This window comes from Leptidea sinapis, chromosome 9 (genome assembly GCF_905404315.1).
Source record: "Leptidea sinapis chromosome 9, ilLepSina1.1, whole genome shotgun sequence".
Taxonomy (NCBI): domain Eukaryota; kingdom Metazoa; phylum Arthropoda; class Insecta; order Lepidoptera; family Pieridae; genus Leptidea; species Leptidea sinapis.
In genome coordinates, this window is record NC_066273.1 from 11,553,732 (window position 1) to 11,625,820 (window position 72,089).

General features: G+C 35.1%; 3 protein-coding genes and 1 non-coding gene across 5 annotated transcripts in view; all 4 read left to right on the forward strand.

The window, feature by feature from the left end:
• The window catches only part of LOC126966151 (dihydrolipoyllysine-residue succinyltransferase component of 2-oxoglutarate dehydrogenase complex, mitochondrial-like), a 15,710-nt gene extending 3,111 nt beyond the window's left edge, over positions 1 to 12,599 (forward strand). Inside the window, exons 3-10 of one of the 2 annotated variants that reach the window (XM_050810100.1) lie at positions 1,744 to 1,881; positions 2,516 to 2,678; positions 5,163 to 5,360; positions 7,484 to 7,644; positions 8,215 to 8,373; positions 10,392 to 10,525; positions 11,159 to 11,316; positions 12,201 to 12,599. In XM_050810100.1, coding sequence (XP_050666057.1) covers positions 1,744 to 1,881; positions 2,516 to 2,678; positions 5,163 to 5,360; positions 7,484 to 7,644; positions 8,215 to 8,373; positions 10,392 to 10,525; positions 11,159 to 11,316; positions 12,201 to 12,335 — 1,246 coding nt within the window. In that variant the 3' untranslated portion in view covers positions 12,336 to 12,599. The remainder of the gene's footprint in view (positions 1 to 1,743; positions 1,882 to 2,515; positions 2,679 to 5,162; positions 5,361 to 7,483; positions 7,645 to 8,214; positions 8,374 to 10,391; positions 10,526 to 11,158; positions 11,317 to 12,200) is intronic. The other variant, XM_050810101.1, reaches the window with a different exon arrangement.
• Positions 12,600 to 20,698: 8,099 nt separating this feature from the next.
• LOC126966128 (uncharacterized) lies at positions 20,699 to 44,845 on the forward strand. The gene is made up of 7 exons (XM_050810056.1): positions 20,699 to 20,962; positions 27,253 to 30,862; positions 32,383 to 32,574; positions 36,174 to 36,293; positions 37,520 to 37,777; positions 40,136 to 40,324; positions 44,617 to 44,845. Exons 1-7 carry the CDS (start codon positions 20,841 to 20,843, stop codon positions 44,692 to 44,694), a joined length of 4,569 nt encoding a protein of 1,522 aa, XP_050666013.1. The 5' UTR covers positions 20,699 to 20,840; the 3' UTR covers positions 44,695 to 44,845.
• A 5,210-nt stretch (positions 44,846 to 50,055) lies between these two features.
• On the forward strand, positions 50,056 to 59,308 carry LOC126966187 (ras-related protein Rab-1A). Its single transcript, XM_050810150.1, has 5 exons — positions 50,056 to 50,227; positions 50,681 to 50,945; positions 51,831 to 51,962; positions 56,166 to 56,375; positions 57,617 to 59,308. Exons 1-4 carry the CDS (start codon positions 50,214 to 50,216, stop codon positions 56,364 to 56,366), a joined length of 612 nt encoding a protein of 203 aa, XP_050666107.1. The 5' UTR covers positions 50,056 to 50,213; the 3' UTR covers positions 56,367 to 56,375; positions 57,617 to 59,308.
• Positions 51,704 to 51,777, forward strand: Trnas-uga (transfer RNA serine (anticodon UGA)). The gene has a single exon. It is a non-coding gene; the product is annotated as a tRNA-Ser (tRNA).
• Positions 59,309 to 72,089: the final 12,781 nt, after the last annotated feature.

Genomic DNA, 72,089 nt, shown 5'->3' on the forward strand with positions numbered 1-72,089 from the left:
CTTCGCAGAAGCTGGGCGTCATAAATAGAGCACGGCAAATCTTCAAGCTGGCCCACATTCTAGCGCTCTAAAAAGCGCAGGAGTTGACAGCAATATATAATCCACACATGGATTATATATTGCTGTCAACTCTGGTCTGGCGCACCCCAGTATCAGCTCGATCCATTTTTCCGCGTACAACGCAGAGCAGCTTGAATTGTCGGGGACTCAGTGCTCTGTGAACGGCTGGATCACTTGGCATTGCGTAGAGACATCGCTTCATTGTGTGTCTTCTAAGGCATTTATCACGGGGAGTGTTCCAAAGAGCTGTTTAATCTGATTCCTGCCGCCGAATTCTACCTTTGCACGACATGCCACAAGTTAGAATATCATCCTCAGGATCTGGATGTGTGGCGGGATCCTCCACAGTGCGGTTTTCAAGGAGTTTTCTTCCACGTACTACAAAGCTGTGGAATGTCTTACCATAACAACAACTAAATCAAAAATTATGCTTAGCTTACGCTCAGTTACGTTTTACGTACTAAGTACGCTCTTAAGATCTCAGCCTTAGTGTAAGTGTATCTATTGTATCTTCTATGTATTTGCTTTTAAGCCTGGACTTAAAAACAAATACATAGAAGTATATAGAAGCCTTCGAGATGTAGTAGTAGCAGAAATGTTACACATCAGCTGGAGCTAAAGAGATTTAACTATTACTCCAGCGCTTCGGCCAAAACCGGAAACAGCTGCAGACCGTGAAATGAAGAAAAGAAGCATGCTCATGTCTTACGTCATTACAGATACTCGTACGACGTTTTACAATTTTGATAATTGGCAAGATAGATGGTTACCGACGCGCTAAACGTTGAAAGAAATTAAGTCTCCGAAACATTTGAAGGTCTAAAATCAACAGGATGGAAGTCCTGTTTCGCTTAACTTAAAAGAGTGTTCAGTTTCTTGTATGTTCATTCCAAAAACTCTACTTTTCCCGAACAAATGGAAGATTTAGTAATTTAAATTAAAAATGTACAGTGCCTATTCAAATGAGAAGTAACATATTATGTAGTGAAATTCAAAAGAATGCTTAACTATCATTTCTAGCTTACCAGACATCCCCCATCATGGTAATCGGTCACACGCTCATGCTGTCTTGGAGTAAACAACTTGTAAAACTTTTTGTAAAATTTACATATTATTTGGTTAGACTGATGTTCAAGCTTAAATTTTGTGTTTCGGTTTCATTCTAACCCCTTCACAAACGAGGACTTCTATATCGGCATTCTTGCAGAGTCTCCATTCTCCATTTTCAGACAGGGCGGGGCCCAACATCCTTACGTTTTCAATCATTGGCAGCGTCTTATCATTATCTACAATTTGACAAAACAATCGTTCTGACCAGGTGTCAGACGTTGGTCCCATACATTTCCAAATTTTTCCAAAGCGCTACCGATTACAGATAGAACGAGAACTTCTATATCGGCATTCTTGCAGACACTCCATTCTTCATTTTCAGACAGGGTGGGGCCCAAGATCCTTACTTTTCAATCATTGGCAGCGTTTTATTATTGCCTACGGTTTGACAAAACGTTCGTTCTGACCATGTGTCAATCGTTGGTCCTATACATTTCCTAAGTTTTTCAGCAATTTCAATTAAAGATTGTAATCTTGGCTAAGCTTGCAGTCCTCATGCGAAAACCCGATGTTATTTTAAGAGTGTTACTATTATAATTCCTTGTGTAACAATATCATGTTTCATGATTGCAGACACTTAAGAAGCAGAACAGTAAGAGATCTGCAGATATTTCAACATGCACGTAGTATCCGTACAACAAAATGTATCTACGGTATAGAAGAAGTGAAAGCACCGAACTTCCCTGACTCTGTGTCCAGTGGTGACGTGAAGTAAGGAACAGTGCATATTAGACGCTATATTTTACGAGTAGGTATCAGTACGGAGGTGGCTGATCATTTAAAATAAAATCTTGATAGTAAACAGCTCCTGAAGAAAGGAAATTGCGCTTTGACTCATAAAATCATTTAAATAAAATACTTTTTAAAGGATTAAAAATCGTGTAATTGTAACTATGTTTACATTAGATTTTGCGTAAAAGTTACATTTTTATCATTATTTTAGTTAACCCGAAGACCTAGACGACTTAGACCTTTCGAGTGTAACACTCGCGTTAATCAAAGAAAATAACATAAAAACATACCAATGCAATAATCTTAAGATTTTGGCAGATGGGCGATAGTTACTAAACAACTTCACCAGCATCATTATCAGTGGAAATTGTGCTGGACATAATCCACCTGATGCCAGCGTACATCACACTCTTGAAGTCTAGAATTTTCATGCTGTTACTTACCAATAGTCTTTTATTGTTTTACAAAAGACAGTGAGTATCTAGTATATATGGATAACCTACAGACTGTGAAGAAGATACACTCATTGACTTTATATAAGGTGATCAGAAAACTAAATTTAAATATCAGTTAAATAGATGCGAATAATCAAATAGTATCAAATCTTTTCAAGGTTGATAAAGAAGGAGGGCGATGCTGTGGCGATGGATGAAGTAGTGTTGGAGATAGAAACGGACAAAACGGCACTGCCAGTGATGTCCCCGGGTCACGGCACCATCGCCAAGATGTTGGTGAAGGAGGGTGAATCAGTCAAGTCCCAACAACCCCTGTTTCAGGTATCTAAAATCTAGACAATTTGAACCCTTCTATTGCAGAACAAAAATCATTTATCTACAAAAATAAAGTTAATCCTAACACTAAAATTCAAGCACAAATATATTTGTTCCAAATGTAGTTAGTATTATACAATATATTTCAGGAATAATCTCTACAAAGCTTAACCTAAAGTTACGAGAAATAGCTTTTTTACTGGGGTGAAACTATGTTTATTTTCGACGAAAAGGGACGAGACGAGAGACATTGATACGCCCTGCCCATTATAATGTAGTGCCGCTCAGGATTCTTGATAAACCGAAATATTCTGAGCGGCACAACAATTGCGCTCGTCACCTTGAGACATAAGATGTTAAGTCTCATTTGCCCAGTAATTTTACTATTGGTGCCTTCCAAACCGAAATACAATAATGCTTGTACACTACTACTTCACGGCAGAAGGAGGCTCCGCTGTGACACCTACCTAGTGCAAAGAAACCTTCTACTGGTGATAAAATTTTTAGGAATATATAATTCATATCAAATTTAAATTAATACTAGTAATTTCTTTACACGTTGGGTCTATTCAATAGCTTATCCGATTTTAATGTAGATTTTACTGATGTATTTCGGCATGCTCCTCGTTACATTTGGTTTTTACCTCATTCTAATCAGTCCACAATTATAAAGGTTAATAGAAATAATAAAATCGTGTCAAAATAAAATCGCTTCATTTGGGGATACGAGTTTCACTAAGGCACTATCAGTGCTAAGGATTATCTAAAGCAAAAGAAGGAACGGTACGTTTTTGGCTGTAACATTTAGGTTTTGAAATTTTTACCTATTCCAGAACTTTCTTCTAGTCGACCAGATTTGAGGGGTAAGCTGACGTCTTCAATGCGTAGCAGTGATAAAATAGTTTTAAATGCACTTGTAACAAATTGGAAAAGTGAAAACAATAAAAAAATGGGTAAATTAATTAAAGCATACCAATAAACATGCTACAAGTACCCAGTGGTAACTGTGCTCAAATCCTGTATAAATACTGCCCAAAATAGTACTGGTATGTTATTGGAAGACATGGAAATTCAATTCATTCTTAGCCAAGATACACAATTCCGTAATGAGTTTCAATCAATTATTGTCTTATAGTTTCTATATTAACTATTATATATATTACTATTTGATGGTAAGGGCAAGTCCAGAACTTTCAGTATAGCTCTTGTATTACCTTGTATTGTACTTAATTTTCATATGTGCATTCTATGTAAGCTCTTATAATTTCAACTCTCTAAAACTGAACATAAATGATAATCCAGCAGATTAAAATCGGGACTAGACGACGGCCAGTCTTCAGCTATGATGAAATCCGAAACGTCTGTTTCCAACAAAGACTGTGTAGACCGAGCTTTATGACCCGGTGCCAAGTCTTGCTGGAAGGACCATTCTTGATTCTGGAACATGGGGTTGTTAACGAGCTTCACTACCTTCTCAATAATGGTATCTTGTTCTTGTATGGCCCAGCCACTCCTTCATAGCTGATACCACACCAAACCATTACTGAAGTCGGATAGTGCCCACGTTGCACTTTGTCGATTAATTGGGAAGCTTCCTTAGAGCTTTGAGCATAAATACGGTCATTTTGTTTAAAATGTTGTTCAATTGTAAAGAAAATCTCATCCGTAAACAAAAATTCTCTGTGACCTCCTTTTGCGTATCGCTTGTTGGTTAGTTGTTTCGATTTTACCACCCTATTATTTTTTAAATTATCATTATTATAATCATAATAATAATTATAATCAGTTAAGAAATGACCAGTACGTCTCTTATATGCTACAAGTCCTAAGTCATCTTTTAATATACGTGACATGGTTCTAGGTGCAATCTTCATCTCCCGAGATAAAATCTTTTGCTTTAGGATAGGATTTCTTCGAATTCTTTCCCTCACTTCTTTGACCACCTTTTCGTACGAACACTACGTGAACGGCCAGATCTTTTTCTGTCACAAAAATTTTACTAATGCCAAGCGTATTGAGATTTTAAAAATTGCATTCGGCTCCAAACATTCCTGGTGTAATTCAATCACAGCGATTCGGTTCTCGTCATCACCTCACTCCATTTTAATATCGCAAAATATTTCTACAATTTATTGGCGCCAAAATGAGAAAACTCAATGAACATTCATATAAAAATGATAAATTCCAAATTCAAAAGTAATATTTTGCTTATTTTTAATTGTAACAGTATTTATGGCCAGACTAATAATATATATATATTATATAGTCTTAAGCTACATAACAAACATTTACCGTATTTATTTAATCTAAAGAGAAAGAAAAATGAAAAGGATTAATTTGTATTCCAAATTTATTTAGTCTCCCTATCTCCTGGTACTCCATCTTCGACTGCGAGTTGATGTTAGTTGAGTGTTTTAATGGGGTGTACTGTTTACTTGATATACAGTTCACACACGTAATGTTTCCTACTTATGTTGGTGTATTTTTCAGGTGAATGTGACGGGAGTGGCTCCGACAAAGGCTGCAGCAGCCCCCGCGCCGGCTGCCCCCGCCCCCGCCGCTGCCCCTGCCGCTGCCCCTGCCCCTGCCGCTGCTACGGCCTCTGCTGCCCCCAAGCCTGCAGTGGCCACCCCCAAACCAACTGCAGCAGGACCTGCAGTAGTAAAGAAGGCAGCCGCTGGACCCACGGTATTACATGATAATTCTTATAAGGCTACCATATCATTAATTTGTAGAGCAAGTGAAAGTGTTGATGGATGCTTTGGGAAATGTGTCAAACTACATAGATCAACTAAGACCGAGATCAAATTGGAGATGTACTGATAACAAGGGCCAAATCAAGAAACCCAAGAAATAAGAGACATTATGTTATTGAACGGGAAAGTTGAAGTAATTTTTATGTCAGCTATTAAAGGACGAGCATGAATTACTCTTATAATTGATATTCAAAGACAACACGTACAAGCTGAGGTGATGGGAAGTAGTGAGGAAGCCGCAGAAGCACATCCGCAACAGGCTAGCGATACTCTTTAAGGAAAAAGCGATTCACTCGATTGTATGAAACGTGCAGTCATTGATAGCTTGACAGATGACGGCTATATTCTTGTGGAAAAAGGAGATCCGAAATTCACTACGTTTTAAGCAACTGTTCGCTTACAAACTTAGCCGGATGATTATTATTTCTTCGTGGTCAATCGCTATACTGTAATTACTACCATTTCAAACTTATGTCAAATCACTACCAATATATTACGCTACCAATTTATGCGACATAGTCCTTTTTGCTGATGACACTTCCTTAATTTTCAATGTGGATAGATCGAAAGAAAACTTTGATGATGTAAACAAATCACTTTTATGTATATTAAATTTGTTTAACATAAATAATCGTTTGCTAAATGCCGATAAAACAAAATGCATTAAATTTACTATGCCAAATGTGAAACAATTTCCAACTAATATTAAACTCAAGGAGGAGTCACTTAGTCTTGTAGATTCTACTTTCTTTTTTTTTATTTCTGGGGCTTCACATTGATTCAAAACTAAAATGGTGCCCCCAAATAGAATCACTTGCAGGTAGACTTGCCTCAGCAGCGTATGCAGTTCGAACAATCAGACAACTAACGAATCGACGGCTAGACTTGTGTACTTTTCCTGCTTTCATAGTGTTATGACGTATGGCATTCTACTATGGGGTAACTCAGCAGATATCCAAACAATGTTTGTTTTAGAGAAAAGAGCAATTCGTGGCATATATAATATAAAACCTCGCGACTCATTGCGTGACCGTTATAAAGATATAAATATTTTAATAGTAACCTCCAATATATTTTTGAGAATTTATTGTACACACATTGAAACAAAGATAATCTGCTGAAAAGAAATGATATACATAACATTAATACAAGATACAAGAATAAATTGTTGATTCCAAGATACCGATTACAAAAACTTAACGATTCTTTCATGGGAAACTCTGTGCTTTTCTATAACAAACTCCCATCAAAAGTGACAGAGCCATCAATTCGTCATTTCAAATCTTATATTAAAAAACAATTATTAAGGAAGCCTATTATAGAATAGATGATTTTATAAATGCCAAGATAGCTTGGCCAGATCCATCCTCCTCCATCTTGCAATGAGAGCTTGACAATACCTTAGGTTCTTGTAAACCGGTGTAGAGTTATGACTAGTTTTTGTATAATATAGTGCAATAGTATAATAATTATGGATACAACTTTGTATTTTTGTATATTAGAATAATTTATTTTGTGACGATTCAATGTGATCCTCGAGATTTTATTGAATAAAGATATTCTGATTCTGATTCTGAATCTGATACTGCACGTTTTATACTAAACTAAATTTAAATTTTTACTTCGGCTGTCCCGCCTCTTATAACGCATCTTATATTATTAGTATTTACATCCTCTTTGATCCGCAGCACCAGGGGTCCAGAGTTATATTGCCAGTCTTTAATTTGGGAATATGCTCTAAGCTTGAAGGTCCCTAATCCACTTTCCTAAAACACTTTCACGTATCGATAAACTATGATTTTTTTATGACAGTCTGCTTTATACTATATCATTTCTGGCCATTATTTTTAGGCTTAAATCATTTTTATATTCAAGCTTATTGTTGCGTGAATACCTATGAAGTTTCCAAAATTGTGCAATAGTTTTGCACAATTTTGGAAACTTCATTGGTGTTGGACTTAATTTTTTTTAATATTCTTTATTAATGTATGTGTGGATAAAAAACTTACCGATTTACAGAAAAAATACTTTATCATTTGCTGTTTCCTCTTCAAGCTTGCTGCGCAGAAGCTGGGTGATCCAACAAAAGTGATATCGGGCTCGAGAACAGAGCTGCCGGTGCCCATGAACAGGATGAGAAAACGTATTGCTGAGAGACTCAAGGAGGCGCAGAATACATGTGCCATGCTGACTACATTCAATGAGTGCGATATGAGGTACTGGAAGACTAATTGAATGGTTTAAGCCCAAAATCGACAATTATCGGTTTAATATTTCAACATTACTTATGATAATCCTTTCATGGTTAACAAATAATAATCAAATAAGGAAATGCTGTGTGATTCCTCTCGTGTATATATGAGGGTGGGCTATGGTGTTCACGATGATCTATCACGGGATGCATAGGCATAAAATATGGCCATAGCCCAACCATAAAATATGGCCATAACCCAACGTGCGGACGCGCGAGCCTCATTGTTCTTATGAGAACTGCTAAAGTATCCACCGTAACAGTAACATTGTTTCTACTTTTATATCAAACTTCCCAGTAATATCCAGAATCTATCAATTTGTAAATTTAATAATATCACTAATCAAATTCTGTTTTAAAATGGTATTATAAAATATCTGATTATTTGGATTACAAACAGCCTTGGCATCATCTTCAGTTACCCTAAAATAAGTAAATATAAAGGTGATGTTTACTTACTAACAAGAGAGCTTTACGCTTGTCTGTCCAGCGGCCATAAGAAGTGGCTTAAGAAACAGTTCCAATTTTATTACAGCAAGCTGATGGCCTTCCGAAAAGCAAACTTGGAAACATTCACGAAGAAATATGGCACGAAATTGTCTTTCATGTCGCCGTTCCTGAAGGCTGCAGCAAATGCCCTGATGGATCAGCCAGTAATCAACGGAGTCATCATTGGAGATGATATAATTTATAGGTAACTTATTATACATTAATTCAAAACTGCAGGACTTATTAGTGTTTGAGCTCACGGTTTTGACACTATCAATAATTCTTTGTCTTAAACCTAGTAATAGTCTAGTAGTAGTAGTATTCTAGGCATCTATGGGGTAAGTAACTACTGTACCTTTGCCACAATTACAGAGTTAACAGTTAACATAGAGTGCTCGGAACATAAGCGATTTTCTGGAGGTATACGCGATGTTAGGTTGACACTATTTAGAGCATACTGCTTTTTCTTATACACGTGTCAACTCTGGGTACGGTATACCCAAAGGACAATGAGTGTTAGGATACAATATAATAACGCATATCGCGTCCTGAAGAAGATGCCACATTACTGTGCCCTTTTCACATGTTTGCCGTAGGCAGGAGAACCGACTTCTTCGGGATCATCAGATCGTGTTGCGGGATTCTGAAATAGGTTGCGGATCGAAAAATATCATCCGTTTATCGTTGTCCGGGCTCATCAACTGCTCCATTTGCATTCCGCTTGCATCATGACTAAAATCGCAAATAAATTACGATGTTTTTTGTCTGATATGGTATACTATTTTATTTATTTTAACTACAAATTATTGTGATATGGGCTTTTATGCCTGAAATAAAAATTTATTATTGTTATAAGCTTATACACGTGCAACTCGTGCAGGTTAAATTTTGCTTTTCATGCTATTTCCAAGTAGGGTACATAGTTGAAGTGCTTTCCATGATGGATTAAGCTAATTTCAGCAGATAAATATAGCTTATTAGTTTAAGACTGCAAATTGTGACGCTCTCGTGACAAACTAAATCAAAGATGTTAATTCAAATCAATGAAATAAGGAAATGAACTAGATACAGTATTAAGAACTGATGGCGCCTCAGCAAATAATTTTAATTAGTAGATTTTAAGTGGCCTTGATCAGATAGGGATTTATATATTTGTTACGGATAAATTAAATAGGTAGTCACAATCTCTGCAATGCCAATCATAAGCTATTCATTATTTATTAGTTCCTTTAAGTCGCACTGTTTCGCGAATAAAGACGTCAATACCGCGCAACCATTTGACGTTTCATGTTGAATGTGTTTGGTTTATTCATTAATAATTAATTACCTTAGCTAATTTATAAGTTCGTCAAGATAGAGCCTTTTGCTGTTAGGAAACACATGCCAACAGGCGAGTCTTATTACTTTAGTGTGCATGACATGCTAGCTCTTACAAATGCGATATTTAATTCACTTTGTTTTAGGGTGCGTGCGTTGCTAAAAATATTTTGTTTACTAATTTGCTCAAAGCTGTCAACGTCTATCTAGACGTATATATTATCTAAATTAATTAGTTACTAATAATTAATTGATTGCGATTTGCTTAAATTGCTTAAATATAGAGTGACTTATTGTTCATGTGTTTGGCTTTCTGTGACATGAATGTTTATAAGGCTTATTCATTCATTTGTCGTTAGTGTAACTGGTTGGCTATAACGTATTTGGTACAGTGAAAAAAAGAAAAAAAAATGGAAAGAAATAATATTTAGTTTAATTAGTATTTTCACTTATTGCAACTGTATTTAAGAAAATTTATTGAGGGTAGCGCAGAAAGTAACACCTAAAGTTACTTTCTGCGCTGCCCTCACCCAACGTATTCCGGCGATCTTGACCAGATCGTCGGTCCATCTTGTGGGGGGCCTACCAACACTGCGTCTTCCGGTACGTGGTCACCATTCGAGGAGTTTACTGCCCCACCGGCCATCTGTCCGTCGAACTATGTGCCTTGCCCAATGCCACTTCAGTTTCGCAATCATTTGGACTGTCGCAGACTTTGGTTCTCCTACGGATCTCCTCACTTCTGATTCGATCTCGCAGGGACAATCCGAACATCTCCATGAAGCGGCAATCCATATTATTTTGTCCAAATGTTGTGAGTTGTCTTGAGTGTAAATTCCACTTTCTAAAACACGACATTTGGGCAGCTGTATTTGTTTTTGAAATAATTAATACTTTCCTCTTCAGAGACTACGTCGATATATCAGTCGCCGTGGCAACACCAAAGGGTCTGGTCACACCAGTTCTGCGTAACGTGGAGTCTATGGACTATCCGCGAATAGAGCTCAGTATAGCCGCACTCGCGGAAAAGGCACGGAATGGTTCGTTTCTTCCCCATTAATAACATGATACAGACTCAAAACAAAATTTATAGAGATGTGATAATTTTAAACAACGTAATTTATTAACCGAGAAGGTATAACAGCAAAGTGGCTACGGTTAGTGTTGATGTAAAAAAATTGAATTGATTTTTCTTGATATATTTTGTACCGTAATATGGTAGATGTAGTATGGTAGTAATTTAGGAAAATTGCTGAAATCAATTTGTACTACTGACATAACATTGTGGTTGTGAAATAAGGCTTATCATAGCGCAAAGTCTAAAATCGTGATTACTATATAATTCAAAAGACTTTAGTTCTCTTAGTAAATGACTACATGCTCTTTCCACTTCTTTTATGTTGCGTGTTTTAAAATGCACTAGAAAATATCATTACACAGTATCGAATGCGTATTGCATGGAAGAAAGAATGTCACGCGGGTCTAGTGTCCGAAAAAACAATATTTTAAGCAATATTCTAAGCAACTGGAGTAAATGCGGCAATGTATAGCATATAGCAGTCGAAGCTTATTATGGTATAATTTGTGGCATATTCCATATTTTAGCTTTGTTTTCAATACGACGTGATTTGTCTATATGTATAGAACGTCATTGATTGCTGTGCTATTTAAAGGTAAGCTGACACCAGCTGACATGCAAGGTGGGACATTTACAATCAGCAATGGAGGTGTATTTGGATCTCTGTTGTCTATGCCTATTATAAACATGCCACAGTCTGCTATTCTTGGAATGCATGCTATAGTACAACGGCCTGTGGCGATAAAGGGAAAGGTAATCTACATATTCCACAACAAACACATTGACAGAAAAAAAAATTAACTCATCCATCAAAAGAAAAGCCCAAATAGCTCACTTGATGGTGATCCTTTAACAATTCCTTTTAATTTCGTTTTTTTACATTTTCATCTATAGAGGATTTCTAAGAATTACAACCAAACGCGAATTCGAATAAACAACCTTAGCTTAGCTTTGAACTTATTTATCTGAGTATAAACTTATTTAACAGTAGCGCCATCAAGTAAAAAGATCTTCTGTTAACCTCGCACTGGACAACCACCTCTTGCAAAGAGGATGTAAATACTACGTAATAAGAGGCGGGACTGCCAAATAAAAATATGAAATTTAGTTTAGTATGAAACGTGCAGTGATTTGACATTAGTTTGAAATAGTAGTAATCACAGTATGCCGATTGGCCACGAAGTATAATCCGGCTAAGTTTGAAAGCGACCAGTTGCTTAAAACGTAGTGAATTTCGTCTATCTTCGTTTTTTACAAGATTATAGTCCGTCATCTGTAAATCTATCAATGACTGCACGTTTCATACAATGGAGTGAAACTTTTTTCTTAAAGAGTTTTGCTAGGCTGACCTCCTGACAGGACCTGGCTCCATGCGTTCTAGTCTGGCTGTCCAAGGAAACTTCTGCAGCCATTCCGTTACTGCACTGGGATCGTCGATGTGCATCTCCCCACCGTTCTTTTACCTGTTTTTCATTATAACTATGATAATAGGCTAACGGGTGATCTTTTACCTATCACTAATAACAGTACTATGTTTCTCTTCCACATGGTATGCACCAATATGTACGTTCAATATACACCATATTAAAAGTAGTACTTAAGAAATTTTAACAATCTATGATCATTATATGTTTTAGGTGGAAATTAGACCAATGATGTATCTGGCTTTATCGTATGACCATAGATTGGTCGACGGCCGCGAAGCTGTATTCTTTCTTCGAAAAGTAAGATCGGGAGTCGAAGATCCAACTTCAATTTTGGCGGGAATTTGAGCAATACTATCAGAGGAATAATTATTTCTACTCTTTGAGTGATGATCTCTCTCTATGATCAATGACGGGTGATATCAATCAAAGTTGCCAGCTCAGAATATAAGGATAAAAGTTATCTTTTTGGACCGGAAATATTGTTTTAAGCATTTTCTGTGTTAATGAAAAGCTCATAATCATATTGATTTCTATAAAGTCATGAAAGTTTTAATAATGTACATAATCCTAAAGTATTCCTTAGATTGTCAATATATTGTTTTATGTTTGTAGAAATTGTCTTCATTTATTGATCCTTACACTCATGATTCAAAGATTTATAATTTACACACTAATATTGTGTAAAAAATATGCATGCCATTTATCAACAGAGTGTGTACTTTACGATATGATTTATTTATAATAATATGTGCAATATTAAAACAAGCCATAACCACCAGATGATTACGGATTTTTTTAAGTTTCGATATTTACAAAAACATTATATCTTTTGTTCTTTATGTTATTTTCAGCGTTTTCTGGGGATTGCACTAAGACAACGTGTGAATAAAAGTAATAACTACACACATCAAAAAAGTCTAAGCAACATGTATTAATTTAAATTTTAGGATTATTTTTTACATTATAACATATTTTATTTATAATATGATTGTTTTAGAATCATATGATGTAAAAATAACAGCTGTTGTCTTTATACGTTCTTTTATCAAAAAGAAATTAACAATATTCGAATATACTGCAGAAACTAAGGTACACAAGCAACTAAACATTTTTTTAACAAATTGAGATTTCTAAAGAAAATTAATTTATTATAAAAGAATAGGATAATTTAATACAAAGTATGGGCTCCTCTGCTATTCAGAACTTGTCGGCAATGATTATTCATTGAATTAATGAGACTGTTTATGTCATCTAGCTGTATTCGCTCCCAATGGAATTGTAGCAAATACTTCATTTGTTGGGTTGTTTTCACTCCGTCCAAGTCCTTCAAAACACGTCTCTGGAGCATGTCCCATGCGTGCTCAATGGGGTTGAGGTCTGGCGATTGTGCAGGCCAGGGCAATACTCGTACGTTCTCCGTTGCCAAGTACTGACTGATTCGCCGAGCTGTATGTGAACGCGCATTGTCATGCATTAACGTAAAATCGGAGCCAAAGGTTTGTGCAAATGGATGGACGTAAGGTCTGAGAATATCCTCAACGTAATTTTCAGCGTTCATGTTTCCATTTACAAAAACGAGCTCAGTTCGCCTGTTCTTCATAATACCCGCCCATACCATAACTGTTGAGCCGCTGTATGGATGAACTTCCTGAATGCACCTGAGCCTTTCAGTGTTTCCCGGCCGACGGTACACTCACACCCTCCTTGTATCAGGCCTAAACCCGAATCGCGATTCATCGGCAAAACATAATTTTATCCCATTGTTCCTGGGTCCATGTTCTGCGTTCTCTACACCTTCATTTCGACGAGCGCGATTCCTGTGACGTATCGGTGGGCACCTAATTGGGCGTCGAGGTCGTAGGCCGTACTCATGCAGTCGATTCCGCACAGTTTGGGGACTTACATCAACACCACTTGAATTTTGTAGCCTCAAACTTCTCTCGAGCGGTTAACATCGGCTGGCGTCTTGCAGCGAGTTGTATGTACCGGTCTTGCCGAGTGGTTGTATTACTTTTTACGGCCTGAATGCTGTTGAGCAGGTTCCCTTGTATTATTGTAGCGCTGCCAAAGACGACAAATAACACTTCTATGCAATGATATTATATACAATAAAGAGGTAGATATCGCACTAGCGCGCGCAAAATGTTGCAGACAAATTCAGACAATTGTTGTAATTTCATTTAGTCGGCTAATAGCAGCGAGCTAAGCGGAACGTTTTCGTGGCGTGACAATAATAATCTAAAATGCCAACCTGTGTGTTAAGAAAATGTAAACACTATGTTTGCTAGATATATAAGAGTGAAGGTATTTCATACCATACGAAAGTATATAAAAGAAAGTCGTATTTGTATTTTATCACGAATTTATTTCTTACTTACAAATAAATCTCGAATTATTAACGTGGTGGTTCGAGCAAGATAGAGATTATGATGTCAACTGCAGCGCGACAAGGACAAATAGTATGTGTCATAGATTAATCAACCAGAAGTGAAATCGTATTATGGTGATTATAATAAGTTCTGGCTTTCAAAGTCTTATAATAAAGGTGGTATAGAATGAGATTAGTAATAGCAGGCTATTTGATATTTTAACAGTACCAGGAGGTCTACTCGCAAAATCGACAACGACACATTTGGAACGATACGATAATACTCCGAATATACCGCAACTACCCGTCTGCTGCGGGATTATCGAGGTAGTATATTTTAGGACAATTTAGGAAATGATGTAAAAAAGGCGTTGTTGCAGTGAATATAATACAAAGTTTAATATTTTTTAATAAACAAGTGCGTATAGCTAAACTATCAAACTACAAAAACAAGTTTTAGGGTAGGTAGCGGACGTAGACAGTAAGTGCTATCTGCTTGCGTAGGAGTTTTTTCAGTAACACTGCCCTTTCCAATCAATGGATCATTTTTTGTTTCTCCCATTATCTTACTGTAATAAACCCTCAACAAAAATATATTCATAAATAATATAATATACAAGAAATAATAATAATACAAGAATTAATAAACTTTTTGGGAGCCGTCGTTAGTAAAATTGTAAAAATTGAACCCGTATTGTTGATACATTTCGGTTTTGTTTTGATATGTCTGTATGTTTTTTTTAATTTATGTACAAATAATTTATATCATCAATATGGCTAATAATATAAATTATTCTTTCTAAAATCAATAATAATAATTATTATTTTTTCTAATATCAATAACACCTAATTTACCTAATTTAAATGTAGTTTAACTACATTATAACTTTTATTACATGTACTCATAAATGAATCGTATTTTAGGGATAAATCACAGTGTACGGTAAAAAATCATATCTGGTGAATGATTCTGTGTTTTTCCTATGCAAATACGAAGCAATTAGCAAATAAGACTTATCTCTTTTTCACTTGCGATAATTGCATTTACTATCCTTCTTTGACGTGTAATCGTAATGTAGTGTGCTATAGCAATGTTAAATTATTCATGTGTGCGTTTGTATATCATTTACAAACACCGAATGTTGTCTAGGTAACCTATCTATACTTTTAAATATCATTGATTTTTAAATATAATGAGATTGATTACTTCCCGCTTGCAACATCCCTACAGCTCTTTGCATTTCATTTTCCGTCAAATGACTTCGCTCCATGACGTAAAGAATATCTAACAATTCAATTTTGTCGTTAACTTTATTTAAATGGTAGGTGAAATTATAAAATCTAGACTAAACGTAGCAATAAAAACGCACTTTTTTTTTTTTTTCTTCTTTTGGCAAAAAAAACGCACTTAAATTCAAACAAATTCCCTTTCATTTAATTTTATAAAAAAAAAATAAAACACTATCGAATTTTTTTTTTACAACCAGCCAGTACCTATGTCATCAATAACAAAAAAGTTTACATATCTATGCACTTTGAGTGAAAAAAGACTTTAGGAGATTATTTAATATAAATGGTAAACTTGTTTTATCATGCATGTTGCTTAGACTTTTTTGATGTGTGTATATTAGATTTATAATAGATAAGGTTGTGTCTTGATTTTTTATTGGAACAAAAGCCGATGAGTGATAACATAGAAATTGATAGGCCACTCCATTATTTTCCAGTATACATCGAGCATCTCATCTCTAGTATTATAGGTTTATGTGTAGTCTAACTAACGAGAATTTTAGTCAGCTTTATTCAGCAAACTCGAAAGAAAAAAAAAAGCTATTTTGAATAGCATATTGTGGAATATTTTTGAAAAAAAAAAGCAATTAAAAAATAACTTAAAAAAAAAAGTCTTCTCGAAAATTGCAAAAATTCTAAGAAATTTAATGAAAAGGAGGATTTCGATTTTTGAAATATCTGTGTTAGTTATATTTTTTGGTTATTACATAAATTATTAAACAAATTGCTATTTTTGAAGCGATATCCCTCACCTCTGGGATTAATAATAGTAGTTTGGATTTGAAATAGCGACATCTCAAGTCAATTTCTTAATATGCAATTATTAGGGTTGAGCAGGTTATCAACTGTATAGTAGATCCTGTACATGAAGCCACAACCTGAGAGTTGAACAAGACATACCAATATTTACGATTGAACGGTTCGCTCAGTTGGTATGAGCACTTAGAAGAAAAAAATTTATTAAAGTACTGAATTTTTTTTAATGCGGATCTATTCTAAAGCCTTTAAGAATAGTTCCAAGGCAGGAAAGATGAGATTTATTGTTTAACAGTTATCAAACTAATTGTATAATGTTGGTAAGAGCAAAACATTTTTAACTATTGCATATCTTACTTAGAATTGCGTTAAAAATAACTGCCCGCATATTATATCTTATATCCAGTACCTGAATTTTTTAATTCCTTAATTTACATACATATGTGTACATAATTATTATTGTTAAGATAACTACACCTATTACTTAGCCTTAAGCAAATTTAGACTTAAACAAATTCTAACTTTTATTGGAAGAATTTTCAATTCCCTTCTTGCGTGTGTTTTTGAATGAATTTACTGTGTGTGATCTGATGCATCTAAATTTTTACCCCCTTATTCATAATGGGCCGCTAACTTAAAACTAAAGCTAAAGAGTGTTATTTCTCATTCTGACTTAGGTCAATAAAAGAAGACAGAGTGAGAATTAGCAATGCTTTTCTAATACATTGGATACTCCCTCACCGTACATTTGAAATTAGTTCTATCAAAAAAACAGATACCTGCAGGCACAGCAACGTTTTTGGAATCGTGGCAACCTCTGCTTGCGACAATTTTTAACTGGCTACCGTTATCGTAAACAGAGAATATAAAAAAAGAACTAATTTTAACATTAAAACAATTATTTTTCTATCTAATCGATGTCCTTCCGCCGCGACGCGCTCTCGCCTCCTCACGACTCTAGCACATTTCACCTAGAACTACGTATGTAGTTACAAACCTATCTTGGATGAAACCGAATCCAAAAATTACAATAATCGTAACTAGAATTAAATTAATTAATTTGATTATATAGAAATACGCAATTATTTTTATACTTTTTAGTGCACATTATATCTATTGTTTTGGAATTGTGATTTTGAAGTCGGTTGTTTTTTTGTTATTTTTTTTTATTTTATGATTTTTAGTTAATTTGAAGTACACTAACTAACAATTTGTCTAAATATGTGTATATATCCTAAATTTTAAAATGCAGCAATGAACGTAATGCTTTGCAATTTGATTACAGACAGTTAGAAATTCTGCCACAGATCGCTCCCTTACTGTAAGTCGTTAAGGAGTCCCATCATATTCGACTACGACAATTACTTGACCATAACAATGTTATGGTAGATGACTTAAATATCCGGATAGCATAGAAGATTTAAGACTTTTATGGTTTTCTCATCGATGCCATTGTCAGATCTGGGCCAAATTACAAATTACACGGGAAGCACCATCTTTCAAATAAAAAAAGAATTATCAAAATCGGTTCACCCAGTCGAAAGTTTAGATGTAACAAATATAAAAAATAAAACACCAATGAATTGAGAACCTCCTCCTTTTTTGAAGTTGGTTAAAAACACGAAGATGTGGTGATCTTATCATTGCGATTTGAGCCTCATCCAACCCATAAGGAGCGTATTAAAAATACAGATTGCTAAAAAAGGTAATAAGATTGTACAAATTACAGAAGAAGCTTTGGCTACAACTACTAAGGAAGGAATGGATGAATGAATAGAATGGAGGAAATAATGCGAGTACGTGATCAGAATTAAAGAAAAATCGATGGCCCCGCTATAGACGATGTAACAGTTTCATTATCGAAGTAGGAGACGATATTGATGATTCTGATGACAGCGAAGATGAGGAAATGGCAGATGTAGACAATAATAGTAGGATATAATAAAAACCTAATTAAAACAGTTTACACATATTTCCAAAAGGCATTTGACAAGGTGTCTCACCTACTGTTATTAAAAAAATTTCATACAACAGCATAAAAGGTAACCTCTTGCGTTGGTTTGCTGCTTACCTAAGTGCCCGAGTACAATCGGTAGTTATTAATGGTTTCATCTCCCCTACAGTTAATGTAACGATTTGACGACCTGTATAGCCGAGTGGTTAGCGATCCTACCTAATAAGCTAGAGGTCCCGGGTTCGAATCCCGGTAGGTGCAAGCATTTATATGATGAATATGGATGTTTGTTTCCGAGTCATGGATGTTTAAATGTATTTATGTATGTTTATATGAATTTATGTATGTTTAAGTAAGTATATTGTATTAAATATATCGTTGTCTTGTAACCCATAACACAGGCTATATATGCTTACATAAATAACTTGGGGCAAGATAATTTGTGTAAAAAGTGTGTCAAAATTATAACGTCAGGCGTACTTCAAGGCTCTATACTCGGCCCATTGCTATTCACACTTTTTTTCATCACAATGACATCTCTGATTGCTTTAAGTCTTGTAAGTGTTTATTATATGCAGTTGATTTAAAATTGTATTCCCACATTGTTGATTTCAATGTTGTCCTGCTTATGCAGGAAGATTTGAATAGGTTAGATGTCAATTGCAAAAGTAACAAACAATTTTTAAGTTACAATAAATATAAGCATATCTCTTTTACGAAAAACAAAAACAAAATTGAAACGAGATTTACACTAGGCGATCAAGAACTTGAAACAGTTACCTGTATTCGTGATCTTGGGGTATACCTTGATGCCAAGTTGACACTTAATGACCACATTGATCACATAGCGTTTAATGCATATCGTATGTTAGGCTTTATTACACGCGTCTCTGAGGCATTTAAAGATAAAGATACATATATATGTCTTTATCGAACACTTGTGCTGTCGCAGCTTGAACATGTCACCCCAACATGGAATAGGCTGTATAAGGTATATGACCATCAGGTCGAGATGATACAAAAGAAATTCTTCCGTACCCTAAACATTCGCTTGGGTGGACGTCGAAACCACTACAAGAATCTCTTAAAACAATTTAATATTCTTTCACTAAGCCAGCGACGGAGTTTAATTGAATTAGTCACTCTGAGAAAAATATGTACGAGTGAAATTATATCCTCAGAATTACTTCATTTAATCGATTTTCATATACCAGTCCGTGCTACACGATCTAATAATTTATTTCATCTCTCAAACACCAGGACAAATACTGGTATACGTACGCCACTGCACAGAATGTTTGCTCTCCTGTCTCCATAACTCGAGATTTAATGATGTAGATATGTTTTCGTGTTCCTCTAAAACTTACAAACTCAGAATAAAACATATCCTGTCACAAACAGAGTAAGTTAGAAATCACGTAATTGCTTCTAAATTGTAACAATGTCTACAACTGCATTATGTTAGATTTATTTATTAACTGGTTGTCTGCTACTAAGTGTAATTTAAGTGTAAATTTAAATATTAAGTGCACTTAGTGAGACTGTTTAAGGAGACATCCTTGTGTCGATATTTCAATTTTTACTTTATCTACTTTATGTTTAAGTATTAAGTATGTATCTGTATTTGTTTCCAAATAAATAAAAAGACTCTTCCTTGGAGTCCAACCAACTCGCCCACTTATTTTAAACAATTTTTTTCTAACTATCGGATCTAAAGTGAATCCGTCCGAAAAAATATATTTTATTCTGAATATAAATATATATTATTTTAAATTAATTAAATTAAATTTAAAACCGTTCCGATGTTAGAAAGTAAATGTAAAAACTAATTTATTTCAATAGTAAACATTGTAAATAATATCGACAAAGGAGTAAAGCACTACTTGTGCACATGTAAAATATACTAAAGTGTAAAAATTTTTTATAACAACACAATACGTAGTGTTTAAATTCTCTTTGAACACAATCTAATATCCTTTAAAACACACAATAATTACGATGAAAACACTAAAATTGAAACGCTGTCCAATTTGACAGAAGACCAAATTGTTTGAATACGGTTTCACGGTCCGTTATGGTTCATCTATCCCGTCTCTTTCTCACACAGGGTTCATATCTATTAGCTAGTAAGTATACTAAATGTATGGTAACAATAGATTCGCTTTCCTTTTCTATATTGCTGTATCTCCGTTAGAGATGTTTTTTCCCTCTCGCACACCTTGTTTAAATTGGATAGACTATGGTTGAAATTTATTATTCTTTGTTGTTATGCAAATAATTGACGTATGTCACGTCTGATGTCATGATAAAAGATATTTTAATCTGTGTTTTTGTAGTTAATGGAGATCTCAGTTATTATTGTTGAAAGTTGTTTGTTTTCTAGTGAAGCTATGAAATAAATTGTGCTATTTTACACATGCAGTTATAAATATAATATTTATTGTTAATTGGGTCTGTGTATTTATATTATGAAATAACAAAGATGAGGCGAGGTCATCCAGGAATAGGTGGATGGCGCAATGAGAACCCTCGTCATTATAGACCGCGAAACAGCGGTAATCCACATTTCAGACCACCAAGAAACTTTACCAGTGGAAGTTCTAGGTATGATATTAATAATTTTCTAGTGCATCTCATCCATCCAAGAATTTCATGTCATGTAAATGTAATAGCCGCCTAAACCTTAATAGTAGCCATATTCAAAGTATTATTAAAATTGTATAAGAAGAAATTATTTGTGTTGTATTTATTTAAAAAACGCCTTTGTAACATCAAAAATCACGGAAAAGGAAATTTAATTTATTAACTTCACATTAGTCATGATTCTATTACGAAAATGTAGGAGTATGGATTGGGGTGTAATCTTGAGCAATTCTTATTATTAATATACTATATTTCATGTATCTCCCATACTGGTTCTAACATATTTCACGAGATTTACAATATGGGGACTTTGCAAAACAAATCTAGCCTACCTGGAATATGAATGAGTTTTCACACTATTTGTCTTCCAGGTATTTCTTTCTCATTTTTCACATTAAATAGAGAATTCATCTCTTTGTTAACACTGAAAAATTGTCTCAATTCTTCATTTATATAGCAACAAACCCTATTATGGGCTTTTTACCCTTTAGCTTACACCAAGCAAGCTCACACACTCAAGTATTTTGTATTAATATGATTAGAACCCCATATTGGCTCAATTAATACAATCTCACCTGTGTGATCACCCAGGTTTGATACTCTCTAGCTACAAACAATTTTTTTTTTACCAGTTTTTGAATTCATATTATGTACATTGATTCAACACATTAATAATGTTGACTATGCTCTTGTGCTCCACAACCAGTATGTATGCTTGTTTGTCCCCCTCTTCCATAAATCAAAACTAAGTCTTCTGTTTTTAGTACCTTAATAAAAATCTGATATATAAAATTCTCATGTCATTGTGTTAAACTTTGAACTCCTCCGAAACAGCTTGACCGATTCTCATGAAATTTTGAGTGCATATTGGATAGGTCTGAGAATTAGACAACATCTATTTTTCATCCCCCTAAATGTTAAGTGTGGTCCACACGAATTTTTTTTTTAAATTTGTTTGATTGTGAGTCAGCATTAAACAATACATACAACTTCAAATTTTCACCCATCTACAATCAACAGTTACTTTTGTATTGAGATTTTAATATTGGCAATACAACATTTGCTGGGTCAGCTGGTACTAGATATAAAGTTCTAAAGTAGACTACATTTCAAATAGTTGATAAAATAAGCATTCATAAAATTGCTTCTTTGATGAACTTTTGTTGGACGGAAAATATGATTATTTTTTAGAATTATATTAGACGATAGGGTTCTTATTACCTAATATTTTTATGCTAATAATATTAATTGTTATATATTATGGAGGCCTTCACCTTCACATAAGAGCGGTTCTTGCATGCATGCATGTTAAATTATACCTTTGTAAATATTATATTATATAATTTATAATTTCAAGTAATTTAACTAAGATTATACACATTACTATACTTTACTAGACTACCAAAAATCTTAATGTAAATAATCTAAGAAAGTATGTCTTAATTTTTTACTTTTTATAATGCGAGAAATAAAAGGCTTTATTATTTTATTACAAGATATGGTTCTGGGGGCAGACATGTTACTTCCCTTTTTTTTTTTTTTTCTATATATCTTCCCATTTCTAGCTTAAGCCAAATAGTACTTAAATTTCCTTTTATTTTATGCAACTGTACCATTAACAAGTTGTTTATATTTAACTTTTTTAAATACTTAATTATTAGTGGTGTATATATAAAAAGTTAGTAAAATTCTGAAGCTATAACCATTGACTTTAAAGAGTTTGCAATGTTTAACCTTTAAGACAAGGTTTTCACTATCCAAGCAGACTCAGAATGCACTGCGATGAATACATATTATGATCTTAGTGCATACAATGACAACTAAAATACAATGAACTTTATAGTTTAGTAGCATCAAATGTCTTTTCTTAGAATGTTTTCAAAATTTATATAGACTATCAGTTTAATAACTCTGCTCCAAAAAGTTTATTTGCATAAGTCATTCTAATCACAATGATCTTATGATTTACAATGTTTGTCTGACAAGGGGTTGAAACTATCAAAATTGTCTGGCTAATGAGGAAACATCATCTACTTATTCTTCTTCTTCTTCGCGTGACTCTCCCACTAGGGAAGGTTGGCGGTCAGCTTTGTAGTTACAATTGTTTGTCCTTCGCCAGGCAAAATAGTTCTGCCGCACTTGTCTCATCTACTTAAATACTACTTTAATAACAAGTATTAAATATAAAAATTAGCTTTTATACTATGACATTAGTAAAATTATAATTTCATGTACATTAAGGGTGTTCGGCAAGGGGTTGCCATGATGTTAAGTGTCTGGTAATGAATAACATGATTTTTAATAATATTCTGAAGGTAATATCGAAAAATCGCACTTTATTATTTGATGTATTTAGATAGGTATTTTACACACCTTTAGTAACATTTACCTGCCAAAGCCACAATAAAAATGACTGCCATGAGTAATTTATAAAAATTGTTTTATTAAAAATTTGCAGTATTACTTACCTGTTATATGACACAAAAATATTTGTCACCTGCATCTATTGTCTTTTTTTTTAATAAAATTACTTTTGAAACTTAGACTTTCAGGCTATGTATCTATTTTTAAGACACTTCATATCTTATGTAGTCAATGTAAGCAGTATTGGTATTTTTTTTTTATGGAATAGGAGGACAACTGAGCGTACGGGTCACCTGTTGTTAAGTGATCACCGCCGCCCACAATCTCTTGCAACACCAGAGGAATCACAGGAGCGTTGCCGGGGTTTAAGGAAGGTGTACGCGCTTTTTTTGAAGGTACCCATGTCATATCGTCCCGGAAACACCGCACAAGGAAGCTCATTCCACAGCTTTGTAGTATGTGGAAGAAGGCTCCTTGAAAACCGCACTGTGGAGGACCGCCACACATCCAGATGGTGAGGATGATATCCTAACTTGTGGCGTGTCGTGCGAAGGTGGAATTCGGCGGCAGGAATCAGGTTAAACAGCTCTTAGGAACACTCCCCGTGATAAATGCGGTAGAAGACACACAATGAAGCGACGTCTCTACGCAACGCCAAGTGATCCAGCCGTTCAGGGCACTGGGTCCCCGACAATTCGAGCTGCTCTGCGTTGCACGCGGTCAAATGGATCGAGCTGATACGGGGGTGCGCCAGACTAGAGATGACAGCAATACTCCATGTGTGGCCGGACCTGCGCTTTGTAGAGCGCTAGTATGTGGGCCGGCTTGAAGTATTGCCGTGCTCTATTAATGACGCCCAGTTTCTTTGAAGCCAATTTGGCTTTGCCTTCCAGATGACCACGAAATTGGCAATCGCTCGAGATTTCGAGACCCAGTATTCCGATACTAGGCGAGGCTTTGAGGGAAGTGTTGGCGAAGAGCGGTGATACGACAAATGGGTTTTTTTTAGTGGTAAACGCGCAAACTCTTGAGTCTTTTGCGGGTTAAATTGGACCAGGTTCAATTTTCCCCATTCCGCGACCTTCTCAAGAGAGGACTCGATAGAAGACAGAAGTTTCTCCCGGCACTGGTCGACGATTTCCCGAGAGAGACCTGCATGGCCCGTGTATATGGCATCACCAGTGCTGTCGTCTGCATAGCAATGAATGTTGGAGGTGTCCAACATATCATTGATGTGCAGAAGAAACAGCGTGGGAGACAGCACACAGCCTTGGGGCACTCCAGCATTCACGGGCTTCGGGTTCGAGCAATATCCGTCGACAACGACCTGTATGCTACGCCCAGTGAGGAAGCTGGAGGTCCACTTGCACAAGCTCTCGGGAAGCCCAAATGATGGAAGTTTGGAGAGGAGCGCCTTGTGCCATACACGATCAAAGGCCTTCGCTATATCCAGGCTAACTGCCAGGCCTTCCCCCTTGCTTTCAATAGCCGCAGCCCATCTATGTGTCAGGTATACCAGAAGATCACCTGCCGACCGACCATGGCGAAACCCGTATTGTCGGTCGTTGATCAACTGGTGACCCTCTAGGTATACCAAGAGCTGACGGCTAATTAAGCTCTACATGATTTTGGAGAGCAGGGAGGTAATAGCAATAGGCCTGTAGTTTGCCGGATCCGAACTGTCTCCTTTTTTTTTGGATCGGATGGACAAGGGCTGACTTCCATGAGTCAGGGACTACGCCTTTAGAATAAGAGTGCCGGAATAAACGCGTTAGCACCGGCGTCAACTCAGGGGCACACGTTCTAAGCACGATTGGAGAAATGCCATCCGGCCCGCTCGACTTCCTGACGTCCAACGAAAACAGAGCTCGCCTAACAGTTTTCTGTCTGAACTGTGCTTCAGGCATAGAGCTCTGACACCGCGGGATGGTCGGGGGTGTTTTTCCGTTGTCGTCAAGAGTCGAGTTGGAGGCGAAAGAGTGCACAGCATGGACGGCTGGCTGAAGTTACCAAGAGCAGCTTTCGACAACGACCAGAACTTGCGTGTTCCGGTCGGGTAACTGGAAAGCTGCTCGCCGATTTTGACGACGTGTTTTGATTTTGCACGGGCGATTTGCCGCTTAAAAAATCTGGAGGCACGGTTGTATTTGTGCCCAGCGCCGCAACCCAAGCTCGATACGCCTGTTTTTTGCAGTCAGATGCTGCTTTAACTGACGCATCGAACCAGGGCTGTGATCTGCCACCGATGGGTACTACAGAGTTTGGTATAAAAATATCCATACCCTGTAGTATCACATCGGCTACTGCAACGGCGCAGGCACTAGGATCATCCGAAGGGAAACAAACCCTGCTCCAAGGGTACGATGCAAAAAAGGAACGCATCCTATCCCAATCTGCTGACTTGTAGTGCCAAACGCGGCGGGTCGCTGGTGGTCTGCGACGTTGGCGTCGGATAGGCACTACACTCCTGACCAGGCAATGGTCGGACGTTCCGAGAGGGGCGTCGACAAAGACCTGGTAACCATCGGGATGTGTAGTCAGCAGAAGATCCAATAAGGACGGCATGTGGCTATCCACATCCGGGAGCCGCGTTGGCGACTCAACCAATTGGGACAGACCATAAGCCAATGCAAAATTATGCACAGATCGCCCTGCGTAGTCTGTGGTACGTGATCCAAGCCATTCGGCATTGTGCCCGTTGAAATCACCCAAGACTACGATTTCAGCGGAGGGGATCTGTGCAAGTACGTCGTCAATTGCCCCTTGAACGCAGCCCATGAAATGATCGGTTTCTGCGTTACCACTATGGGACCTGTAGACACACGCATAGATGCGGACGCGGTCCTCTAAATCTACGCGGAGCCAGAGAGTGGACAGGTCCCTACCCACAAAATTGCCGAGACGGCGACAGCAGATATCCTCCCTAACATACACACATACCCCGGCATGAGGCAAAAAATTGTGCTCAATTTTGTACCCGGGGTACGTTAAATATGACGTATCGCTAGGTCGAGATATCTGCGTCTCAGTAAGGAAACACAAGGCCGGCTGCGCCGTCTCAAGGTGGTGGTGGACGGCGTTTAAAATTGGAGTGAATTCCCCTGATATTGCAAAAGTCCACGTTGAGTGTGGAGCGGGGTGCCGTGGTGATACTGCCTCGTTTGTCCTTGGTCATGCGCGGTTCTGTGCCCTCCCCAGAATACGAAGGGCAGCCCGAACTAGAGTGCCCGGGGAGGGATTCTCCAACTCTGGTAGACCCGGTACCCTCCTGGGGTAAAATCTTTTTTAGTACCGCTGTCATACCCGGGGGGGGAATGGCCACCGGTCCTCGACACTAACCTATGCGAAACATAGCGGCACTAGGCCGCTACTTCACGCCAGTATTCTGTGCGAGTGTGGTAATTAACCCGGACGAGTCTGGCCCGATTGTGCTGACGTCAAAAGACGGCAGCGTGACTCTCCCACTTCTAAAAAGCCCTTAGTCGCCTCTTACGACACCCATGGGCCTGAGACTCTCCTATTCTTTTTACGCCCCGGGAAAAGTACAGGGCTGTGGACTTTTCAAATAAATCAATAGAAATTTATTAATAAATACTGAAATATTAGAATCAATAATAATGTTGGATATTACCAAGTGATCAATGTAATAATTAAATTGTAAATGCATATTTTTTATGGAACAGGATAGCTTATTATGGTACCCGATGGTAAATGATCTGCCACCTTATACTCTACAAACACCAAGGAAACTATAGTAGTGCTGCCAGTCTTAATTTAGTTTCTAATAATTAGCGAAATTATTCTATTTAATTGAAAATGTCTTGCTAAAAAAGCTGTGTGATTATTTAAATTTGTTTAAATTTATCCAGTGATTGCTTGTTTTACAGATTTCCCACACCACATGTGAGACCTTTCAGAAATCCATTTATTCCTCATGCCGGAAATGAAGATCGTAACCATTATGGTAACCATCAGAGGTATAGATTTAACAACACACCAAATTCATATTCTCGACATAATGAAAGATCCCATCATAATGAGAGACAATTCATACCCCATCTACATCAAACAAAAATAAATGAATTTGGATTTACTGGTACTTACAAAAATAATCAACTATGTAATCCAGACCAGTACCATGTAAATAGTATGGGTGATGTTGATCAGCGACATAAAACAAAAAACAGTAACCATGTTCCCTTAATTCCTCCTTGGAGTACTGACAATTTGTACTATGAAGAAGAAACAAATTACCACAAAAATGAAACAGACACCAATAGAAATCATGTAGAATATACTGGTCATAGGCCTCCCTCCTCAGATCATTATGGAGGAAATCCTGTACCTACAATCGAAAAATCGAATACCTTTACCAGGTCTGTAGATGATACTGTGGACATTGTCAGAAAAAGACTATTGAATAGAAATGAAAACCCACATGTGCCTGAAAATCAAGAACCAAGGGAAAATATTATTGAAGAAAGAATCATAGATGTAATTCCACCTGAGTTCCCTCAACAAGAACAAAAATTGAAAAGGCGGATACAGAAACAAAAACCCATTCATAAAGTAAATTGTGATAAAATCAAAAATAAAATTGTACATCAATTATTTAAAATGGATAAGAAAAAAATACACAAACTACTAGATAATCCAAACTGTTCAACAAAATTTGAATATGCTATCAACAGTTTATTGACTGAGTCTCAAAACAGCTTCAATCAACATATGAGATCTGTTGCAGAAAAGTCTCTTTGTTCTACAAGTACAGAGTTTATGCAAAATGATAAAAACACTATTTATGAAGACACATTCATGAAACAAATGCAATGCATTTTAGATCCACAGGACACTATTCTTTTAGAAGATATTAAACCAATGATCATGGCAGAGCTAAGCAAAGTTCTACAACTTGATGATTTTGATAATAATTTAAATCTAAATGAAGATTTGAATTACTCTATGCAATTTCCAAGGGATGAACTTGGTAATTACGAATATATGAACAGTGAAAGAGAATTTCACGACACAGAAGGGTCTGGACCATCATCAAGACTAATTTTTCAAAATGACGATTTCAGTTACAGTAGTAGTGAAATGGATTGCAATAGCCTAGAGCGGGTAGATCAATCGAAACCTCTGTATGAACGCAGGCCAAGAAAATACGAGTGTAGGGATAGAGATGTTGAATCACAAAGAAGATTTCGAGAAAGCTTAGACACAAAATCTGAATATATTTCAAACAATGAGTCATATGATAATGCTGGCCACCTAAGCCAGCCATTATTTGATACTTATGAACATTTATCAGAAGAGGAAGATCCTTTTGCGGAACTTGATAAACAGTATCATGTTGCTGTTGATCATGATTTCATAGAAAATATTGATTCTCCTAAATCCCCACTTCTACAAAATGATGCAGCTGTCGGAATATGTATGACGCAACAAACTGAAATTAAAGTTGAACTGATGCAACAAACTGAAATTAAAGTTGAACCAGTCACAACAGAAAATCAAGGTTTATGCAACCAAAATATAGACCATGATATAGAAATACATTTAAATGCAATGACATCTGGAGATTTTAATGAGAGTAATCAGGATGAAGTACCTTCTGCATCAAAGTCTGGTTTGCCTACTATAAGTCAAAGTTTAAACAAAGGTAAAGATATGTTATCAGAGGAAAATACAGCAAATTCTAATGAAATTGTTAGGCCAGAAGTTTCTTCAAATTCTGATAAATCTAAAGTAATTGTTTCTGGTAAAAGATCAATCGAAAAAAAACCTTCGCATCGTAAAGAAAAACATAAGAAAAGTGAAAATAAAAATAACTCCACTAAGGATCCGAAACAAAATATTATTACTTCTTATCAGCTGCAATCAAAAAAGCAATCTGCCAAAACTCAAACAGATACTGATGATATTGCTTTCAAAAATAAAAAAAAGATTTTAACGCCAGAGGCAAAGAACTTTAATTCAGCCACAAAAAATGTTAAACATGTGCAGACTAATGCATCTATAAAGAAAAGTAATGTTACAAAAGCAGATGAAAATCGGAAAAGACAGAATTCTACCTCATCTAATCATTCCACTAGTCCTGGTAATAACAATACTATAATAGCTAATAATGACACACCATTAAAACATGATACAATATCTTTGCTCAAACCTATTGATATGTTTACGCAACAACCCAAAAAGATTAACATACATCATTCCTTAAGAAATGTTTCTACAACTAATATTATAGACAATAAAATAAATACTAAACCAAAGTCACTAGTGTATGACCAATCATCTAGTAAGCCCAATGTTGCGAAAATGGTAGCTAAAGAGACCCAGACATTATTCTCAAAATCGTCTACATCAAGATTTTGCCAGACTGAACGAAAGAAAACTGCTAATAAACATGTACAGACAGGAAGCCCCGAAAAAGCTTCTAGCGTAAAAGCAACTGACGCATTTGACCGAATGAAAGAAATAGATCTCGAAATCCAAGTGTTACTTCAAGAAAAATTTAAATTATATAGCTCTTTAGAGAGCAGAAATCCAAAAACAGTCCCAATGCAAAGCTTGGGAATGACTGTTTTAAATGTCTCTTCACTTGAAGAGAATGAATTTGTTGATGAAGATAATAATGACCTGGAGGACACAATAGTAAACAATTTTGCAAATATACCAGAAAATGAATTGGAAGAAATAGCTCTGGAAAGTGTAGAAAGTTCAGACATAGTCTCTCCAATGAGCCATAATCGAAAAAGAAGAAGAAAAAATTCTCTTATTGATAACATCACATCACCGAATCCTATTTCGAAAAAATCAAAGAAAACACCTAATATTTCACTTATCGAACAAATTATTACTGATGATAGACCTCTAGAAGATATTATATCACTTGATGAGTTTGAAGTAGTTGAAGTCAAAGCAAAAAAGACACAAAAGCAACAGAAAGGCAAGAACTCTAAGAAAAAGCGTGTCAGTATTAAAAAGACTAAAACTTCAATAAAACCTGTAACTACAGGATTAAAGGACTGCTCAGTATGTTTGGTAAGAGAGGATTTAAGTAAGTACTTCCAGCAAAGCCAGACACAAGATGTCAAAGAAGTAATCAGATCTGATGATGTCCTTGTGGAAGGGTGTGTTGATATAGCAACTACTAGCAATAATGTAAAGGAAATAAATGATATAGAAGCTGTTATTACTAATGACCCAATATTAAATGGCCTACAATTTGACATGTTAGATGTGTCTGAAGATATAGTTATTGGAGAAACATGTGAAATTAACTGTAATAATGAGAAAAATATAGAAGAACAGTCAGTAGGCTTAATAAATGAGGATATAATACTCGACAATAGTCAATCATCCATTGAGGGTGTCACATCTTCTGCTGAGCAAGGAGGAGAATGTAAAGTATTTGACTTTTTAGCTGATGAGAGTTTACAACAAGATTCTGTCCTTGTCAATGGTAATGGAGATACAGTATTAGCTATTGAGGTAAGAAAATTTATTATTATTACTACTAGTACTAGAGAGCCTGCAATATTTAAGTTAAAAAATGTTTTAATGGCAAGGGGTTATTATAATAATAATGAATATATTGAGGATGAAGAAGTTTGGCATACAGTTCCTTTTATATCTGAACTTTTTGCAACCCAAGCCTTCATGGGCCTTGCTATGGCCATATTTTAAAAATTGATAGGAAAAATTAGCTTTGGTGTCTACCTCTTTGGAAATTTATTTTATTTAGCTTAGAAAAATATTTTACGTTGCTGTTTTTTTTTTTGAGGAAAACATTTTCTGACACATTCTTTTATGTGTGTTTTTGTGTATGTAAATAAAAAAGTATTTTCATTTCATCAGTTTGAAATCACACATTATGTGCAACATTATTCACTTCACACGTGTTTATTCTATAAGACTGATTGTTAACATTTTGGTGCACTTACTACTTTGGGACCTTGGTGTGAGAACTCAGAATTAAACTTTTTTATCAAGACTAGACCATTCTAGATTTAAAAAATGTACAACATTGACTTGATTATTTATTTGACTTTAAAATTGAAAATTAGGTCACTTAACCAAGCAGAAACAGCTCTGCTTGGAGAGGATACTTCTAATGAACAACAACAACTCAATATGTTTTGCCATGCGACCTGCCCCTAAAGTTTTTTTTTTATGAAAAAAGGGACGAGACGAGCAGGACTTTCAGCTGATGATAATTGATACGCATTGCCCATTACAATGGAGTGCCGCTCAGGATTCTTGAAAAACCCAAAAATTCTGACCGGCGCTACAGTTCCGGTCGTCACCTTGAGACATGATGTTAAGTCTCAGAACGAAACACAGTAATGTTACACATTATTACTTCACGGCAGAAATAGGTGCCGTTGTGGTACCCATAAACTACCCGGCATCCTGTGCAAAGGAGCCTCCCACTGGTAAATAAATTTAATGATGACACTAGATACAGACTCACAGTATACTAGGAATTAGCAACATAGTTTATTATTGGCATATCCATAATCATATGTTATGTTTTTTTAAAGTGATAACCCTCACTTCTAGGATTAATACATAAATAAAATTAGAAAAACAAAATTTTATGAACGATGCGGCATTCCAACCCACGACCTCCGGCGTTCCGTGCCGGTGCTCTAACCAACTGAGGCTCAGGTTGCTCAGGTTGAATCACCCTGAGAGTTGAACAAAGCAAACAGAATTTTATAACGAGGCGGTACTCGAACGGTTAGCTCAGTTGGTTAGAGCACCGGCACGGAACGCCGGAGGTCGTGGGTTCGAATCCCGCATCGTTCATAAAATTTTGTTTTTCAAATTCTATTTGTATATCCATAATATTAATATCACATTAATTAAATTGCAATGAATCGGTATTATATATTGAAAATACTGAAAATAATGTATTTTGTACTTAATACTTTCCTACTTAAATACATATTATATAGAATAACTAATAAGTATTTTAATTAAAACAATATAATTATTATTTGTTTCAGTGTGTTGAAAACAATTTCCTTGCGGCCTGCCTAGATGGCAATGTATACTATTTTACCAGTGATGGCCAACTGCTAACAACACTCAGAGGTTCTAACCTAGCGGTAACTTGCCTCACAATTGTTAAGGAGAAATATGGCACTACTGTTTACACAGGATCGTTGGATTCAAGGATACGCTATTATGACCTGAAGGTATGCAGACTATTATTATTGTACAAGATTATGCATTCACAATATCTGAGTAATATAAATAAAAAAAGTGTGTGTGTATGTATGCACACAAGAAGTAATACTTCTTTGGCGTAAGAAAGCAAAAATCCTTAAAATTATTTATTGCTCCTGCTATTCCATGTTTGTAGAGAGAACAATATTGTAAAAATCTTGCAAAGATGGCTTTGACAATTAATTATTAAATAATGAATATGGCTGTCTGGGCTTAAACCCTTTGCCTGTCCTAATAATGGACGAAGAAACAAAAAAAAATACCGAATGTCGCAAACGTCAAAAAATTTTAGGGACCAACTTCACCCTGTTGCTTTTATGTATAGCGCATCTTAAAATTTTAGTCTTATAATTTTTTCATAACGCGCCTAAAGAAGTATAACTTCAATAATTACATTTACAGTAAAAGCTCCTTATTCGCGCTTCCTTCATTCGCGTTTTCACTATTCGCGGATTAAAAAATTGTGACCCAATTCCTATATTCGCGGCTAAAGATTCCTTTATTCGCGGATGTAATCGCTACATAGTACATGCATATAAATAAAAAGAATTCCTACATAGTTGCATAATTGCGAATGGAATAGGACGAGATGGGTTCGTACAAATAGAATAAAGTGACATTCAGGAGTTGCTTGAATCGCAAGATGAAGATTTGACTGAAATCGACTTGGAGGAAATGTTAAACTCACAGACCATTGAAGAAGAGGCTTCAACAAGCACTGGAAATGTGACATATCATTTGACAAATCTTAGTGAAGGTTTAAGAATGGCAAATGAGCTTTGTGATTTCTTTATGAAAATTGATCCGTCTATGGAACGAAGTCTTATTTTTAAGAGGCAAATTGCTAATGCCACTGCTGAATATCAGTTTGAACGAAAGAAGCTTTTAAAAACTGTTAAGAAAAAATTACAAAATTCTTTAATCCTTAACTGCAACTTAAGATAATGATTGATAAGTATAGTCAAAATCTTCATTTTTTTTTCAAGTTTGTGTTTTATTTTGTCACCTAGGAACGTATCCCTTATAATCCCATATAAATTACCATTCCGTATTCACGGTTTCTGTATTCTCGGCATATTGACGGAACATATACCCCGCGAATAAAGAGCTTTTACTGTATGCATTACAAAGTGGTCAAGTATGCTTTTTTTGCTGTTGCTTGCTGATTGCTGGTATAGGTGTTAATATAAGCTTTATCTGGTAACATTTGATATATAACATAACTTATTAGGATAAATATACCACATATTGGAAAATGTAAACGAAGTCATTGTCAGTACATTTATGAAAATTTATTATATGTTCACAAAAATCGTCACCTTTTTGCTCTTAATAGTGATTTTCATTATTATAACACTAGAAATAAGGGATTGCTTGTAACTAATTCTAATAGGCTTCATAAGATACATAATAGCTTTAAGGGTAAATGTATACACTTCTATAATAAAGTCCCAGCCACTGTTCAGGCATTATCTATAAATAAATTTAAGTGTTTTATAAAAAAAATGGCTCTATCGTAAATCCACTGCTGAATATCTAAATGATCGGACAGCCTGGGATTAGATTGTGATTATTTTATAGCGATAGAAATGACTGTACAATATTGTATATTTTATTGAAAAGAGCGCAAAAAAAGAATGGTGGGAGAGTTTCTTTCGCCGCTACTTCTCTCTCAGAGCGCGATTTGTTTCCGAAGCGGTAGTAGTATCTAGTAGTTATTAGAAATGACATCAAAAAGAATTCTAAAGGAATCAATTTTGAGAAAATAAATGCCTTTTAAAAGAATTTCAGTTTTGAATCCAGCTGTGACAGTTTTTTAGTTTTATCCTTGGTTATACACATATCTTTTACAATAAGACACATTACATTAAAATTGGACATAGTTTCTGAGAAACATTCCAAGCCACTATCATGACATTCTAATTTATACGTGAGGTGGGCTAAGATCATATCAGAGCTCATAACATCAGATAAGCCATTTTTTGTCAGTCCGTTAATATGACCAGTTTTGTGTTCTTAACTCAATTTCGACATGATTGTGGTATGGAACGTTTTTCTGGAATTACGTCCAATTATGCCTACATGAATATTTTTATTGATAATTTTATTTTGAGCAATAAATTAAATTTAAATGTGAAATCATTTCTGTCAAATTTATGAAAAGGCGACATAAAGGCGAAAAAGATGGGGTCAAATGTCAATTTTCAACCAATCCCCTTGTTGTGACCTATAACGTCATTGTTCGTGATCGAGAAGCATTTTTTTTTTATTACTTTCGGTTAGCTCAGTTGTTGAGAGCGCTCGGACGGAACCCGAGATGTGCGTGTTCGAGTCTCACTTCATCCATAAATTTTAGTACAAATTAAATTTGTTTACTCTCAGTTGCTCTTTTAATGTATATGTTTTCATAAACTAGTGAATAAAATTAATATGAAAAATAATTTGCAAATTCCCTACCTGATTCAGTGTATAACTTACCAAATATATTAGTTACAGAGCTTATATTCAAATAAATTTATTTATGGTGGAACTCAGATCGGACTAGAACATAATGGTCCATCTTACATCACCTTTTCTTACTGTTACACCCAGCTCAATGTGTTTATTCTGAAGAGTTGACATTCGGAGTAACAAAAGGTATGAAGTATGTGTGAAGGGAATAATGGCTGGTCCATGCTTCAACTTATGAACGGCTACTGCTTGTGGTGCCAGGTCGACCTGTTATAATTTATAAATCACTAGCTAACCCGGCAGACTTCGTTCTGCCTCAATCGATATATAAAAGACCTATATTTTTGTTTAAAATAAACTTAAAACAAACAGAAGGAATCCTTTTTTAAGGAAATTTATTTTTTACCTCCTGAGAAAGTTAGAAAGATATAAAAATTCTAATTAGTTATTCATTTTAAACGATTATTTTTATTTGATTTCTGAACGACGGGGGACACATCAAAGGAAAATCAAAATTGTTTTTTTTATTATTTATATCCAAGTACTTTCATATTAATTCACGGACTTCCACAAATAATTTAAGACCAAAATTCGCCAAATCGGTCCAGCCGTTCTCGAGTTTTAGCGAGACTAGCGAACAGCAATTCATTTATATATCTTATATATAAAATTCTCGTGACACAATGTTCGTTCCCGTACTCCTCCGAAACGGCTTGACCGATTCTCATGAAATTTTGTGAGCATATTGAGTAGGTCTGAGAATCGGCCAACATCTATTTTTCATACCCTTAGGGGTATTATAACATTTAGATGTTAAGGGTGGTCCACACGAATTTTTTTTTTTAATTTTTTTGACATTTTTTTTTCAAATTTGTTTGATTATGAGTCAGCATTAAAAGATACATACAAGTTCAAATTTTCAACCATCTACGATCAACAATTACTTCTGTATCGCGATTTTAATATCGGCAATACAACGTTTGCTGGGTCAGCTAGTATATATATAACAACATGAAAGAAATATTTATAGTAATGATTTAAAAGCGCTTAGTTTAAGCCTAATTGAATAAAGTTTACTTGTGATACAATTTGATTTTTGATATATCTTTCTCATTAGACTGGGTTGGAGAAGGGTCCCGAATGCAATGTTTTGAGTGCTATACAATCCATGGATAGAGCGTGGGACACTGTGTTTGTGGGCACAAGAACAGGATTTGTGCTACAGTTCGAATGTAAAGTAAGTTGATTTTTTTATATATAAATATAAGAGGGGGTAAGAAACTCACTAGATGGGATAGATTTACCAGTGGGAGGCTCCTGTGCACCGAATGCCGGCTAGATTATGGGTACCACAACGGCGCCTATTTCTGCCTTTAAACAGTAATGTGTAAGCATGATGTTTCGTTATGAAGGGCGCCGTAGCTTATGAAATTACTGGGCAAATGAGACTTGACAACTTATGTCTCAAGGTGGCGAGCGCAAATGTAGTGCCGCTCAGAATTTTTGGGTTTTTCAAGAATCCTGACCGGCACTACATTGTAATAGCAGGGCGTATCAATAACGATTAGCTAAGCGTCCTGTTCGTCTCTTAATTAAAAAAAATTGGGAGTAGTGAGGCAACCCAATGAAAACCTACAACAACAGGTGTCAAGATAAGCTTTGCGGCCATTAAGGTGGGAGTATGCTCTTTTCTTGAAGGTCCCTAAGTCGTATCGGTTCGGGAAAACAACAGCCGGTAATTGATTCCACAAAGTACACGAGGCAAGAAATTTCTTGTAGTAGGCGCGGTTGTGGAATTTGATTTGTGATTTGAAATGCATGGCAATTAGAAATATGTAAATAACTTTTAATGAAATGATAAATTCATGTAAATGTTATGAGTTATCATAAGTATTAATATCATCTCTAAGATAATCTACATCGATAAAAAAAGTCTTACGGCCGCTCCCAATATACATACAGATAGAGATAAATTACTAGCTTCTACTGTCAGTAATTAGCAGTCAATAATCTGAAACTGTACCAATATACCCGATAAGTCATTATTATCGCCTTATATTGGCACTCGTGAATTGCAATTTCCATACAAACTTCTATCGCTGGTAAGTTATACATCCTCCCATTGACAGACAGCGTGTACGGATAAGGTGAGTTTGCGTCGATAAGTTTATTGGGGCAGAAAAATCAACGATAGTTACGATTTTTATCTCAAGTAGGCCACAACCGGGGATAGACTGAATTTTGGGAATGGCCGTTTTATAATTTATATTTATGTCTAGGTAGACTGTGACAGCTGTAAACACGTTAAACAATAGCGGTGAACTGCTAGCCTCTATTTTCAGCAAACGGACGCACACTAAAGTAATTAACCTGGTAAAGACTCTTGATGCCATGTGTTGCCTAATAGTAAGGCTCTATCTAAATGTAAATGTTGTCTAACGAAAAATTGTATCAATTCCACAGAACAACATGTTAATACCAGTCAGCACGGTCAAAATCTCTGACAATTCCATTCTGGCACTCCGTGCGATGAAGGAGGGTCCGCGGAAGGTGCTTCTGGTGGCGGTCAGGTCGGAAGATGTTACCATACGAGATGCACAGACTGGTCTCTTGCTGCGAACATTAACTGGGCCCAAGATGACGGTGTACACTCTGTTGTATGAAGATGGCAAGATATACTGCGGCACCAGTACTCACCAAATACACGTGTTTGATTATGCGGTAAGTTGATAATAATTGTTACAAATTTGATTTTAATGATAAAGTAGATCCTTTAGATGGAGCCACAACCTGCGAGTTGAACAAGACCTACAAAGATTTATAAACCATACTTCACTTTAACGGTTGGCTCAGTTGGAAGAAGTCTTCCCTTAAAGCCTCGCATAGTATCGGCATACTGTTTCTCGAAATCTCGAGCGATTGCCAATTCCGCGGTCATCTGGAGGGCAAAGCCAAATGTCTTCGAAGAAGCTGGGTGTCATAACTAGAGCACTACTTCAAGCCGGCCCTCATTCTGGCGCTCTACAGAGTGAGGCCACCTATGGAGTATTGCTGTCATCTCTGGTCTGGCTCACCCCAGTATCAGCTCAATCTATTTGACCGCGTGCAACGCAGAGCAGTTCGAATTGTCGTTGACCCAGTGCTCTGTGAACGGCTGGATCACTTGGCGTTGCGTGAAGACATCACTTCATTGTGTCTTCTACCGCATTTATCACGGGTAGTGTTCCGAAGAGCTGTTTCATCTGATTCGCACGACACGCCACAAATTAGGATATCCCCATTATCTGGATGTGTGGCGGTCCTAAACAGTGCGGTTTTCAAGCTTTCTTCCACGTACTACAAAGCTGTGGGATGAGCTTCCTTGTGCGGTGTTTCCGGGACGATACGACATGGGTCAAATACAAATTAAATATTAATAATTTTCGAAGTCTATGTCTCGGTGTCTAGACAATACCAGCGTTGAGAAGCAAAATTCCCACATAATGATGACTAGACACCATTTTGGTTCTGTAATATCCATAATATTGTTGTTAGTTATAGGATTTCTGTATTTTTGAACCAAATAAACCTTTTAATTATTATTATTAAATTTCAGTCTCGTCTCTTATTACATAGTATTTTTTATGGTGGAATGGTGACAATGTACGACCAATATATTTATAGCAATCTCCAGCACGTACATAAACATTATAATTTATATACAAGCGACAACCATAATTAAAACAGTAGAAATAACTACAAGCTTATAGTGACCCCTACTAGGTTCTGTAAAATAAACAATTACTTTGTATGCGATGGTATTAAATTTTTACAATAAATTATCAAAAAGTGTATCTGAATTATCAATAAATAGATTTGAATCTTTTATTTAACGACTAAATTATGTCGAGGACTTATTACAGTATTGATAATTACGTAATAGTTATTTATGCAACTGTTGTGTAATAAGGGGTATTAAAACACTTGTGTGATAATAGTATCACATGAGTGTTTTAATACCTAATTATCAACAGTTGCATACAAGACTTTATCTACACCTATAATATGAATCCTCTAAAAGACTCTGGAACAGTAAGCTTACTTACCTAATATCATTCATTACTGATTATAAACAAATAAACTAAGTATTAATGAAACAATTATATATTTTAGTAGTAATTTACATTTTGTATAGTGCAATAATTAAAATTCAGTCGAATATAATGTTCTTTTGCAGCGTTTAAAATGAATCGCTCACTTTTTGTAAACAAAACAATAAAAATATAGAAGAAAAATGGCGGGGATTTGAATAACCTACTTTTTTTTTACGGCGTGCGACGTTCTGGGAGTGTGGAGAGCGCGTAAACGAAAATGTTTTTTTTTTAAATTCATACAGATACCACGTATCGAGCAATAAGAATGTGGCTGTATGTTGAAACTCTTTGCGCATGAAGGGATAAAAAAACATAGGAGTGTTGTTATGAAATTCAGTACACATTACAACACTCTTTTGGATGATGTAAGGGTTATTAGAACATTGGGTGTTTTAATGTTGGCAATAAGCTAACTGTTTCAGAATCTTTAATAGAGGATTTAAAGCATGGGTGTAGATAAACGATATTACAATGTGCAATTGGATAGTATTATAATATCTAATATCTATTTAATTAATAACTAAAGATTACATATACAATTTTACCAGTGGGAGGCTCCTTTGCACAGGAAGCCGGCTAGATTATGGGTACCACAACGGCGCCTATTTCTGCCGTGAAGCAGTAATGTGTAAGCATTACTGTGTTTCGGTCTGAAGGGCGCCGTAGCTAGTGAAATTACTGGGCAAATGAGGCTTAACATCTTATGTCTAAAGGTGACGAGCGCAATTGTAGTGCCGCTCAGAATTTTTGGGTTTTTTGAGAATCCTGAGCGGCACTGCATTGTAATGGGCATGGCGTATCAATTACCATCAGCTGAACGCCCTGCTCGTCTCGTCCCTTATTATCATTTTAAAAAAATTGTGGTTGAGACTTCCCAGAAAGTTGTCTTAGGACACTTGTATTGGGAATGTATTAAGTATTTGCATCGTGTTTGATGTTATTTCAGAGCGGGAGTCAAGTGGGCGCGCACGCGGGTGGTAAGGGCACCGTGTGCCTGCTCGCACGCGGCGGCCTCGTGTTCGCGGGCTGCTACGACGGGTGCGTGTACGTGTACCGCGACGGAGAGACCGCGCCGCTGGCGCAGCTCCGGGGACCGCCCTCCATGTTGCTGGCGCTGTCGCTGCTATCGTCCAAGGTGAGCCAACCAACTCTACGTGTGCACTCTGAACGACCAAGGACGCTTTGTTGCCACCTCGACCTGTTATCCCGTCACTGGCTAAGCTGCCACAAAGCGCGTGGCGCCCGTCTTAAGCCGCCGCGCGTTACCGACGCCAATTTCAACGGGCTCGCGTTACAATAAAATTTATTGCTTTTGAAGTGTTTCGGCTTGTTTATAAAAACGAACATCAATGCTTTTGTTATTAAACAAACTAGCGCTTTGTTAGATTACATAAACAATAGATACTGCGTAATTTAAACAAATTTCTTTTAAAGTAGGGCTGTCGTGCAGAACGGCTGACCGCATTTTGGCGGCTTGTCGTATTTACACAGATAAAGTTTTAAAATTAAATATTCTTACTTTTATAGTCTGTTAAATTACCTTTCGTGTAGCTTGTCTTACTCTGTGTATATTTAACGAAAGAATATCTGCTACCGTTGAGTGCCAAACCAGACGTCGTACGTCTGCTTGGCACTCAACGGTAGTTTTAATAGCAGACGTCGGACGTCTGATTGGCACCTAGCGGGTTATAGTAAAAAAAAGTGTGTGCGTGTAATCTTTACGCGCGATTGAAGTAAAACTTAATTATAATTATTAACTTTAGGAATAATTAACAAATACATATATACATTTTTTGCTTATCTGAAAGCTCACTATAAAAAAAAATCTTGAATGAGTTCATTCATTCATTCTTTTAATGAGTCCGCTGCCTGTTGATTTTCTTATCATTTATGGTGAATACTCGATATGATATGGCACAATTCTGTTTGTAGCTCGCCCACGTTCTCGTATCGTTTTTTGTATACCATATCTTTCACGTATCCCCAAAAGAAGAAATCTAATGGTGTACGGTCCGGGGATCAGGCCGGCCATCTAATCGGTCCATTCGTACCAATCCAAGTAGGAAAACATTCATTTTACGTTGTTCCTTTCTTTTAAAATACTATGTTACTTAAGAAGAGTTATTAGTTTTTGGCCATTCTTTCGATTGGCATTATAAAAGTAGGGGTGTTTTTTTTTACATTTCAGTCGGTTCGATTCCCAGACGAGGCAAGTAATTTTTAGAAAATCTTTGAATGCAGAAGTACTAACTTTTAAAAATAACATAAAATCTTCTTTCAGTAAAATAGCCTATCTTCGATATTTAAGGTACTTTCCCTTCATGTCCCATAACTTTGGGACACCCTGTACACCCGGACACCTGGACACCCTTTAAGCTCATAAATATTGTTCACCAGAATATACAAGGTATCTCAAGTAAGGAATTAGAAATTGAACTGTTTTTGAGCTGCTGTAATATAGATATATTATGTATTACAGAACATTGGCGTAAGAGTCATCAGCTCCAGTTTAGTTTTAGAGAACATAAAGTAGTCAGTTCATTTTGTAGAAGTAGGGCAATACATAGAGGTTCCCTAATTATTATTAATAATAGATTAAAATGTAAAAATAGAAGAGATATTGTTAATCTCTCTATAGAACAACTAATTGAGATAGCTTGTATAGAACTAGAGCAATTTATTATTGTAAGTGTATACCCCACTGCATCATATGAACAATTCCAACATAGAATGGAGGAGGTACTATCAAAATTTAGCAAAGCCAGCAAGTCAATTATAGTGTGTGGAGATTTTAATATAAACTTGCTTGAACCTTCGGCCAATTGTACTAGCCTTAAAAATTTATTTCAAAGTTTTAATTTGTTTAATGTATTTTGGGAACCTACTAGAATCACTTCTACAACAGCAACCTGTTTAGATAATATTTTTACAGATGTTACTATTACTAGTACACTCATAATTAATAATCTTCAGTCCGACCATAGTGGGCAACTTATAAAAGTAAATACAAAATTGGACAATGTCAGACCAAAAAAGGTGACGATTATACCAGTTACGGGTAGCCGTCTTGAGAGGTTTAGAAATAATTTGGTAAATAAGATACCATTTTTACACTGTGGTGAAAATTTTCACTATAACTTAGTCTTCAATTCCTTCTGTGAGAAATTTGACAGGATTTTTACTCCAGTAACGGTGACAGTAAATAACAAATATTGTTTTAATGATTGGGCAACAATGGGTATCCACAAAAGTCGTAAACGCTTATATGACCTTTATTATGAGAAACATTACAATAATAGTGAAGAATTTAAAATATATGTAAAAAAATACTCCAAGCTCTTTAAAGTAGTTTGTCATGAAGCGAAAACACGTTTCATTGCAGATAAAATTAAAAACAGTAATAATAAAGTAAAAGCGACTTGGAGTGTAATCAACAATGAAACCGGTAGATCGAATTGCCGTAACACCTCTATCTGTTTAAATGTTAATAATCGCGTTATAAATTCGGAAATAGAAATTGCAAATGAATTTGATAAATACTTCTCCGAAATCCCGATTGTCACGACCAAAGACCTTAACTCTTCGCCAAAAGCAGCATATGATATGCTTAAATTACACGTACCAGTATCTTCCACTGATTTGAAATTTAAGTATGTTACAGGTAGCGATATAATAAAATTTTTCAAATTAATTAACCTGAAAAATACAAAAGACCTATGGGGCCATTCAACTAATATTGTAAAATACATACTTGACATTATAGCACCTGAATTAGCAATAATATTTAATGAATGCATAGATGAGGGTGTGTTCCCTGACCTCATGAAATACAGCAAAGTTATACCTTTGTTTAAATCGGGCAGTTCTTTTGACCCTGCTAATTTCAGACCTGTTTCAGTGCTGCCTGTTTTTAGTAAAATTTTTGAAAAACTTTTGCTTCAACAGCTACAAATGCATTTTTGTAAATTAATGAACAAAAATCAGTTTGGTTTCACTAGGGGCTTATCAACAATTAATGCGGGTACTAGACTCATTGAGCACATCTTTGACGCCTAGGAAGAGTCACAGGATGCATTGGGCATTTTTTGTGACTTGTCCAAAGCATTTGACTGCGTCCTTCATGAAGCTTTAGTCCTAAAACTAAAACATTATGGAGTGAAAAATAGAGCCCTAAATCTGTTAAAATCATATTTAAGCGAAAGAGTTCAGATAGTCGATGTAAATGGCAATCGGTCTTCGGGTAAACCTGTGGGAATAGGTGTTCCACAGGGTTCTATTCTCGGTCCTTTCTTGTTTCTTATATATATTAACGATCTACCGTTTGTGGTAGATGATAGCCATGAGATTGTATTGTTTGCTGATGATACTTCACTTATTTTTAAAGTGAAGCGACGTGCGGATATTGATGACGACGTAAACAATGCACTCTTAAAGATAGTGCGTTGGTTTGAGACGAATAATCTGCACTTAAACAGTAAAAAAACAAAGTGTTTACGGTTCATTACACCAAACACAGCGGAGGTACAAACCAACATACTTATAAATGACCAGATATTGGAACTTGTGTACACTACGGTCTTCTTGGGTATCACGTTAGATAAAAAGCTTCAATGGGGTCCACATATTACCCATCTAGCAGATAGACTCAGCTCTGCGGCATATGCAGTTAGAAAGATTAGAGAGTACACGAATGTTGCGACCACTAGATTAGTGTACTTTAGTTATTTTCACAGCATCATGATGTCCGGTATATTACTATGGGGTCATGCTGCTGACATTGATATAGTGTTTGCTCTGCAAAAGAGAGCTGTTCGTGCTTTATATCAGCTTGGTTATAGACAGTCTCTCAAAGAAAAATTTAAAGAAATAAATATTATGACTGTTCATTGTCAGTACATTTATGAAAATTTAATATATGTTCATAGTGATTTTCATTATTATAACACTAAAAATAAGGGATTGCTTGTAACTAATTCTAGTAGGCTTCATAAGATACATAATAGCTTTAAGGGTAAATGTATACACTTCTATAATAAAGTCCCAGCCACTGTTCAGGCATTATCTATAAATAAATTTTAATGTTTTATAAAAAAATGGCTCTGTCGTAAATCCTATTACTCCACTGCTGAATATCTAAATGATCGGACAGCCTGGGACTAGATTGTGATTATTTTATAGCGATAGAAGTGACTGTACAATATTGTATATTTTTATTGAAAAGAGCGCAAAAAAAGAATGCTGGGAGAGTTTCTTGCGCCGCTTCTTCTCTCTCAGAGCGCCATTTGTTTCTGAAGCGGTAGTAGTATCTAGTAGTATAAGAAATGACATCAAAAAGAATTCTAAAGGAATCAATTTTTGAGAAAATAAATGCCTTTTATGCCTTTTTGTATATTAGTATTGTTAAAGTTTTTATTTATTTGTTTGCAGATAATTGCTGGTTACCAGGATCGAAGCTTGTACATATGGAAGATTCCACTTTACATATTGCAAGAAATGATACTATGAATTTAATCGTCTAATATAATTATGTAGTTTGTATTTTGTTTAGCACTAAAAATGTAAATAATAGCGTTATTTCTTTACACAAATGTTGTAAATTAATTAATATAACATTAAATAAGAAAAGCATTAAATGGGATAATATTGTTTGATTGAATTATTATTATTTATTTTGAAATACTTTTATCCTTCAATTTCTAATAAGCAGGATGGTATAGGCAGGGGCTCTAGATTTAACTAGTCGTAGTTGCGTTTAGTCCGACATTACTAGGTTTTGGGGTGTAAATATTGAATTTGTATATCGAATATGCAATCTGGCGACTGCCTACCGAAGGTCTTTAGGATCTAGCCTAAGGAATAATTTTATGAGTGTGTTCAATAGTTTGGTAATAAATTACGGAATCAAATTAAACTAAAACAACTTTAACACCAGTGCTTTTTTTATATAGGTTGTTAAAGAGGTAGTCACTGCCTAATTGCCTATATGGTATGCACGCACCTGGTTATAGGTGCTCCTGTTTATTAAATTAATCGATTTGTTGGGGCCATTTTGTGTACACTGTTGATCAGTTACACCAAACAACTCGGCTTCTTCCAGAATTTCAGATCACTTCTGGGATGTTTTGCTGACTTATCGGAGCGATCTTGTATTTACTACACGGCCATATTATACCTCTGGACCTAGCTGGAACGCAATCCCCCTCCCGTTTTCCTTTCACCCCCTTGCGCTCGTCCTGTTGCGTCAGTACAGTTTGCAGTTTCACTATCGTTTACATGTAGTGATATTTTCGTGCTATTGTTGTGCCTCTTTGAAGCAACACTCGCGAGCGTCCAAAGAACTAATTTTGACGTATAATACATATGGCTGGGAGAGAAGCGTACAGTACTCTGAAGTATTTTTGCATTTTGAATTAATTAAGTTCGTTTTCCTAATATTCATACTTTAGGAATCAACGTAATAAAGTACTTATTTTTTTTGTAAATAGTTTCCCACCATCTATCGATATTTGCTGTGGTCGTCATTTATAGTTTTAGTACCACATACTCTCGTAGTTTATTTATTAATAATAATATTCTAGTGATGCTTGTTTTGCACACCGTTACAAAGCGACGATGTCATCGATATCAGGTCCAAAGATAATGTAACTGCGTAGTACTAAACCTGCCCATTGGTTGGCCACTCCTGCACATTCCAAGAATTACCTACATGCGTGACTATTCATTCATTCATCATCAACGATCGGTCCTCATCCAACGTATTCCGGCGATCTTGGCCAGATCGTCGGTCCATCTTATGGGGGGCCTGCCAACAGTGCGTTTTCCGGTGCGTGGTCGCCATTCGAGGACTGTACTGCCCCACCGGCCATCTGTCCGTCGAACAATTTGCCCTGCCCACTGCCACTTCAGTTTCGCAATAATTTGGGTTATGTCGGGACTTTGGTCTTCTACGGATTTCCTCATTTCTGATTTGATCTCGGAGGGAAACTCCGAGCATAGCCCTCTCCATTGCCGTCCAAGCTACCATGAGCTTTCTCATCATCATGAGTGACCATTTCATGCTCAACCAGACATCCTCTGCACTCTAGGACTGTCAGTTACGCAGACTGGAAAGCTTGTTTAGTAATGTCTGACCAGTCAGGGTGCTCACCATGATTCGAATATTGTGTCTGTTTAAGCTGTACAGTTGATGTGTTGGTTTAGGGGATAGTGCAGATATCGCTACATTCGAATACTGTCGTCTACAGTTTTGCCCATCCGGTATTGCGTGTTGGTGAGAGAGAAAAAATATGTAAGTACATAATATCACATCAGCCGGAAGACGTCACTCCTTGATAAAGGCTTCCAAGTTTAAAATATATAATATGACGGGAATAAAAGTGGGTCGCGATGAGCGATGATTGACAACCGGAACCGACTGAATGAGGAAGTGTTTTGTATAGAGTTAAAATATAGATATTAGCATAAAAAAGACCTGACAGCCCCACATAATGCGTGACCAATTATGACTTTTCAATATGTGCGTTAGCTAGTGCTACTCAAAATACTAAGGAGCATGGCTGACTGATTAATAGCCATAATAGAATATTAATAGGTAATCTGACAGGTGGGCGTGCCCAGTGTTTTATAAAATAGCCATAATCCCAAGTAAAATGTCACTTTGCGTAGTGAAACTGCATAAAAATGCTACTTACAAGAAGCAAGAAAGAAAAGTTTATCATATTAAAGGGTCATAATATTTAGTTGCCCAGGTAGCGCTGTATCTAGCCGGTGTGCGTGTGAAGAGACCTAGCAATAATCTATTATCTAAGACTGGCAAATAGGTCTCGGCTAGATAGAGACTCGTACTACTGCTAGATATTATACGCCATTGGTCAGAGCTAATTTTAAGTGCCTACCTATCTAAAAGAACGGCGGTAGATGTCAGTTTTCAACCAATCAGTTTCACTTCATAATATTATTGCCTGATTTATTGTTGAAAAAATCATAAATGATGTGTATGTATAAAATTTGAGTAGCTACCTACTGCACTCAATTCCTACCCATGCTTTCTATTATAAGATCTTTTTTAAACGGAACCTGTCAGGAACTGGAAAAATACCGCCCATATTGAGAGAATATAGGTTGCAAATTATACGAGGAACAAACATAAACTTGTTATGCCTACTACTCGGTTGGGTCGAGTTAGTAAGTTTTTTGTTGGGCGATGTATATGCTTCTACAATATGATCCCAGAAAATGTACAAAACAAATGTGTTACGAAATTTAAAAGAATTGTTAAAAAACGTTTGTGTGGGAAAGGTTATTATAGCATAAACGATTTTCTTGATGACACCACGGACTGGGATTAAAGCGAACACCCTCAGGCTCTTTAATTATTAATGTTTATTGTACGATATTACATTGTAATCCATATTTTATATAAAAAAAAAAGCCCGCTGAGTTTCTTGCGCCCATTCTTCTCAGGTTTGAGGCAGTCTCTTTTGAATGGGTGGTAGATTTTGACGTTCAATAAGTGATTATAAATCCTATTTTGAATAAAAATATTTGAATTTGAATACCTATGTGCCTCATTATTCAGAAAAAGTAAAAATTATTCAACTTATATCAAGCGCTCTTAAGAGAAAATTAAGCCAAATAGAGGGGCTTATGATAGAATTAATAAAAAACAACATATAGGTAGGTACGTACTTATTTATTTGCTAGTATGAAATATATTAAACTATTTATGCAAGGCAACTATTTAGGCAAACTATTTATACCCCTCTGTAACCATTTGGTGCGGTGAATTGAACTAATTTCCGTGTTTCCTTCCGTCTTCAATACAAAGGTGCGATTTGTTTAGTTCCTATGTCTGTCTGTCGTTCGTGATATTTTAGTAAAATCAGAGGTATAGGTAATATGAATTTAGGCATTTCCCAATGGCAAACTAGGCATGCACCTAGGAGCGCTAGCCCCTGAGGGATATCTGGAATCATAGAAAACTAAACTAATTACAATAAAATTAAACAGTGGTTATTCGGAATCTTCTCACACATGCATAGCTAGTGCATTTGCTATTTACGCATTTCCTACTATTTCTAAACAACTACGAGATTCGACCGTGCACAAGAAGCCTGCTCTATTTGGTTATGTAGAATGTGGCACAGTATAGGCCTACAGGGATGTAAATAATAAACACAAGAATATAATGCTTTACTTAAATGATCGCCATTTTTCAATGAGTAACCCAATATTCAGTCTACCTCGGGTTGTAACCTACTTTAGATAAAAAATCATAACTATCGTTGACTTTTCTGTCCCAATAAACTTATCGACGCTAACTCACCTTATCCGTTCACGCTGCCCTGTCAATGGGACGACGTATAGCTTACCAGGGATAGAAGTTTGTATAGAAATAGCAATTCACGCGTCCCAATAAGAATGATGTCTAGATTACTGAGAGTAGAAGGCAGTAATTTATCTCTATCTGTAGATAGTATATTGGGAACGGCCGTTGGAGAATAATTGTAGATGAAATCTCACGTTTTTTAATAAAAACAATGTTTGAAACAAAATTATTAAATAGAGTAAAACGTCCGAGGAAATTGCTCTCCAAGCACAGCAAAAGTTTATTGTGGGCCATGTTTAGCGGTGGTGGACTCAATTTTTGGAAAACATGGCGTTGGTAATTATATTAAAAACACACTTAAACTAAGTGAGCATAAAACATAAATTGAAATGGATTCCAGCTTTTATAAGTATTTCATGTTATATTAATGATATAGATATTTAATTTAATTCTTACATTTACGATTACAAGGGTTAAAATATTTAAAAAATGAAATAGTATTTCTTATTATACTCTTCACATGCATCTGCAAAATCTGGGAATCACACTGATCCATAAAAGTTTTAAGTTTCTCGGTTGATTACAAATTTTCTTAACAGAGTTGCCACAGTTTCCATCGATATTAGAAACTTCCCTAGTTATATTCACAAATTCTGAAAATTTTATGTGACCCTGCTCATGGGTGAGCAGGGTGACTGACACCGTCTGCGTTCTATTAGTGAGATAACTTTTAAAACCATTTTACACTACTTATACTAAAACCATTGTAGGTGTGCTAGCTTGGAAAGTAGGAGATTTTATATTTAAAGTTTCTTGCGCTCCTAAAATATTATCAACTACCTCAATGAGGACGTAGTTGCGCTTCGATGTTTCCTGAAACCGGATTGGTCATCTGTTAGTATATTTTGAGTTTCTAAGTAGCTGATCAATTGCGTACATTTTTTTTTCTATAATTCTTAAAGTACACGGAAGTATGGTGGTCTTAGATCAGAATTATAATTATAGAATAAAATATGCACAAACCACAATATGTGTTTTGGTAATGTCAATTATGTTTTCTTAACCTTTGTTAAGAAAGCTTAATTAACATTCTAAATGATACCACACCTATAGAATTGTACAGAGGCATATCAAACAGATGGTACAACGTCCTGTACTCTCCCTTAGAATGCGACGGGTTGCAGAATCTTTTGAGGTGGCAGTCTGGCACTATACAAAATTTCAGAATCGTCTCTAAATCGTTTTTACCCAGCAAAACTTTGCATGTTGCATTTGTCATGGGTGTGTTCCTAAGCTTAGTATATTTATTACAGGCAATGTTGTTCTATTACAAAAATATACGTATCACTAGTACTAGTTCAAATGTTCTGTTGTTGAGTATATTTACAGTATTCTTTTCGCATAAAAGATAGTCATACTGAGTATCTCAGCGAGATACGGCGCAATATTGTTTTACGATGATTTAAATAGTATTCTAATTTTTGAACGCAACCATATTTTTGCCAAGTGGCACTCCTGCCAGTCGTAGTGACTTACGTCAGAACTCAGTAGGTGTTTCAGTCTCGGCAGCCATTGTTCAACGTATAAAAAATTTATAATTTTCTGTTTTGCGTTGACCTAAACTTAAACAAAGAAATTGAGTAAGACTCATAGACTTCCAAAAAACCATTGTTTCAAAGTAAAGTTTTAGTACAAAATGAATCCAGAATAGTAAGTAAATGAATGTTGTCTTTATGTGTAAATTAAGGATGGGCCAGTTTTACCAGATATCTAAGCTCAGTGCCAAGTGATATACTCTATTAAATTATAAAATAAGTGTTCTATATCCATGTCAGCAAGTTAAAATACTCATTGGATGATCCAGCTTGATTGAATTTGAGGTGACTCATTGGGCCTGTGTTCTTAGAAAATCGAAACATATTCGCACCAATATGCAAGTGGCGCTCTATTAAATCAACATTAAATAATTATTTGACTTCTCGCTTTCGGCCTAATTAGTTATTAGTAATTCCCACCTAATTACGTTAACTTGTTTTGTTCTACCTAACAAAGAAACGCCTCCCTGATTGATCACCATGAATATTTTAGATTACAGATGTACCGTGAAATAATTATGCGCAATATTTAGACTTTATAATCATTCTGCGTGTTTATTGTTTTCAGCGACTATCTGTTTAAACTTTTGTTGATTGGTGACTCTGGGGTGGGCAAATCATGTCTCTTGTTAAGGTTTGCTGATGATACATATACAGAAAGCTATATAAGTACCATTGGTGTGGACTTTAAAATAAGAACTGTAGAATTAGATGGTAAGACAATAAAGTTACAAATATGGGACACAGCAGGGCAAGAGAGATTCAGAACAATCACATCATCATACTACAGAGGGGCACATGGAATTATTATTGTTTATGACTGCACAGATCAGGTATTTCTATATATCTCTTCAATATTGTATAATTGACATGAATTTTCTTCTAGGTTCTATGAATATAAATAAATTGAAAATGTTGATTCCAGCTTTTATAAGTATTTCATATTATATTAATAATATAGATATTTAATTTAATTCTTACATGATTACAAGGGTTAAAAAAAGAAATGGTATTTCTTATTATCTCTTCGCATGCATCTGCAAGATGTGGCAATCATACTGATTCATAAAACTTTTAAGTTTCTCATAAGTTGAATACAAATTTTCTTAACAGAGTTGCGATATTTTCCATTTGATATTAGAAAGTTACAAGGGATATTTTGAAGTGCAACTGTGTTTTTAAAAATAAACTATTTAATAAATATTACATGTTACAAAGTTATTAACCGTTGTAAATAATAAGTTGCAACAACAAAATTCCATAAACCTGAATAAGTAACCTTTGATCACGACCTTGAATGAATATTTAATATGAAGTTTATATTTTTATATATAAATTACTGTGTATTATGCATAAGTGTTACAAGATTAGATTCAATATAGTATTTAGTAATTTTGTTTTTCAAATTTTATTTGTGTATTAATCCTAGAAGTGAGGGTTATCACTTTAAAAACATAACATATTGTTTAGTTTTACAAGAGCGACATCTCAAGTCAACTTCCTATTGTCAACTGTAAAGTGGATCCTGTAGATGAAGCCACGACCTGTGAGTTGAACAAAGCAAACAGGATTTTATAGCGAGGCATTACTCGAACGGTTAGCTCAGTTGGTAAGAGCACCGGCACTGAACGCCAGAGGTCGTGGGTTCGAGTCCCGCATCGTTCATAAAATTTTCTTTTTCAAATTTTATTTGAATATAGTATGTTGTTTATTTTCAGGATTCATTCAGCAATGTTAAACAGTGGTTAGAGGAGATTGATCGTTATGCTTGTGACAATGTCAACAAGTTGCTTGTTGGAAACAAATGTGATCTTACCTCTAAGAAGGCTGTCGACTATACCACTGCCAATGTAAGTTGAAGTATTGTAAATAAGAATAAAAATATATTTTAAAGAATTAAAATACGAGTATTTGTGGATTAATTATTAAATAAATCCTTATAAGAGATATTATTAATTTTTTTAATGTTTTATAAAACATTTAGTACTAATTTAAACTTTCCGTTCTGGGATACTCTGATCGGGGGTTTGACTTAGGTTTACTTAATGTGGATTGCTTATAATTAGGATGATTTAAGTGAATGTGTCTGAAAGCATATGAAACAAGCTATAAGGTCATGCAAAATAAACCATCTTATAAACATAGTAAGGGTCAGAAATTGGTGAGGGAATAGTGTGCCATATGGCACTCTCGGTTTTGGTGTATCAGAACAATCTATTGCCATGGCCATAGTGCAATGCCAATTTCGGAAGGTTAAATTCTACAGTAAAAGCTCTTTATTCATGGGGATATGTTCCGATAATATGCCGCGAATACATAAACCGGAATATGGAATGGTAATTTATATGGGATTATAGGGGATACATTCCAAGGTGACAAAATAAAAACAAACATAAAAAAAAAATTAACTGAAGCTTTTGACCATGCTTATTAATTATTATCTTCAGGCTTAGGTAACGGTTTAAAGAATTTTGTAATTTTGTCTTGCTTGGCAGTTTTTAAAAGGTCCTTCGTTTCAAACTGATATTCAGCACTAGCATTACCAACTTGTCTTCACTAAGATTTTTCAGAATTAAATGTCACATTTCCAGTGCTTTTTTAAAGCGTATTCTTCAATGGGCTGTGAATTTAACGTTTCCTCCAAGTCAATTTCAGTAAAATCTTCATCTTGCGATTCAAGCAACTCCTGAATGTCACTTGATTCTATCTGTTTGTACCCATCTCGTCCTATTCCATTCGTAATTTCGGCTATGTTGGAATTCGTTTTATTAATATGCATGTACTATGTACCATTACATCCTCGAATAAAGAAATCTTTAGCCGCGAATAAAGGACTTGGGTCACGATTTTTTAATCGGCGAGTAATGAAAACGCGAATGAAGGAAGCGTGATTAAGGAGCTTTTACTGTATGCATTTTTTAAGTTCAAGATTCTTGTCTAAAAACTAACATAGATTAGTAATATTATAGCTGTCTGGTGCTAGTAGTATTTGACACATATACTTTACATACCTCACTAAAGATTGTTCCATCAATGCATTTATTGACACTGTGCACCACAAGATAATGTGATGAAGCAATTATAACTTATGTGTCCCCAATAAAAGTATGCCATAGACACAGTTTTATTGTGTAACTATAACTGTGTGGTCTCTCAGTATCTGTTTTCTAGAGTGTTTCCATCAATGGCTTTGCAACTCTGCATTAAAAAGACTGAATAAAAATTTCACAACATATATTTTAAGTTTGGAATTGGAATATGTGAACAAACGGTTGTGTTCGCTTGTAAGACGAATTAGAGAAAATATATAAGATTTACAAGAGAAATTGGAGTGATTTTTTGTTAAAAATAATTCTGTATCATTTATATTATAATATACACTAAACCTGTATATCAAAACTCTTTGACCTGACAGACATGGTTCATAATAAATTAAATACTGTTAATCAGGAATTACTTTGTAAAATATGTTTATTGTTTTACACCAGAACTGTCAAACCATGCACCAATAAATTCTTTATAGAAAACATGTCCATACAAAATTCGAATTCAAATATTTTTATTCAAAATAGGATGTGACATCACTTATTGAAAGTCAAAAGACTACCACCCATTCCAAAATGAATGCCTGAGACCTGAGAAGAATGGGCGCAACAAACTCAGCTGGCTTTTTTTTTCATCATCGAATAAATATGTTTACAAAGTAATATTGTACAATTAAAGTTATTATTTAATAGCCTGAGGGTGATCACTCCCTTCCCAATCTGTGGTATCATTAAGAAAGTCACTTTATGTTATAGTAACCATTACCACACAAACGTTTTTTAACAATTCTTTTGAATAATGTAATACTTTTGTTTTGAACAAATTATGTGTCTCAAAATCGAAATAAAAACTATCCTATCTCTCAAGTTGGATAAAACTGCACTCCATGAAGTAATCCCCATTAAAATCTGTTCATTAGTTTAGGAGTTCACCGGAAACAAGATTTTTTAATAGTTTACATAATTTGACATTCCTACTGGTTTGATCTCTTACCTTAACAATTACAACAGATTTTGAAAATCATCAACATTTACAAATTACAGTTGACAATTATGCTAGTAATCAAACATGTTGCTATTAAATTATTATGGCTATTATCAAAAGATATTTATGCATCTGCCAGATAATAATAATATGTCATTGACTCTTATCAAACTTATAAATAGAAAGCACAAAGGAGAACTATATTGTCTTGTTGATAGTTAAGTGTTGCATTTGTTTATGACTGTCTTTTGCACTGAGATTTAACCTTTGAATTAGTGGAGCCAGATGTGGCCGACTTGGTTTATATATTTTTCAAGCATTGATGTAATTGATTTTTACTCTATTTCAATATTTTGTTTGAGAATTGTGTATATGTCGTAGGTATATTGTCATAGCCGTTATATTATAATTTCACTAGTGATATTATTATAAAGTGATAGATCCTCAATTAATTTCATTTTTTCATTGCATATTAAAAAAAATACCAATCAGAATATATATCACTATTATGTACCCGTGACATTACAATGTCTCTAAAACCAGGCTGTTAAATTGTAAGAAATGAAGTCAATTGACAATGATTATAATTATTTTATAGCAATAGCAATGACAGTACAATATTGTATATTTCATAAAAAAGAGAGCAAAAAAAATAATGCTGGAAGAGATTCTTGCGCAGCTTCTTCTCCGCCATTTGTTTCAGAGGCAGTAGTAGTGTCTAGTATATTAGAAATGACATCAAAAAGAATTCTAAAGTTAATTTTGAGAAATTAAATGCCTTTTATGCCTTTAATCTACCATTAAAAAATAATATCACTAGTGAAATTGTAATATCATGGCTTTGGCAATATACCTACGAAATTTATAAAAAAAATCATCTCATAAAAGACAGCTAGCAGACTAGTCGTAGATAATAGAAGTAATAATGCATCATTGTGTAACACCATTTTTTACCAACCATAGAAAACACATACTTTAAAAAAGAACACTAATGAACTAATATTGTCTGAGAGGCTTGTGTATTTGCTTATGTGACTTTTGCCCTAAATAGCCTACATTTATATAATTGTTTTTGATTGGCAAAGTTTCTGCTATATTTTTTTATGGCAATAAGGGACGAGTGAGCAGGACGTTCGGCTGATGATAATTTATACGCCCTGCCCATTACAATGCAGTGCCATTCAGGATTCTTGAAAATCCCAAAAATTCTGAGTGGCACCACAGTTGCGCTCGTCTCCTTGAGACATAAGATGTTAAGTCTCGTTTGCCCAGTAATTTCACTAGCTACGGCGCCCTTCTGACCGAATCACAATAATGCCTACACATTACTGCTTCACGGCAGAAATAGGGGCCGTTGTGGTACCCATAATCAAATCAAATCAAAATAACTTTATTCATGTAGGTCACGGGAATGACACTTATGAATGTCAACAAATATATTTTTCTTATTGAATCTACCGCTACTTCGTAAAGGGTTGAGCTAATGTGAAGAAGTAGCAAGAAACTCATTGCCACTCTTTTATATCAATATTTACATTTCCATCGATTTACAAATCATTTCAATTACAATATAATATGTAAAATGATGCTACAAACATACTAATCTAGCCGGCATCCTGTGCAAATGAGCCTGCCACTGGTGGGGGCTGATATAGAGACTCCTGTTTGGGTCCATTTTGCACGCAGGGTTAACCAGTTACTCCAATCATTTATCTTCAAGAAGTTTAGAACATTCCTGTATGTAATCTACAACTTCTAATTAGGAAGGACTGTGATGAACTTTAAGTAATGTATTTATTAAAATTGTCATATAATTTCCGCATACAACGAAGCTTCTAAAATTGATTACACCTTTCTAAAGGCCGGCAACGCTCCTGTTATTCCTCTAGTGTTGCAAGAAAATATGTTCGGCGGTGATCACTTAATGAAGTTAAGTGGTGACCCATAGCTCGTTTGTCCTTAAAATAAAAAGTTTTAGCAGTTGTAACTGGTTAAATGAAATAAGTGGTTTTACTTTATTTCAGCAATACGCGGAACAACTTGGCATTCCTTTCCTAGAGACGTCGGCGAAAAACTCGACGAACGTAGAGCAGGCGTTCATGACGATGGCGGCGGAGATCAAGGCGCGAGTGGGACCCCCGTCCGCAGGTGCTGCGCCCGCCGGGGCCGCTGTCAAGATCGACCAGGGCCGTCCCATCGAGACTGGCAAGTCATCCTGCTGCTGAGCAATACTGGTAACTGTCTACCTGTTTATCGAACCCTTTATGATATATGAGTCATCATTCATGTAAGCAAAGAAAAGCAGCAAAAAAAGAATTCTTAAGGAATCAATTTTGTGAAAATAAATGCCTTTTTTACAAGGGATGTGCATATTTTTTTTATATATTTATTAAAGAGTACATTGTGATACAAGAGTCAAAAATAGGGTTTTGCTAATAGGCTGCCCAACAACTCTCAAGTATTTCAGTGCTTTCTTTACGATTTAAAGTACCAACCCTTCATTTGGCATAGCCATGGGACACCCTGTATGGTTATAATTGTGTATAGATGTCACATCTCAGTAACCATCAAATTAAAAAAAAAAGTGTTTGAAAAAAATTGTGTTCATAAAAGAATGTGAAAGTAAATTCTAAAAAGTAAAGTATTTTTATTATTATTACTAAGCCTTTATTGCTGCTATTTACAATAAGTTTTATACTCATATTTTTCTATATTTTAATTCAATAGCATATCCTGTGACACAAAGGTCTCCTCCAGTTTCTTCCATATTTTCCTATTGTTTGCTTTTCCAGTCCGAACAGCACTAGTTTTCTTTATATCATCTTTCCTACTCATGACTTGTCTGCCCTTTTTCCTTCAACCATCTTGTGGTTGCCATTCGTTTACAATTAATGTCATTTTTTTGTGCTGTCTCTGCTAATATTTTTAACCTATTGCCATTTGAGTTATCAAATTTTTTGTAGTATGTCTTCCTCTTTACTTTTAAGTCGAATAGTTTTGGACCCAGGACTCTGTGAAGGGCTCAATCACCTAGGTGTTGCGTAAAGACATCGCTTCATTGTGTCTCTTCTACCGCATTTATAACGGGGTGTGTTCCGAAGAGCTACCTGATTCCTACCACCGAATTCCATCTTCGCACGACACGCCACAAATTAGGATATCATCCCCACCATCTGGATGTGTGGCCGTCCTCCACAGTGCGGTTTTCAAGGAACTTTCTTCCTCGTACTACGAAGCTGTGGAAAGAGCTTCCTTGTGCGGTGTTTCCGGGACGATACGACATAGGTACCTTCAAAATAAGTGCGTATACCTTCCTTAAAGGCCGGAAACGCTCCTGTGATTCCTCTGCTGTTGCAAAAGAATGTGGGCGGCGGTCGTCACTTAACACCAGGTGACCAGTGCTCTCGTTTGCTCTCTTTTTCCATAAAAGAAACCTTATCCATCCCCCTTTAATTAATATTATTTTTTATTCCAGAACGGTCGAGTGGCGATGTACCGCGACCACAAGGACGGCATCTTGTCGTCCGTCAACACAATATCAGAACTAAAAACCGTTCATCGCATATTATAAAAAATAAATTAATTTTTAGCGCGATTAACGCGAATTATCATAAGCTAACTTTCGTTTAAGTTGCTATATTTGTCCGTTATTTTAATATCGTTAGTGAATTCGGAGAGGTGAAATGTATGGGTGTATGTTTATATATTATGAATATTGTATGATTTATTATCGTCTTGTCATAGATACCACGCGGTTTGCAACAGATTTTGATAGCGTACCGTGAGAAATAGCAATAATTATACTTAAGGTACTCGTAACACTAAAAATTGGTATAGTTTTTCATTTTTTTTTAATTCTTAATAAGATTATTATTAACTTTACCCTATTTAAATCACCTTTATAACCATATCCTTGGACCAATGAGCATTGTATTCCTACTCATTGATGGTATTAGGTGTCTACTGGGTTTTAGGATAAAAAGTGTTCTCAAAACAGGAGTTCTGTTACCTAACTACTTAAAATTTAAAAATAATTAATATTATTTGTTACTCCTCATTAAAAATGAAATTACATTACATATTTCAAATCTGTCTTAACAATTATATTTTTCCTATAAAATAATGCAATACTCCGAAAAAACTTGTCACTTATAAATTATCCAAATTAAAACATGGTTAAAATTATACCAGCTATCATTACCATTCATAGCGTATCTCTTCAATTCCACACGTGGTGACGTGGCGAAGTCGAGTCGAATAAGGTTCGCTTCACACAGATTCGGCCGTCACGCGATGCGTTCTCAATAATTATTACCCATTTAAAATTTGCTGTTTCACTCGAATAGTAATTTTTTCTCACATCTGTCTACAAAACTGTTGCAAATTATGCTATATATTATATATATTTCCCTCAATAATTTTTGTGTCTGCGTTCATTGAAAGATAGGATGGAATTTGCCGTAACTCTTTAACTGCGGACATTTTCAGCTTGATTGATATTCACTCGAGGTTCTATATTTATGCACACAGTTTTAACTCCTATATTATGTTTACCCGTCGTGTACTAGGGTTGTGCTGCTTTCGATATTTTGTGTTACAATTCTAATACGGCACACTTCTTAGGTCTTCTCACAGTCTCTGTCTAACTGTATGAAACACACTTTTTGATCACGCAAAGTGTATATATTACGACTTGTCCTTTGATCGTATTCCCCTCCCGTGTGTTCGCGCCTTAACTGTCGTTATACAGAGACTGTGCTATCGTCCTTACTAACACAAAATTGTAGATAATATAGCAAATTGGCCTTAGTTATAGAGATGTATAGTTAAAGTTAGCAATCGACTCATCAGCGGGAACATAGTATTAAAAGACAAATTTTTATCAACACATCTACTTATGTGATATTGCTCTGAACGGCAATATTTCAAAGATCGCACATTTTTCTATTGTTCTGTCGGAATGCACTTCGTACGCTTCGCGTTCTTGCGGCGATGTTTTGAAATATCGCTGTTCATAATATTATTATTTATTTAATTTGAAACGTATGTAATCTTATTTTTGTACTATTATGTGAAGAGTTAAGTTTACTTAATTATTAATCGAACCGCTAACCCACTGTAATTCTGTATTGAGGGTTTCTTAGAAATTAAAACAGTATGCTATTAAGGATTGTTTTATTTAAAACATTATAAGTCAACTTATTTACCCACATGGACACACATATTGCATACTGTCGCAGTGTTTTACAATCTTATTTATTTCGCGACCCTATTAAGCTCTTTTTCTGAAAAGCTACGCTGAATTTTTTAGCACCATATATATCACAATAGTATACTATACATGGTGTTTAAAAATCAATCCTGTAATCCAATTAATCCTGTACTGTATCTAGAGGCTTATATTTGTATCAAGTAGTGAGAAGTAATAAATATTGATTTTCAGGAAATAAGCAAATTAAAAAGAAAGTGAAAAAAAGATAAATAACGTATTCAATTATAAAAGTTTGGAGACCACAGCCTGTGGCCATTTTAATTTTTCCTCGCCCACACACCCATTTCGTTCATGTACCTGCGAAGAGCGCGCTACGGCAAAAACGAAAATTTTTTTAAAAACTTTAATTCATTATTATGTCCAATTGCTCAGCGTCTCTCAATCTGCTCGATGTGACCCCCTGACTCCGATTAATGCCGCGTTTCAAGACATTGGCACGGACCCGTTGTAACACCATCGTGTCAGTCTTAATCGTATCGAATACTATAACGATCCGGACTCTCATTTCCTCCTCATTGTCACAAATTTTTCGGAACACCTATTTCTTCACGTGTCCCCAAAGGTAAAAGTCGAGCGGCGTGAGGTCAAGAGACCGTGGCGGCCAAGTGACAAGACCACTTCACCGATCCATCGAGTGCCATACTATTCTTGGAGATACTCTAGGCTAGTGAAATTACTGGGCAAATGGGACTTAACATCTTATGTCTCAAGGTGACAAACGCAATTATAGTGCCGCTAAGAATTTTTTAGTCTTTCATAAATCCTGAGAGGCACTGCATTGTAATGGGTAGGGCGTATCAATTACCAGCTGCTGATCTGAGCTGATCATCCTGCTCCTCTCGTCCCTTAGTTTCATAAAAAATAAACTCGAACGGCGCGCGATAAATATGGTTGAGCCCCGTTATGTTGCATGGACGCTGCCCGCAGTGTACGGCGCTGGAAAGCATTTCGAGAAAGCAACTCCAAACCGAGCAGAAGTGCATAACTTCGTTCGTTCGTTCGAAATCCCTACGAGCTGCGCCTTGGTTGTCATTATGGGCGAGTACAAGACACATGAGCATATTAAAATACTCTTCATTTGAGTACATGACGCACAAAAACTACCAATAACTAACACCACATGAGTAACTAAAGGGTAACGCATGTGTCATAGTGTTATTTGTGTGTATTACATCAAAATATCCGTGTCAATTATCGTACAGGGGTTTCTTAACACATTGAGTGCGATTTTATCGCAAGTATTTATAGTAATGGCAAGCTCAGTTGACCGCGATTTTTGAGGAGTATGCACACGATCGACACAATTGATTTAGTACTGGATAGCCTTGAAAGCTGATAATATAAAGTTCAGAGGAGAGCGTGGTGATTTGAAACTCTTTGAAGATGGAAGAGGGCGGCTCACGATTAAGCACAGCATGAACTCAAAACACGCTCAATTTTATTGCGTATAGTAAGCCAATAATATATCGTACAATGACGTGTGAACGTGTCCTTAATAATGTATGGTGCGCGATATTGTTTTGCTATCAACTATTTTATGCTATATGCAGCTTTACAAGTTAAAAATTTCTAGCGAACCCCATGTCAGTCAGATAAATAATTTAAGTTTAAAAGACTACCAATATGATTTTTATGCACAGTCTCGACGCGTGTTGGATAAATTCAAAACAAGAATATGCAGAGCTGACAAGAGAACCTCTAAACTTATGAGTAGGTACCATTTGCCACTTCATAGATATATGTGTAAACTGACATTCTCTTCAATGGACATTAAAACTAAACAGAGAAATAGACTTCAATTAAAAATGATAGTTTTTTTTTGACATTTCAAAAATAGCACCACATTTTGTCATTTTTTTGTTTAAACAAGTTCACCCTTCTCTAATCGTATCCGGACGATCGTAAAGAAAGACGTATTGTATTTTGCTCCGCAAAAAACCATTTGAAAAGTTAGTAAAAAGTTATTGTTAAGTGTCGCACTAGGCAACAGTTTAAAGTATAACACCATAGCTTCACTTAGTATAAATTTAAATCAAGTTATTTTAGTAATTTAAAAGTTATCAGCATAATAACAAGTGACAGTAACCGTGCAATTTAAGCCTATTCTCAACATTGATTCGGTAGCTAGTGTGAATCACCGTCGCGTACCTGTGATAACCGTGCTGCGTTTACCGCAATTGGCACGGTACTTGCCTGCCTACATTATAATATTATAAATCAAGTAAGCCACACTGTTATATATTTGACTTGACTTGGAATTTAAACTAAGAACGAAATGAATGGTAACTTACTAGTTAATATTCTTCGAAAAAATGAAAACTGAGCTACGGACACAATTATACACACGGACCAAATTATGAAAAAGTTGATGACAAACTCGATCCACTTGTAAAGGAAATTTCAACTCTTAAATCAGAAAACCAGAAATTACGGGAAAGAATAGAAATTTTCGAAAAAACATCAAGGAAAAATAATATAATAGCATTCGGGATAAAAGAGGAGGAGACCTCACAAATGAACCTTATAGAAGCAATATGTGAACTAATAAGAAACAAAACTAGAGTTGCCATCAACCCGAGCGATATCAATAATATGTATCGTATAGGGAAACGTAGTGCCGATGAAAACAAATCTAGGCCAGTAGTTATATCCTTTCTGAACCAATGGAAGAAAGAGCACATTATGAAGAATAAGAAAAAGATGGAAACTATATATCTAACAGATGACTACCCAAAGAACGTCTTAGAAAAAAGGAAAATACTACAGGAGCAACTAATGGAAGAAAGAAAGAAGGGTAACTATGCAATTATTAAATATGACAGCCTCATAATCCGTGACAATACACGTAAAAATGAAAAATGAAAACGAGAAAAATCGATTTCACCAAGGGAACAACAACTTCACAAACATCAGGGTAATGCAAACATATCCAAAGCAAATAGGATAAATGCCTTTAACTTGCTAAGAGCAAGAAGTAACTCTCTCACTGCTCTCCCTTCAACTTCTAAAAATGAATAGGAGTACGACAGCCGGATAAAAAGCAATACATTAAAAAAAGCACAAATAACGTTCCCCACCCCGGCTAGTCACCACCAACGACAACTACCCTCCAGAACTAAAAAACACTATTAGAAAAAGTAAATTCAAATTCAATATCGCTACATTCAACGTGAGAACCCTAAAATCCGAAGAGCGACTTATAGAACTTGAACAAGCACTGAAAAAAATAAATTGGAACATAATCGGAATTTGTGAAACTAGAGGAGACCGTATGGTCTCCTCTAGTATATTTTATTTTATGTATATACAAGTATTTTATGTATATTTATTGTATGTATATACAAGAAATAGAAAATAGATATATTTATTTTAATAAGGGTCTCATTAAAGGAAGGAGTGGAGTTGGCTTTTTAGTGAAAATTGAAATGAAAGAAAGAATTAAGCAGTCTATAGGTATTTCTGATAGAATAGCAATATTGGTCGTAGAATTACCAGGCTACAAAAAAGAATGGACAATATTTCAAATATATGCGCCACACGAACTAGCAACAGAAGAAGATAAAAATTTGTTTTATGAAACACTCACCTCTACATTGGAGAAAATCAAATATGACAATCTTATAATAATGGGAGATTTCAATAGTCAAATTCGAGAATATACCCAACGAGAAAAAGGAATCATGGGCCAGTATAGCTATGGCAAGAGGAATGATAATGGTAACAGATTAATCAATTTTGCTTTCGAATTCAATCGTACTATCACAAATACACTTTTTAAGAAAAACAAATACAGAAAATGGATGTGGGTCTCCCCTGATGCAATTACTTATAACGAAATTGATTTTATTCTTACAAACAAACCGCGAACATTCGAGAATGTGGATGTCGTCATTAGTTTTAATTTTAGGTCTGATCATAGAATTCTAAGAGGAACTATGAAATCTAAAGAAAAAAGATCCAGGTATATTAAAAAACCAAACAGAGGAAGAATATCGCTACTGATTTCAGAGAACCTATTGGACGATTTTGAAAAGAAATTTAAAGAAGAAATATACAACAATAAAGATGAAACTACACAAAACAAATATGATATTCTAGAGAAGAATTTAATTGAATTCAAGGATAAGTTAATTACACGTAAAGAAAAAAGGAATAACATTGGAAACGAAGCGTTGACACTATTGGATAAGAGAAAAGATTTGTTGGCTGATCGGAAAACTCATAAAAAAGAAATTCAAGACATAAGTAAAAGAATAAATGAAAGCATTAGAAAATATAAAAGGAAAGTGGCTACTAACACTATTATAGACCATATAGAAAAAACGGGTAGAGTGAAAAAGGCACAAAGATCTCTGGATCGTAACAAAAAATGGATTCATAGATTGTTGAATACAAAAACATAAACGTGTCAAACATCGAGAGAACATATATTACAAATCGCAACTAACTTCTACAGCTTCTTGTACGAAGATCACGAAATAAAAACAACAGATTGTTATTACAGAACGGCATAGTTTGAAGAACAAGTACCACCTATACTACAGAGCGAAGTCGAAAAAGCTATAAGATCTCAAAAAGACGATAAATCACCTGGTGAGGATAACATATGTAATGAAGTGATAAAAGGAACTCTTCTTAAAACAATTACACTAATAACAAATCTTTACAATGAAATAATGAAGACAGAACAAATACCAAAACAGTGGACAGAAAATATAATTACATTACTTCATAAAAAAGGAGATACACAATTAATTGAAAACTATAGACCAATAAGCTTAATGCCCAACTTGTACAAAATATTTTAAAAAATTATTTTGAATAGAATAACCACAACATTAGATGAGTCGCAGCCAAGAGAACAAGCTGGTTTTAGAAACAAATTTTCAACGATAGACCATATACATGTAATTAAACAACTTGCAAAAATTAAATTGGAAAGATTAGGACGAGAATTTATGATCAACAAAGGTGTGAGACAAGGAGATACGCTATCACCCAAACTATTTTCGGCTGTTTTGGAACAAATCTTTCGAAAATTAGAATGGGAGGAACAGGGAATAAGCATAGATGGTTAACGCCTACATCATTTAAGATTTGCGGACGACTTAATTATTACTGCCCAAGATCCTAGAACGCTCCAAAAAATGCTACAGGATTTGGCCCAAGAAAGCAAAATAGTGGGTTTGGAAATATCCAATTATCTTGTTTTTATCTTGTCCATGTTTATTAACACTGAAAAAACAAGATAATGACTAACAGATCACATGAAGTTATAACAGTGGACCAAAATACTGTCGAATATGTTGAAGAATATACGTATTTGGGCCAAATCATATCCCCCACAAACCTCATGGACAAGGAAATAGAACAAAGAGTGGCAAGTTCATGGAGAAGATACTGGTCTTTAAAAAATATAATGAAAAATAATGAGATCTCGCAGAAACTTAAGAGCAAAGTTTTCAATATGTGCATTACACCTTGCATGACATATGGTCCTTAACAAAGAAAAATATACAAAAATTGAAAGTGTGTCAACAAAGCATTGAAAGAAGCATGTTAAAGATCAAAAGGAAAGACAAGGTACGACTAACACAAATCAAGAAGAAAACGAAATTAGAAAGGATAGACAACACTATGCAAAGATTAAAATGGCGATGGGCAGGACACACCTTGAGAAGCAATATTGATAAATGGACAAAAAATATTATAGACTGGTATCCAAGACAAGGGAAAAGGAATCAAGGAAGACAACCTATTAGATGGGAAGATGATTTTAAAAAAGTGGCTGGACCAACGTGGAGACGATCTACTCTGGACAGATCACAATGGAAATTTCTGGAGGAGGCCTATGTCGGAAGATAAGCGAACGATGTAGAAGATTAAGAATATCACTTATATTAGATTATAACTTGGATTAGAATATTTCTTAGATTATTATCTATTACTTAGCTTAGATTATTATTTAGATTAGATTATTACTTAGTTTGCAATATTATTTATATTAGATTAGACTATATATATTGTACGAATCTTACATTGTTTGCAATAAAGGCTTATTCATTCATTTATTGTAGTCTTTCTTACCTTTTGCCGGCGATCTCCCAAGTAAGGCTTCGCGATCCACAAATTGAAAATCACTGCTCTACCACATTGTACAGAAGGAAACAACCCGCCCAACGATGCCGCCGCAAGCAATGATATTTAAGCGAGCATGACGAAGAAGAACTCAATTAAATAGCAGGAAATATTTTTTTAAATGCATTATTAATATATTTTTTAAGAGCATAAATCCTTTCGGGACATTTACATCCAATCTTTACTATTATTTAAGATTTTTCTAAGAGTTTTCGTATAATACCTTATAGGCTTTGAACTTGTTGAGACATCTTCGTAATGTTATCAGGAAGCTTATTATAAAATCTATTGAATTTGGATCTAACACGATTGCCTATAAAATGACTTGTCGAGTTTATTTAGACTAGGAGTTAATGGAGCCTAGGGCATTAGCGGTTAAATTTTGATTCATGTCTTAATATTGTCTTTCCTATATCTCTTGAAAATTATTGAATTCTCATATGTCGGTTAAACAGTCATAATTTAAAATCCTTAAATTTGATCTAAATTTCTTTTGGTCCGATAGTATAAACCAACCAAAAGAATGCTGTAAGAGTTTCTTGCGCCACTTTTTCTCTCTCAGAACGCCATTTGTTTCCGAAACGGTAGTAGTATCTAGTATATTAGAAATGACATAAAAAATAATTCTAAAGAAATCAATTTTGGGGAAATAAATGCCTTTTAATCTAATGCTTGACACGCAGCGGCTAAATTTTACTACAATTTAACTCTCATATTACTTTAGAATTATTTTTGAAGTCATTTTTTATATACTAGATACTACTACCGTTTCGGAAACAAATGGCGCTCTGAGAGAGAAAAGGCGGCGCAAGTATCTCTCCCAGCATTCTTTTTTGCGTTCTTTATAATAAAAATATACAATATTATACTGTCATTGCTATTGCTATAAAATAATCATAATCTAGTCCCAGGCTGTCCGATCACTTAGATATTCAGCTGTGGAGTAGGTAATAGGATTTAGGACAGAGCCATTTTTAATAAAAGATTTAAGTAAATTTAAGTATAGATAATGCCTGAACAGTGGCTGGGACTTTATTATAGAAGTGTATACATTTACCCTTAAAGCTATTATGTATCTTATGAGGCCTACTAGAATTAGTTACAAGCAATCCCTTATTTCTAGTGTTATAATGAAAATCACTATTTAGAGCGAAATTTGATGCGAGTTTTGATGTCATTTCTAAGAAGTATCTAGTATACTTCTACCGCTTCGGAAACAAATAGAGCTCTAAGAGAGAAGAAGCGGCGCAAGAAACTCTCCCGGCATCCTTTTTTTTCGCTCTTTTTAATAAAATATACAATATTGGTTGTAAGCATAGCCGAATTCATAAAAGTTTTAAGATATAATTTTTTTTCTATGATAGTCTTTTAAATCACTTAGTACTGAATTTTTTCAAATTCTGACTATTGTATGACACTCTAAAAAATAACGTAAAATAGAATGATTTTATGCGTACTGAGGCTAAGATCTATAGAGCATACTTAGACTTTACTTACGTATAACTTAGATGAGTGTACGTTTAGCGTAATCTTTCATTTCTTTTTTATAGTCATTTAACAGCTGTAATTATGCTAAATTTAAGCTAAGTTTTATCGCACTCAGCTAAGTTTACCGTAAGTAAAGTCTGAGCAAAGTCTTAGTACGCTCTATAGAACTACTAGAAAAGAAGTCTCACCTTGATTGTTTGTAACACAAGTTGTGGCCGGCTGTAGTCAACTCACTCAGTATATGCTAAGCGTTTGTAGCAATAACACGCATTGATGGGTTTTGTATATGTCAAGGAGAGACCTTATACCACAAAGTCCAACATAATATCATATATAAAATAAGCATTATTTTATTTTATCCTAAGACTTAGAATATACTATTGCATAGACGACCAGACAGCCCGGTAATGTGTGAACAATTTTGATTTATCAATGTGTACGTTAGCCGACGGCTTAGTAATCAAATTGCTGTGGATCTAATGGAGAGGTGGTAAAACCAGTGGAATCTGCTATATTTCTTGGCATTACTCTTGATTCCAAATTGCAGTGGGGCCCCCATATTGAAGGATTGGCGAATAGGCTTAGTTCTGCAGCATATACGGTTAAGAAAATTAGACGGTTAACTGACATAGATACGGCGAGATTAGTATACTTTATTATTTTCATAGTATTATGTCCTATGGTATATTGTTATGGGGCAGTGCGGCCGATATTAATACTATCTTTGTGCTGCAGAAGAGGGCTATTCGCGCGATTTATAACCTAGGTCCTAAAGAATCATTAAGAGAAAAATTTAAAGAAATAAACATTTTGACTGTTGCTTCTCAATACATTTTCGATAATGTTTTGTATGTTCATAAGCACATTGAGGAATTTTCTAGAAACTGTGAGATTCATAATGTTAACACGAGGAACAAATTTAAACTTGTTATGCCTACTACTCGGTTGGGTCGAGTTATTAAGTCTTTAGTTGGGTGATGTATATGCTTCTACAATATGATCCCAGAAAATGTACAAAACAAATGTGTTACGAAATTTAAAAGAATTGTTAAAAAACGTTTGTGTAAGAAAGGTTATTATAGCATAAACGATTTTCTTAATGACACCACGGACTGGGAATAAAGCGAACACCCTCAGGCTCTTTAATTATAAATGTTTATTGTACGATATTACATTGTAATCCATATTTTATATTAAAAAAAAAAAACCCGCTGAGTTTCTTGCGCCCATTCTTCTCAGGTCTGAGGCAGTCTCTTTTGAATGGGTGCTAGATTTTGACGTTCAATAAGTGATTTTAAATCCTATTTTGAATAAAAATATTTGAATTTGAATTTGAATTTAATGCCAACTGTTTACGACTTATCATTCAAAATTCTCTTCTTCTTATACATTCGGTTACCTTTTATATCCACATGTATCTCCGTAAGAGATGATTTTTCTCTCTCGCACGCTGTTGTTTTGTCTATACGCTACTATTTTGTAAGTGACCTGACTAATATTTTGACAACTTTTTGACAGACATTTCTCAATATGTCTCAGTTTATACCTTGATAGCTACGAAGCCATCACTGATGTCGAATAATACCAACGATTTACTTTACTGACTTACTGAGAATCTTCTTTTTTCAATTAAATTTTAATTTAACATTTTACCACTTTGGAAGTGTCTCTCGCGCAAACTATTCAGTTTAGAAAAAAAATATATTAGAAACCTCAATATCATTTTTGAAGACCTATCCCTAGATATAGGGTTGATGAAAAAAAAAAATGAAATTCTGTTCTATTTTTGTATGAAAATCTTAATACGGTTCACAGAATTATTATTTAATTTTTATTTATTTTTATTAATAGGTACATCTATTTTCCAAGTTTGAACAATCTTATAGTTGCGAAAAAAAGTGGCTGTGATATACGGACGGACAGACAACCATGACGAATCTATAAGGGTTCCGTTTTTGCCATTTGGCTACGGGACCCTAAAAATGAAAGGAAAAATAAATTACAGACGATCTGAGGTCGGGAAGTGGAAAAGTGGGGTGGAGGGGTGCTTAGGGATAAAAAACTATCTGTCTCGATTCCCGGCGTAAAAGTAAAAGTTAAATAGCAAAGTTGCAGGTAATAAAAAGATCTAAAGCTTTTGTTTTCACACTTTTTTCAGTCAACCTCAAAATGTATGTGAAAAATTAAAATAACCAAGTTTATGGTTTTTTATTTTTATCGTTAATAAAGTACTGCCTAAATAAAAAAAAAATTGAGTAAGTATCTTTTAAAGCGTTGCTATACATTTATTGCCACTCTTTGGGCAGCTTATGTCTTCTGGTATTAGATAATTGATAGTTCACTTCCCATGTTTATTATCTTTTAATTTTTGAAATATATAATTTTAAAATAAGATATAGATAGGTACGTAAGCAAGAAGAGACGGGCCAAACAATATACCAACGATCGTAAAAGATATATTATGCATGCACCAAACTATATACTATTCAAATCAAATCAAAATCACTTTATTCAGGTAGGTCACGGAAATGACACTTCTGAATGTCAACAAAAAAATTTTTCTTATTGATCTTGATCTACTGCTACTTCGTAAAGGGTTGAGCTAGTGAGAATAAGTAGCAAGAAACTCATTGCCACTCGTTTAAATCAAGATTTACATTTTCATCGTTTTAAAAATCATTTTAATTACAATATAATATGTAAAATGATGCAACAAACATGCTCAAACGTCCAAATAGTTATAATTTAAAACAAACATTATTTTAATTTTAATTCGCAATTTTGGTTTTATTATATTATTTTATTTATAATTATACACACAAAATGTCTTATTAATATAGTTTATGAGATGCAACTGCTGACAGAGTTATTATTACATGTTATTAACATTAACTAAAAATATACGGCATAATATTGCTTATTTACCTAACTTAATAACTCAAAGAATAAATGCGATTACTATCTGAAAAAGAGATGTCATAATTCGCAAAAATCGCTGTAATAATCTAACGCTAGATGGCGCTGGCGACACAATAAAACGTGCTGAAGCTATTTCTTTAGTAACATAGTCTACTTTTAGAACTCAAATGCATTCCATAACGTAATTTTAATCGTAGAAATTAAGATTTTTCTTGTAAAGGCTACGGTCGGCAAAATGTCCGACTGAAGTCTAGTAAAACATAAAAATGAAGGTGAAAGATCATGAGTCATTAATAAATAATTAGACATGGGTCGTCACTCATCGACGTATTTGGCGTGTAGGAAACTAGACCGTTCGTTTTATTTCGTCAACTTCGTCGTGGACTGTATCGTGTGACAAGACAGTGTATTACAAGTTTACGTTGAGATACGGAAAGACCGAATCTGTATGGGCTTGTCGCAAGTCGCAACCACCGTGGCTTAAAAAAGACTGTGTTAATTCGTAATAATGACAATAATTTATACTAATAAAATTAGTAATATTAAAATTTAATTGTAATAATTATGTAAAATTAATGAGGATTCTACTAGGTAAATTAAATTTAAAGAAAACTGGAGTGACCAGCCATCTTTGATAACAAAATGTAGTTTAATTACGGAAAGTGGAGGTCTGAAAGGAAAGAACAATTTAAAGGGCTTTCAAACTAAAATAGAAATTTGAAGCATATAATTTGAAAAAAAAAAATTGATTCTTCATGCAATTGTTTTCTGACAAATATTACAATACGTCATATTATATCTCAATACTAATTAAAATTAATTTCAGAATTTCTTACTTCCTAAAAAATAATAATTGGTACTACAGGGAAGTGAAAAAAAAACTTATAAGATATTAGGCTTAGGTAAATAATAAAGATAGCATTTAGTTTGCCGTTTAGACAATTAATATTATATTTTAAGGAATTTAGAAATTGTCTGAATTTTTTTTCTTAGTGATATCTTTTGAGTGCTTCGTAGCCAAATGGCAAAAACGGAACCCTTGTAGATTCGTCATGTCTGTGTGTCTGTCTGTCCATCCGTATGTCACTGCCACTTTTTTCCGAAACTATAAGAACTATAGTATTGAAACTTGGTAACTAGATGTATTATGTGAACCGCGTTAAGATTTTCACACAAAAATAGAAAAAAAACTTTAAATTTTGGGGGTTGCCCATACTTAGAACTGAAACGCAATTTTTTTTTTCATCGAAACTCTATTAGAATAGGTCTTTAAAAATGATATTAAGGTTTCTAATATAATTTTTTTCTAAACTGAATAGTTTACGCGTGAGACACTTCCAAAGTGGTAAAATATGTCCCCCCCTGTAACTTCTAAAAGGAGAGAACGATAACTAATAATTACTTAAAAAAAATATATGACGTACATTTCTATGCAAACTTCCACCTAAAATTCGTTTAAACTAGATCGAGTAAGTAGTTCTTTTTAATACGTCATAAATCGTATTATCAATAACTTTATTGAAAGAAATAAACTATTATTATTATTTTTTAATGAAAATAAGGGACGAGACGAGCAGGACGTTCAGCTGATGGTAATTGATGCGCCCTGCCCATTACAATGCAGTGCCACTCAGGATTCTGGAAAATACCCAAAAATTCTGAGTGGCACTATAACTGCGCTCGACACGTTTAGACAAGAGATGTTAAGTCTGATTTGCCCAGTAATTTCACTAGCTACGGCGCCCTTCAGTCCGAAACACAGCAATGCTTACACATTACTGCTTCACTTCAGAAATCGGCGCCGTTGTGGTACCCATAATCTAGCCGGCATCCTGTGCAAAGGAGCCTCCCACTGGTGTTAAGCTTTTAACTGTTGTTTTTACTGGTATTAAAACATCGATCAAAGTTACAACGAACTACAAGACCTTTTACATTCTGTTACTAGCTGCTACGAAACCCTTCATACTTTAGTTACATTTTTTTAGGAGGCATTCTATTGAATAATATTTTTGGGAGCATCATTTGCCTTGCATTGGCCTAAGAATAGTGGATTAAACCTAGTCAGACATATTAAGATCTGCTATAACTTAAAATGCATTTAATTTGGTATGACGTACGGTGATCTACCATC

Excerpts from the sequence above, each read along its gene's own strand:
- LOC126966128 (XM_050810056.1), top strand. The coding sequence starts at position 20,841 with ATGAGGCGAGGTCATCCAGGAATAGGTGGATGGCGCAATGAGAACCCT. Across the intron at positions 20,963-27,252 it reads TTTACCAGTGGAAGTTCTAG|ATTTCCCACACCACATGTGA; the intron begins GTATGATATTAA and ends CTTGTTTTACAG. Across the intron at positions 30,863-32,382 it reads ATACAGTATTAGCTATTGAG|TGTGTTGAAAACAATTTCCT; the intron begins GTAAGAAAATTT and ends TATTTGTTTCAG.
- LOC126966187 (XM_050810150.1), top strand. Across the intron at positions 50,946-51,830 it reads TTTATGACTGCACAGATCAG|GATTCATTCAGCAATGTTAA; the intron begins GTATTTCTATAT and ends GTTTATTTTCAG. Across the intron at positions 51,963-56,165 it reads TCGACTATACCACTGCCAAT|CAATACGCGGAACAACTTGG; the intron begins GTAAGTTGAAGT and ends ACTTTATTTCAG.